The sequence below is a fragment of the Mesoplodon densirostris genome, chromosome 9 (genome assembly GCF_025265405.1).
Source record: "Mesoplodon densirostris isolate mMesDen1 chromosome 9, mMesDen1 primary haplotype, whole genome shotgun sequence".
NCBI lineage: Eukaryota > Metazoa > Chordata > Mammalia > Artiodactyla > Ziphiidae > Mesoplodon > Mesoplodon densirostris.
The window spans coordinates 50,832,302-50,904,390 of NC_082669.1; the positions used below are offsets into that span (position 1 = coordinate 50,832,302).

General features: G+C 37.1%; 1 protein-coding gene across 1 annotated transcript; it reads right to left on the minus strand.

Moving 5' to 3' along the window:
- Positions 1-39,475: 39,475 nt before the first annotated feature.
- On the minus strand, positions 39,476-43,987 carry NXPH1 (neurexophilin 1). Its single transcript, XM_060107714.1, has 3 exons — positions 43,852-43,987; positions 42,347-42,414; positions 39,476-40,237 (listed from the first exon to the last, which is right to left on the minus strand). The coding sequence occupies exons 1-3, from the start codon at positions 43,985-43,987 to the stop codon at positions 39,476-39,478; spliced, it is 966 nt and encodes a 321-aa protein (XP_059963697.1).
- Positions 43,988-72,089: the final 28,102 nt, after the last annotated feature.

Sequence of the window (72,089 nt, forward strand, 5' to 3'; positions counted from 1 at the left end):
AACAATAAATTCCAGAGAGGGTGTAGAGAAAAGGGAACCCTCCTACACTATTGGTAGGAATGTAAATTGGTACAACCACTATGGAGAACAGTATGGAGGTTCCTTAAAAAACTAAAAATAGCATTACCATATGATCTAGCAATCCCACTCCTGGGCATATATTCCAGAGAAAACCATACTTCAAAAAGATACATGGGGCTTCCCTGGTGGCGCAGTGGTTGGGGGTCCGCCTGCCGATGCGGGGGACACGGGTTCATGCCCGGGTCTGGGAGGATCCCACATGCCGCGGAGCGGCTGGGCCTGTGAGCCATGGCTGCTGGGCCTGCACGTCCGGAGCCTGTGCTCTGCAACAGGAGAGGCCACAACAGTGAGAGGCCCGCGTACCGCAAAAAAAAAAAAAAAAAAAAAAAAAAGATACATGCACCCCAATGTACACTGCAGCACTATCAGAGCCAAGACACGGAAGCAGCCTAAATGTCCATAGACAGATGAATGGAAAAAGAAGATGTGGTACATATATACAATGGAATATTACTCAACCATTGAAAAGAATGAAATAATGCCATTTGCAGCAACATGGATGGACCTAGAGACTGTCATACAGAGTGAAGTAAGTCAAAGTAAGAGAAATGTTGTATGATATCACTTATACGTGGAATCTAAAAGGAATGATATAAATGAACTTATTGACAAAACAGAAACAGACTCACAGACTTAGAGGACGAACTTATGGTTACCAGTGGGGAAGGGTGGGGGAAAGGGATAGTTACGGAGTTTGGGATTGATATGTACACACTGCTATATTCAAAATGGATAACCAACAAGGACCTACTGTATAGCACAGGTTCAACACCTACTGTTTTGAACTCTGATCAATATTATGTAACAACCTAAATGTGAAAAGAATTTGAAATAGAATAGATACATGTATATGTATAACTGAATCACTTTGCTGTATACCTGAAACTCTCACATTGTTAATCAACTCTACTCCAATATAAAATAAAAAGTTTTAAAAATTCCTGTGCAATTTCTGACCCAAATTAAAGATCTCACAAAATGGAATCTATATAAAATTCATGGACAGAATACACAATGTACAAGAGTTTCTTTAAAACTTTTAAAAATTTTAACTTAAAAATATGTCTTAATTTAATCCTGCTTCCATGAAAACTGTGCTGTTCATTCATTTTAAAATTTCAGTTGCTTACAGACATGCTGCTATAGTCTTAGACATACATGTTCATATAACATATATCAAAATTGGTTTGTTCATGTTTGTTTACTTGCCAGTCTCCCTTCTAGACTAAGTCCATCAGAGTAGAGAGGACTTTGCTACACATTCTGTATCTCCAACACTTAGTACAGTATGACCTCTGTGAACATTTATTCAGTGGTTTTTAAATTTAATACAAAGGTACTTATTGGCCAGAGGAATGGATCAGAATTTCTAAACAATACTAAGAGTCAATCTGAAGTTGAAAGTCATGAATTTATAGAAGCAGCAATCTGTTTTATTGTAGTATTTTCTCCAAGACCTTTGTGCTACTTGGGCACAAGTAAAAATAAAACAGATATTTGGGTTCATCCAGCAATGGGATTCTGCCAGAGCGGTGTGGCAACAGGAAAGGGAAAAGAAAATTATATTAGTGAGAGTTTTTTGATGTGATAGGGCTTGTGATTTAAACTGACTATGAGGGTGGTGAAGAAAGGAGGAAGCTGATGAAAGGAAAATGAGTCAGGGGATGGAGGATCTGTAAAGATCTAAGAATAGCCATCATGAGAGTTACTGACAAGTAAGTTGGAAAGAGGAGATTGGGTTAGAAAGTTGTATTCTTGAATTAGCAATTACAGGATGGAGCACTTAACAGGGCAAAATATGACAATGGAAATAGGTTGTCCAGGTGAAAGGAAAAGGACGTAACTGGAAATGAGGTCAACAAATTGACAAGTGAAACATAGTGGTCTACTTTCCACATAGATTATAAAACACTCATGTCTGGAGCTCTTTTCTTTCAAGGGGAATTGGCCACTCAGCCTCACTCCTGTATTCTCTAATGTTTCAGATGTAGTACTTCTGTGGAAACCCTAGCATCAAGGGTTTGAAAAAAACGTTGGTTTAAGTTAGTGAATGGTATTTCTTTTAAAAATAATAAATTATTTCCCTCATTTTTCTGCCAATGTCAAAGCAGACAACTGTTCAGTGGAGAGCGTCTCATTTAGGGAAGTAGCTCCTGAAATGACACATGTCAAACCACAGTTACATAAATCCATTAAAAACTAGTTTGCATATTTTCATTGTTGAGCCACTACTTCAGCATCAAAATGGTAGTACCTGCCCAGCAGCTCCACTGTTACTTCACCCAAAGCTAAAGGTGGTGTGAAGAGAAGACCATTATACTTTACCCCTAGTTACAATCCTGGATTACCCACAGGGGAAAGGAAATGTTCCTCTACCTATAAATCCTCATTCTTTCACACATACTAAAGGGAGGAAAGAAACTCCAGCAGGCTTTCATCCACAAGAAAAGGCACAAAGGGTTAAATTTTACATGCTTTGCCTCTAAGGACATTTATATTCTCATTAAGGAAGCAAAGCAATATACTAAGGGTGCAGTTTGTGAAAAGAGAGAATAAAACAGCAAAAATAGAAACAAGACAAATAACCACTTCTGAATTGCTAGCAGAGGGTGAGGAAAGTTTAAGTACCAAGCAGTTTCCAGGAAAGATTCATAGAACTAATTCAGCTTGTTCTACTTTGGCAGGGAAAAATTCAGGTCCCTGTAACCACACCAATAGTTTGGGAAGAAGAATCAGTCCTCTTGCCCTACAGACAGTAGGTCACAGACATGCCAGGTAATGCTGGATTATTTAAGCGTTCATTATCTTCTTCATGAGTTTCCCCTTAGACCTTTCTTCTCTACCTTTTCCTTATTCACATCCATGGTTTGGTCATTTCACTGCTCATTAGCATCTAAGTGAAAGAGTTGGAACTTAGGTTAAGTTGAGATTTGTTAGATTCTCTGAGGAAAAAAGGTAGGAGAGTAACAGCATGTTTAGGAATAAGGCTCAGCTAGTGATTCAGAGGTGCCCATTATTTTTTTCCTGCCCCTACATGTCCTCCCTGGAGAACCTTTTTATTTTCTCTTGTTAGGCCCTCTGCTCTACATCCCTACTAAGTGGGTGCTGGCCCATGTGACCCAGCACCCTGGCCTTAAATGACGGGAGTGGGCTAGTAGTTGACTCAAGATGAATTAATTAGTATTTCTTTCCTGTAATTCTGGAATTGTGTTACAGGGATATTAGCTATTTTTATTGGGGTCTTGACTGGAGATATTGCACAGAACTGTGACTGGCACCGCCAGTTCACACATAAACAGAGCCAGTCTTTAGAGACAGAAGAACTGAAACGGGTGCCTGAGAAAAGCAAAGTTAAGAGATCATGCAGGTCTGGAGGAAGACAGAGCACAAAAACTGACTTTCTAATTTCTGGTTCTTATAGCTCACATGCCTGCCAATAACTCCTGGCCCTGAGTTTAAAGTCTGACTCCTGAACCTTTCCCCAAACTCCCCTCAGTTTCTCTCTTTTTAAGTAAGTTGAATTCTGTTCCTAATGTCCAAAAAACCCTTTGTATCCAAAAAATCATGACTGGAGCATTAAGAAAACTTGGGTCCCAATTAGTATTAATGATTTTTTAAAAATTAAACTATTGCCATGTGCCAGGAAGTGATATTGCATCGTATATGAATTAAAGGGTCACTGAAGATTTTATTCCATCAATAGAGATATATGGAAGGTTGAAAAAAGTGTTAAGGGGAAAGAGTCTGACAGCTCTATGAAGGATGAATGGAGGGGGGAAAGGTCTGAACATGTGATTAATAAAGCCAATATACTCCCAGTACAAGGCAGCTTCAGTTTTGATTGCATAATCAGCTATACATTTCACTTAAAATTAAAAATTTTAATTACATCATGGCAAGAAAAAAAATTAAAGATATAAAAGAGATACACGATTGAAGAAGTAAAACTAGTCTATCAAGAAGGAAAGTGTCATGAGCAGAAAATGAGTCATCTTTACCACCCATACAAAGACCTGGATCCCAGAAGCATCTACTTCCTTGCCTTGCCACAAGCAGAATCACCACTATTCCCTTAAACAAGGAGAGAAAACCTCTGACCTCTGCCTCCAAATGGTGAATATTCTTAATAACAAATATGAATATCATCTATAGCATTGTAGTATGCCTATCACTCCAACAGTCCCTCTCTACCACCACCATGCTCAACTGCCAAGCCCCACAAATCCTTCCAACACTGAATTCTGTAGTATCTCCCTCCCCTGCTCCCTCCTCCCCCCACATCCTTACCACCTGATGTGTTGAATGCCCCCCACCCTAACCATGACCATATGCCTGATAGGGCCCAACCCATGAGCTCCCATAATAAGATTTATCAATGACACTCACTGCCTACAGGATAAAATCTCAACTCCTTAGCCTGGCATACAAAGTTTCTTAGGATCTGGCTCCTGCCCACTTCTCTAGCCTCATTCCATGCCAGTCCCTTACATCCTCGTTCTAACTAATCTCAACTGTCAACTGTCAGAATTCAACAGGTTCCCTCTCACCCTGCCCCACTGCACATACTGTAACTTCTATCTGAAATGTCCTACCCCTTCAGTTCACCAGGCCTGACTATCAGTCACCTTTAAAAACTCAATTCAGATTCATTTCCTCTGGAAACATTCATGAATTGCCATTCCCACCCTGCTCTCTGAGACTGCGCAAGCATAATTGTCTATTTACTGTGCTTTCTCCTCTATTTCACTATAATCTCTTTAGGAAAGGGACTATCACACTGTTTTCTATCTTACCAGCATCTATCATAATGCTTCTCCCATAATATAAGATGAATACATGTCAGCTTGATAGATATTAATTTGTTTGGTTTTGATAGCTGATATGTCTAACAAGTTCATTTGGGGCCTTCTATTTAATAGGATTAAAATTTAAAAGCTGTTTGGCTCTTACTTCAAAGCTCACTCTTACTGGATTACTTTTAGAGATAACAAAGTATATTATTGATATTAATTTCCTTCATGATCCAGCCACTCATCTGAACTTTAGTCTAGTACAAGTGGTCTCTCTGCACAAATGAAATACAATTTTTAAATGTTAAAGATATTTTAATAAGAAAAGATAACAACTCTATACAGGACAAGAAATCTACTCATTGGCTTTATAACATCTTAATTAGCAGCAAAAGTAAACAAGGCATAGCCTGCTTTTATTTTGCCCATAAGATGCTGTTCCTCTTTCAGAGAGGCAGTTCTGATTGTATTAGCATAGCCTGTCAGGTATCTAAAACTCAGGTCATTATAGTCTTCCTCATCTTGGGAAATGCTGCTGCTCATCTTTCATAAGAATGCTCTCCTAGGAAAAAGACTCCCAGGTGGAGAAACCCAACATTAGATGCAAAGCAGTGTAATTCTGCTCAAGATGGCCTTGAGATGGAACCCATTCATGGATTTCAGCATCCATGAAATTGGAAGAATAAGCATATCTTGAAAATGGTTTTATTTTCTTTTAGCAAGTAGAATAGTACTTTCTTGCTTTGCTGCTTCTTGAAAGTTTTTAGATCTTCAAGTGGCATTAAAACCTAGAGAATGGAAAACAAAAATTGCAAGCAATTGCCCAGCTAATGTGTGCCTCGGATGCAAAGTCGGGGAAAAGTAGAACATCTTCCAAGAGTGTAATCAGCTTGAAACGAGCGATAAAAATTCGATTATCTACCAGTGCAAATTTGTGCAACAAATTGCCATCAGCCATGTATGGCCTAGGAACCTATTCGTTACTTTCAAATCATTTTGACTTTCAATAGAAAAAAAAAATCACAAAAACATCAAAAATATTTTTCAGGTTTGTCAGTGCCTACCAAATACAGCTTTATGCATCATTTATGAACTTCAAGTAAATGCTCTTAACATAATTATCCTTTTAGTATAAAACAAACCATTTTATAGTAATGTTTTCAAAATATATTTATGGGATGATAATTACTGTTTCTTGAAACAAAAAACATGAAAAGAAATAAACTAGATTTCATGGTCAAAAAATTTTAGAGGGCTTCCCTGGTGGTGCAGTGGTTAATAAGAGTCCGCCTGCCGATGCAGGGGACACGGGTTCGTGCCTTGGTCCGGGAAGACCTTGGTCCGCGGAGTGGCTGGGCCCATGAGCCATGGCCACTGAGCCTGCGCGTCCGGAGCCTGTGCTCCGCAACGGGAGAGATCACAACAGTGAGAGGCCCGCATACCACAAAAAAAAAAAAAAAAAAAGTTTTAGAAAGCTCTGAGTAAGCAAAGGTAAAGAGGTTTCTTTACTGTTGGATATATTACAGACCTTATTAGACCAACATGCCTTGAAAACATCCATAAAAGAAATGGTTTTCCAAACTCATCTGACCATTAAATCTTTTTTCCAGGAGTATTGCAAGAGACTATTAGTCTACATTTCCCTAATAAAGGCCATATTAAGTACTTGTGACCAAACAGTAATAAAGCACACAATCTCTATGGTACTTCATTGGATTCTGCTTCTGTGTTTCCGTGTTTTGTTTCACTTCAGTTGCTATTACAATATGTTGCAGTGATTCAGGAAGAGCCAATTCTCAACATAATGTCAAGAGACTTCTAACTAGATGGTCTGATCACTTGGCTTGGAAATAAATAAAATCAGTAATATTAGAGGGGAATACCAAGTTATCATGAGGTCCATTATGACCAGCATTTTCACTGTTCATCTCCATAGCTCATCTCTAACCCACTTCCACGTTTTTCCAACCAGAGAGTGGAGTAAATTCTTTCTGGATAATTATTCTCAATCTAGGCACTCTGTAGTTTACCTGAACTAAAAGAATTAAGAGGACTCTATTTTGACCCTAAAACTCTAGAATTTTCAATCTTAAATCACATAACTCAAAGCTGCATAAAGATAACGTGCTCAACTTCCCAGACCCGGTAAAGTCCCTGTAACGTCACTACAAAATAACCACTCTCTTCTTCTTCTAAAATGTAACTGGATCGGCAATAACGTGTCTGTATTTCACTGGTTTTGTTACTCATTTTTCTTCGAGGTTTTAACTTTAGAATAGATTTACATCCTAAGACAGTGAGGCTTTTTGTATTTTGTGTTAATTGATGTATCCCAAGTGCCTGTAACAGTGCCTGACTTTTATTAGACAGTATAAAATATTGCTGGGTAAATGAATTAATTTTAGAAAATAAACTCCTTTATTTCTGATGTTAAAACCCTCTTCTAGGGCCTCCCTGGTGGCGCAGTGGTTAAGAGTCCGCCTGCCGATGCAGGGGATATGGGTTCGTGCCCCGGTCTGGGAGGATCCCATATGCCGCGGAGCGGCTGGGCCCGTGAGCCATGGCCGCTGGGCCTGCGCGTCCGGAGCCTGTGCTCCGCAACGGGAGAGGCCACAACAGTGAGAGGCCCGCATACCGCAAAAAGAAAAAAAAAAAAAACCCTCTTCTAACTATCAGAAGTAAAAGGAGGGCTTCCCTGGTGGCACAGTGGTTGAGAGTCCGCCTGCCGATTAAGGAGACGCGGGTTCGTGCCCCGGTCCGGGAGGATCCCACATGCCGCGGAGCGGCTAGGCCCATGAGCCATGGCCACTGAGCCTGCGCGTCTGGAGCCTGTGCCCCGCAATGGGAGAGGCCAGAACAGTGAGAGGCCCGCGTACCGCAAAAAAAAAAAGTAAAAGGAAAGTCGGCAGAGGTGAGGGAGATTGGCCATTCTGATTTTACTCAATATCAGCTGGATCATTACTTAGATCTCAAGCTTATATAACAAATTCTGCTCTTTACAACTATAAATGATAAGACAAGTGGTATTACCTTGCCCTTTGAAATTAAAAAAAAAATCGGCTTTTGTCAACCAAACGTGAAGGAGTATCTCTCTGAATGTCTCTTAGAATTCTTGGGGGCTTACATACCTCCTAGTCATCACTGCCTTCAAGTTCTTTCCTCTTAATTAGTTCAGCTTCTCTTGCTGTCCCTTATATTCTGTCCCTTTCCTTTACTGAATCGCTCCATCCTGGAAAGCATCCTGATTGCTTTATTTCTCAAAACAGCCACTGATGTAAGGCTATGTCTGCAACTGACTTTTAACTTTTGTTTGTTTGTTTGTTCTTTGCGTTATGCGGGCCTCTCACTGTTGTGGTCTCTCCCGTTGCGGAGCACAGGCTCCGGACGTGCAGGCTCAGCAGCCATGGCTCACGGGCCCAGCCGCTCCGCGGCATGTGGGATCTTCCTGAACTGGGGCACGAACCCGCGTCCGCTGCATCGGCAGGCGGACTCTCAACCACTGCGCCACCAGGGAAGTCCTGCAACTGACTTTTACTGGAGATCAGAGTCAATGGATGAGATTGACATCACAGCAGAATAAGCAAACAGGAATTGAACACTCTGTATCTCTGCTCTTAAAATTCCTTTGGCCGGGGCTTCCCTGGTGGCGCAGTGGTTGAGAGTCCGCCTGCCGATGCAGGGGACACGGGTTGGTGCCCCGGTTCAGGAGTTGGTGCCGCGGAGCGGCTGGGCCCGTGAGCCATGGCCGCTGAGCCTGCGTGTCTGGAGCCTGGCCTCCGCAATGGGAGAGGCCACAACAGTGAGAGGCCCGCGTACCGCAAAAAAAAAAAAAAAAAAAAAAAAAAAAAATTCCTTTGGCTATCCCACTACAAGGAACGTGCAACTGAGCATTCTCTTCACAGATTCCTGTGTTGGTTTATAAAAGGATGCTCAGAAAAGAGAATTAAAATACCAAGAAAATTTAAAAATTACCCTATTGTCCTACCATTTTTTTCTATACAGGGCTCCTCATGCAAAGTTGTTAAAACTCTACGTAGATTCATTGATAGATGCTTTTTCCTTAAAATATCTTAAGCATTTAGAAAAATGTTGTGTTTTTTATATCTGCACAATAGTCCATTGGTAAATATACTATAATCAATTTAATGATCCCAGTAGATACTTAGCTCACATCTAACATTTTTCCAATGAAAATTAACACTTCACTAAACATATTTTTACATTAAATTAGTTCAATATTTAAGATTTTTTCTTTACGATTCATCTTCAGAATTGAAATTAGTAAATCCAAAAATATGAACCTTTTTATGGCTCATGATATGTATTGCCAACTGCTTCTGAAACAGTTATATTTTTTCTCACGTTATGATGCTTAAAACTTTACTACATCAGCTTTTTTATTGTTTGATCGGAACCAAATATTTGCTACTACCAAGGCTACTGAACTTGAGAATAACAGAGTTGACACAAAGCATTTGAGTTTGGCATGAGGTCAGTGGAGGCTTCTGAATTTCTTTCATCTTCCTCTGTTTGACTGGGATGACCTGCTCTCTCATTTACGAAGCAGTCACCTTGCAGGCTGTGTTCCCCCAGGTAATAAGAAATAATTGTGCTTTTAAATGATGGTCTTTGGGGTCTGTTGTTATCTTTGCTGAGCTACACAGAATGAAACAGATTTCTTCTGTAACATCTTTCTAATAGCAAAATTATACATATTTACTCTAAAAAGATGGAAAGATATAGAAAATTATAAGGAAGAAATGCTTAATTACTTGTAGTGTCACCAGCTAGCAATAATCTCTTAACATTCAGTACATTTCTTTCTGAATGTATTAAAACATTACAATGCCACACTCACAGTGTTGCTACCACATCACAACAACCAGGACCATATCTACCAACAGCCTACAATCCTGAGTTTTTCAGGTTACATCATACTATGAGAATTCTTCATACCATTAAATACCTTTTGAAAATATAAATTTAAAAAGCATGTAACATCCCATGGTATGGATACACGATAATTTATTTAACAGTTATGTTATCAGACATTTAACCTTTTTTTATCATTTTGTATGGTCTTCTTGCATGTTAAAAGATGTAATAAAGGTCCTTAAACATTAATCTTTGTATAGAATTTTGATTATTACGTAGGATAAATTCTTCAAGGAATCGGAGCCAAAATTTATGATGTTTTTTAATAACATCTTTATTGGAGTATAATCGCTTTACAATGGTGTGTTAGTTTCTGCCTATAACAAAGTGAATCAGCTATACATATACATATATCCCCATATCTCCTCCCTTTTATTTTTAATTTTATTTTTTTTCTGCTTTATAACAAATTTAATCAGTTATACATATACATATGTTCCCATATCCCCTCCTTTTTGCGTCTCCCTCCCACCCTCCCTATCCCACCCCTCCAGGCGGTCACAAAGCACCGAGCTGATCTCCCTGTGCTATGCAGCTGCTTCCCACTAGCTATCTACCTTACGTTTGGTAGTGTATATATCTCCTCCCTCTTGCACCTCCCTCCCTTCCACCCCCTAGGTGGTCACAAAGCACCGAGCTGATCTCCCTGTGCCATGCAGCTGCTTTCCACTAGCTATCTATTTTACATTTGGAAATGTATGTATGTCAACATCACTCTCTCACTTCATCCCAGCTTACCTTCCCCCTCCCCGTGTCCTCAAGTCCATTCTCTACATCTGTCTCTTTATTCCTGTCCTGCCCCTAGGTCCTTCAGAACCTTTTTTTTTTTTTTTTAGATTCCATATATATGTGTTAGCATACGGTATTTGTTTTTCTCTTTCTGAGTTACTTCACTCTGTATGACAGTCTCTAGGTCCATCCACCTCACTACAAATAACTCAATTTCTTTCCTTTTTATAGCTGAGTAACATTCCATTGTATATGTGTGACATCTTCTTTCTCCATTCATCTGTCTATGGACACTTAGGTTGCTTCCATGTCCTGGCTATTGTAAATAGAGCTGCAATGATCATTGTGGTACATGACTCTTTTTGAATAATGGTTTTCTCAGGGTATATGCCCAGTAGTAGGATTGCTGGGTCATATGGTAGTTCTATGTTTAGTTTTTTAAGGAACCTCCATACTGTTCTCCATAGTGGCTGTATCAATTTGCATTCCCACCAACAGTGTAAGAGGGTTTCCCTTTTCTCCACACCCTCTCCAGCATTTATTGTTTGTGGATTTTTTGATGATGGCCATTCTGACTGGTGTGAGGTTATAACTCATTGTAGTTTTCATTTGCATTTCTCTAATGATTAGTGATGTTGAGCATCCTTTCATGTGTTTGTTGGCAGTCTGTATATCTTCTTTGGAGAGATGTCTGTTTAGGTCTTCTGCCCATTTTTGGATTGGGTTGTTTGTTTTTTTGATATTGAGCTGCATGAGCTGCTTGCACATTTTGGAGATTAATCCTTTGTCAGTTCGTTCGTTTGCAATTATTTTCTCCCACTCTGAGGGTTGTCTTTTCGAAGTGTTTTTCAATACCATGTTTTATAATTTTAGAAAACATTCATTTGTTTGTCCATCAGTCTCCTCAGTGTAGTCCACATATCAATCTATCTGCTATCCCTGATAATGCCACATACTTCCTTTAGGCATTAACACCTTCATTTCTCACTGAACAAAATATTATGGACTAATGTAATCAATTGTTGAATAGATTCCAGAAAAGAAAATAGTTGTGGTTCTTACTCAGCTCACAGATAATTTATAGCATAGTGTATTTTTACTATTATCATGACCAATGCACAGTCTTTTTAGGGGGAATAAGAAGGTGAAGTAATACACATTAACTATTTCTAAAAAGCTTTATGCTACGCATGCCATCTAGATATGTCAATGTATACATTCATTATAATACATATGTACCTGCAAAGAGAAATGCGTTATTCTAGTCATCAAGGATATACCACTTTTACACAAAGTGACAGCTATCTGAATCACGTGGGAATAAAAAAAATCACTTATTACCCACATTGAAGTTACTGTCGTAAAGAGTCCTAAGAATGTCCAGATTTACAACACCAACATGGACAGAAATATTGATGCCCTAAATGAACAGTACTGCTGACTGACTGGGGGAACATTAATATGATCTAGGATCAGAAAAACTGATTAAATCCAGGGCTTCAGAGTCAAAGCAAACTTTGGCTATATCAACTAAGTTGGGCACCTGGTTGATCCCAAATTGATCTGATAATGGAACATGCATCTTCCTTCTCTCACTCTGGTTAAGTAGACCAAACCCCAAATTAGCATCCAGGTAAATGATTTATAGAGGAAAAAAAAGAAAAAGTAGCTAGCCATATAAAATCTCCAGGTCTTACTCATTCTCACCTATTAAATTTTTCTAAGATCAGCTTTAGCTAACAGTTGACCATGTTTTGTTTTGTTTCATTTTATCCAAATAATGGTAAAACAAAGGGCATATTAGTAATTGATAACCTGCCATTTTTTGTTTCTCCAATTGAAAATTCCCTTGTCTACTTCCCAACAAGCCAATTAAGCAGATCTTCTAAACTTGACTTTATTGCAAGTTTCTAATCTTGCTCATAACCTAGGCAGTAAAGGTTTAGAGAGTGTGATTAGGCATTACATTCTAAGATGTCAATCATATTCTTAACCTAAATTGTCTTACTGCAAACAATTTATATTTCAGTCTTGAAGTCAGATGGACAGTAGGCCAAATGTTTTCATCTTTCTCTGCAACCCACTTGATGATCCTTTACAGACTACCAATACATGGACTCCACCCTAGAGGTTTAAGTGGTGTGAGATGGCGATCTGAGTATCTGTATTTATATTTTTAAAGCTCCCTTGTCGAATCTAACATGCAAGTGGTTAGGAACTACTGGTTTAGACTAAAGGTGCATTTATGGACACATAAACATAGGTAAAAAGGAGAGTTATTTATGAATAAGTTTGATTCAAAGATCTTCAAATGCTTATTTGCTTGCTTTTGTGGTAAATTTAAAATAAACAGTATTGTGTTGTCATTAACATTATATTTGGATTCTCAGGTTAAAAGATATCCTGTATTAAAATCAGTAATAGCGGGGCTTCCCTGGTGGCGCAGTGGTTGAGAGTCCGCCTGCCGATGCAGGGGACACGGGTTCGTGCCCCAGTCCAGGAAGATCCCACATGCCGCGGAGCGGCTGGGCCCGTGAGCCATGGCCGCTGAGCCTGCGCGTCCACAGCCTGTGCTCCGCAACGGGAGAGGTCACAACAGTGAGAGGCCCGCGTATCGCAAAAAAAAAAAAAAAAAATCAGTAATAGCAGCTAGCATTCGCAGACTATCCACTATGTGTAAAGCACCATACTGGGTTACTTTATAAACTTTATTTAATGCTTATAACCCTCGGAGGTAAATTATCACATCTCTTTCACAAATTAGGAATCCAAGACTCAAGAGAGGTAAAATGATTTATACTAAGTGAAACCAAAACAGCTTAAAAAGCAAATCCATATAAAACATCTTTCCTAACCTCCCTCTCCATTCCAATTCTACCTTCAATTTCTTAAAAACAGGTCCAGCTTTATATCTACTTGTTGTGAAATCAAGTCCACACATTTCAGAGTGTGGGAACTGTCCTCCTCAAATAATTAATATAAAGAATCAAATGCTAACGTAATGTACTTTGGCTTCAAAAATATTTCAATAATGGGAGCAAACTTTAAGAAAACACCCTCAAAAATTCATATTAATTATTTTCTCCCTGTCTTTGAAGGCTTGAGTCCAAAATGAGATGCTTCCTGCCTGCTGAATAACAGTGCAAACAGGAAGCTATTCAAAGCCATAAATATGCTCGAGTGATGGCTTACAGGACTTACTTGCACATAAATCATCTCAGAAACAGACCTAAATCCCATGCATTTCCATACACTTTTCAGCTACTAGTAAATAGCAACTCTGAACTAAAACCCTCATTTAAAAAAAAAAAAAAATGAAAGGACCCAAAACAGTAGAATCCTTTGCTATCAACTGATAAACAAAATTTGTTCAAAAATAAAAATCTTTCCTCCAGGCTAAATGTTTCATCAGCCTAGCTTCAGCTAAAGGGGATGTCTGACCCATAACATGTCACGCAAATTAGTAGAAGATGAACCTCTTATGAGTGAAGTCCTTAACACTGAAGTTATAAAATCATGTTTAGAGACGTTGTATTATCAAGTTTTCTCCTTCCTGTTTCACAAGAAATCACTTTTCAGAAATCAGGAGGATGTTCATGTTTACTTCCTTCACAATCTTCAATAAAGAACCCCTTTTACAGTAGTTTTTAGTCCACTGATTAGTGGGAAAATATATCAAAGAACACTTCATCTTCAAATATCAAGTGAAAGAACATTTTTAAATATTTATAAGAGAGTGGTATTCTTCTATTTATATCACGCTAGAGTTTTTCTAGAAAACTGATGCCACCTCAGCACCCTATCTCAAAGACATGAACTGGATTCAGTCTCAAGGTAACCATTTTGCACAAAATATTGTCATTCAGTCCTTTCTGCACGACTCCAAACTAACTCAATCCAGTAAGAGAAAATATGTCTATAACATTTATTTTGAATAATGTCAATTTCTTCATATTATCATTATTAACGTGCTTAAGTTACTTTCTTTTCTTTTCACTTTTCAATTAACGGTACTGACCTGTGTATATGGACTTCGCACTGTACTTAGTAAGAAATAAGACCACAGTGTAAAGGCTAATGGAGTGAGAGTCAGAACCCTCAAGTTCGACTCCCAGTTTTCTCTAGACTTATGCCTTGATCCAATGACATAATACATCACTTTCCTCATCTCTCATATTCTGCTATTAGGGCCAACCTAGTATCAGCTGAGAAGACAAATGTGATAACAAAATAAAATTACATATAGGAAACAATTTTAAAAACTGAAAAGCACTATTTCCCAAAGCATGATGCAAAGAAAACTGGTCCCGTGAAGTGGTCTGTGAAAGAAAGGACGGCAGTCAAGTAAGTTTTGAAAATGCTAGGAAATTCACAATTGATATTCAAATGCCAAATATTTTAAGAAGTCCTATAGTTAGAGCGAGGAAACCTGTAAAACTTGATTTTTGCCTCATCTTTTCCCAACTAATTTGACCATGCTACTTTTTGACTGTGAGCATCCTGCTGCTTAGAAAAGCTATAGAGTATAATTTGGAAGATGGTGTAGAGTACATTAAATTAAAAATTATTGTGATATTGTTTAACTAGGCTTAATTTGGAACAAAGTTAAATTTCAGTTAAATGTATTATTAAAACTGAGTTTCTAATTTATTAATTAGAAAAAACACCGTGCCCAAAATGTAATGACCGTATTTTAAACAAATAGAAAATTCTCAGTTTAAGGGATGTTTTGACACTGTGATTTCCCCCATATCATGAGTGGCTATAAAATATTTTTTCATTTTGTCCTAAACAATAACTCCCCAAATGTTTCTTCTAATGGGAAAAATATTAGATCAAATTCTCTAATCTTTCTAACCTCTAATATTTTTTATATAATCCCTATAAAAGAGGAAACATCTCTCCCTTGCCACTACTCCAACACAAACCCTGATTTCCATAAGGAAAAATCTATTCTGAAGATAACTCTTGGCCTCTCTCTACTCCTTCACCATCTCCACCCCTGAAGAGCAGAGTGGTGTACCTGACAAATAACTAGACGCGTTCAAGTCTGCAGAACCCTTCTTCTACTTGAGAATAAGCTTGCCCTCCAAGAGTAAGAATTCTCACCTTGCTCAGTCTTCCCTGGGCAGGCCAACCATGTGGAGAAGTGCACTGCCCCAACCACTGGTTAACAGCCTCTTTCTGGGGTATGAACATCTGATGGATTTGGCTCTCACAATAAATTACATTCTTATAGAGAGCCGCTATCAGTGAGAATTTATCTTTGACCTCCAAATTTATTCTTTACTTAATTTCTAAAATTATGTAGAATCTGGGTAGAAAAGAATGTTGCTATTTTGGGAGAGTCTCTTATCAACCCGAACAATCTGACTCAGAAATTCTCATCAAATTCTAAGCAGAAAAGAATAAAAGCTATGCAGCTGCTTCACAGAACATGCCCACAGATGAGCTATTTGAAGGAGAGACCAATTTCACACTGGTCTGATATTTTCAAGTTGTGCCTTCAAAGTGCACTGGACTGATTAGGAAAATTCTGAAATGTATGTATCTTAAGAGCTCACTAAGGTCACTTTTTTCTCTAGTAATGTTTTCAGTTTAAGCCCCCCAAAATCTTTTGTTCTTTGTCTTAGAACCAAGGGTAGAGTGCTTTAATTAAGGTTCCCAGTTCCCAGCTTTCAGAGGATGCTCAGCTTATTTCTATGCTCTTTTCAGCCCCATGTGTAACAGTTACCTCTGCTTACCTATAAGCTCCCTTTATTGGCTGTCCTTCCTTCCCAATCTCCCTTCTCTACCGCCCAAATGAATACTTGCACTCAAACACGTGATGCAGGGTCTAAGAATGGGGGAACATACACTAAAATGCCCTCCCATACTATCTACAGGCAAAATATTTTATTTCTTCGTCATGGCTCCAAAAGCAATACACCTTACATATTATATCATGTTATTATCATATTATATTACCAATCATGTGATATAAATTGCTTTTACCCTTCTACAGTATGTCAACTCTTAAAAACATTCATCTTGGTGTTCTCAGCACCTAGTATGATGCCTAGAATATTATAAGTGCTCAATAATTATTTAAGTGAAATGTTAAAGTATAACTGCAAAAAGGCAAAACTATGAAGCCAGTAAAAATATTAGTGGTCACCAGGCATTGGGGAGGAAAGAGGGATGAATAGGCAGAGCACAGAAGATTTTTAGGGCAGTGAAAATATTCTGTATTCTACCATAATGATGGATACATTTCATTATACATTTGTCCAAACCCACAGAACGTACACCACCAGGAGTTAACCTTAACGGAAGCTATGGACTTTGGGTGATAAAATTGATAAACCTACATTCACACATCATTAACAAACGTACCACTCTGATAGGGGCTGTTGATAAGGGGGGAGACTATGTATGTGTGGAACAAGGGGTATGAGAATCTCTGTACCTTCAATTTTCCAGTGAACTTTCAACTATTCTAAAAAAATAAACTCAATAAAGTTAAAAATTTTTTAAAATACAATGGCAACAAATAAAGAGCCTAGAATTTTAAAATACTATTTTATCTCTTCAAATAAAGTGAATAATCATTAATATGAAAGAAAAAAGACATACATTCTGGGTAGAATAAAGCTAAGCAACGGTTGAGAAACAGAATATTAAGCCAAAATTATAACCATGCATTAGCCTTGCCAGATAAATCTGTGGTATTTCATAAACTAACTGTCATTAAGTGAAAATCCATATGCTTTTTAACATATGTATTTCCTTGCAACTTATTCACTTTAGAAAAAAAATAGTTTATCTGGTTTCCATAGCATTAAAGATCGCTGTTATTTTGCCCATTATGCCTTACTAATGCCAAACTATGCTATGTACACATTTCTATTCCTATATATATGCAAATGCTACAGTAACTAGTCACCTTGAGAGAGAAAAGGTCCTCAAGTCACAACCTCAGTTATGTCAAATCTCTGATATTGCTAGTGGGTTGTTAGTATAAATATTATATCATGGCCCCTGGATTCAGAATAAGGGTATAAATATAAAGCAAGTACATTTTTAAATTCTAATAATTCAGAAACCATTTTACATTAATATTTCCAGGTAGGAGTTAAATATTTCGTGTACATCATTTGGAATAAATTGCTTATATAACCTTCTTCAAATACAAACTCAGTGGTTCTCTATAAATCTCTTTATACATCTTTACCAACAAGAAAAAAAATACAGATATATATCAGCATTTTTTCTAGGTGTCTAAGAAATCAGTACCTAAAACCTGTTTACATCCAACATGGATTTAATTATGTCCAAAAATTAAATACAAAACAATAGTATTTAAGATGAACACCCTGTTTGGACTCAGACTAAACCTCTCTAAACCTCAGTTTCACCATCAGTAAAACATGAATGATTGTAACTCTGGATCTCACAGCATTACTTTTACAATTAAAAGAGATAACTAATGTAAAATACCTATGATAGTGACTGAGGCATAGTATACATTCAATGAATGTTTCCTACCTTTTCAAGTCAGCTCTCAAATTGGAAATTGACCACCTTTGAAAACTAACAAGTCATATATGCTATGTAAGTATTCTGGTGTGAAACTTTCAGAGGATAAAGGAATAAACTAAACATGCATCTGTTTTGAGGCTGCTGATGAGAATCTACAAGATTTTGCCAGAAAGTTCTGACATTTTATTTTGATTCTGTTTCATATAAGTCAATTCCTTAAAGAACTGGTATATTTTACAGAAAATAAGACCCATCCTAGATTAATACATATGATCCATTCCCAAACAACATGACACACAAATAAAGGCCAGATTTCATAGATTAATGTAAAATAGGAAGCTTAATAGCACAAATGCCTCTTAAAATCTTAAACATTTGCAGATATATATTTGATTTTCTATAGAATTTAATGCAACCATCAAAACAAAGCTGGAGTGTAAAGGTGATTCACAACACAGAGTACTAACCACTAAACCATCACGGCTAGTAAAGTTGATTCAGAAGAAAGCATATTCTACAAGGAACCAAAATACTCAAATAAGCTTTATTTTCTCCTAATATGTCAACTGGAACCAGAAATGTAATTTCTCAAAAGAAATGATGAGGCAAACTTTTGAAGCAGAGGCGATTCATGAAGAAACTGAAAGCTGAAGACTGTCCACTGACAGCACTCTCAAAGGCTGGGCAGTAAGTCTTTCATTGAAGGAGAATGTGGGAGACACACCACAGTGTCCACAACAGCCAATACAAGGCTGTCTATAAGGAACACAGTGTAAAAATAAAGGCATAGATAGGCTAATGATAAAAGGATTTTTAAGAATTACACTGCAAAAACACAAATCAAAAGAAAGATGAATTGGCTGTATTAAATTTAAGTATACTTAAGATTCCTGAATATTACCAGGAATAAAAGGATATTTCATAATGAAAAAAGTCTTGAATTGTCAGGAAGCCATAACATACTTAAATGTGTATGGAACTAATAGTAGAAATTCAAAATATCAATACATGCAGCAAAAAGTGGTAGAAGTGAGAGAAGAAATAGACAAAACTAAATTAATAGTTTCAGGCTTTGACCAGTCTCTCCCATCAGGAAACTTACACAAGCCTCTTAGACAGCCTCATCCACCAGAGGGCAGACAGCAGAAGCAAGAACTACAATCCTGCAGCCTGTCGAACAAAAACCACATTCACAGAAAGACAGACAAGATGAAAAGGCACAGGGCTATGTACCAGATGAAGGAACAAGATAAAACCCCAGAAAAACAACTAAATGAAGTGGAGATAGGCAACCTTCCAGAAAAAGAATTCAGAATAATGATAGCGAAGATGATCCAGGACCTCAGAAAAAGATGGAGGCAAAGATCGAGAAGATGCAAGAAATGTTTAACAAAGACCTAGAAGAATTAAAGAACAAACAGAGATGAACAATAAAATAACTGAAATGAAAATGACATTAGAAGGAATCAATAGCAGAATAACTGAGGCAGAAGAATGGATAAGTGACCTGGAAGACAGAATGGTGGAATTCACTGCTGCGGAACAAAATAAAGAAAAAAGAATGAAAAGAAATGAAGACAGCCTAAGAGACCTCTGGGACAACATTAAACGCAAGAACATTCACATTATAGGGGTCCCAGAAGGAAAAGAGAGACAGAAAGGACCCAAGAAAATATTTGAAGAGATTATAGTCAAAAATTTCCCTAACATGGGAAAGAAAATAGCCACCCAAGTAGAGGAATCACAGCGAGTCCCATAGAGGATAAACCCAAGGAGAAACACGCTGAGACACACAGTAATCAAATTGGCAAAAATTAAAGACAAAGAAAAATTATTGAAAGCAGCAAGGGAAAAATGACAAAAAACATACAAGGGAACTCCCATATGGTTAACAGCTGATTTCTCAGCAGAAACTCTACAAGCCAGAAGGGAGTGGCATCACATTCTTAAAGTGATGAAAGGGAAGAATCGACAACCCAGATTACGCTAGATGGCAAGGATCTCATTCAGATTCGATGGAGAAACCAAAAGCTTTACAGACAAGCAAAAGCTGTAAGAATTCAGCACCACCAAACCAGCTCTACAACAAATGCTAAAGGAACTCCTCTAAGTGGGAAACACAAGAGAAGAAAAGGACCTATAAAAATAAGCCCAATTAAGAAAATGGTCATAGGAACATACATATCAATAATTACCTTAACGTCAATGCATTAAATGCTCCAACCAAAAGACACAGGCTTGCTGAATGGATACAAAAACAAGACCCATCTATATACTGTCTAGAAGAGACCCACTTCAGACCTAGGGACACATACAGACTGAAAGTGAGGGGATGGAAAAAGATATTCCATGCAAATGGAAATCCAAAGAAAGCTGGAGTAGCAATACTCATATCAGATAAAATAGACTTTAAAATAAAGAATGTTACGAGACAAGAAAGGGCACTACATAATGATCAAGGGATCAATCCAAGAAGAAGATATAACAATTATAAATATATATGCACCCAACATAAGAGCACCTCAATACATAAAGCAACTGCTAACAGCTATAAAAGAGGAAATCGACAGTAGTGGGGGACATTAACACCTCACTTACACCAATGGACAGATCATCCAAAATGAAAATAAATAAGGAAACAGAAGCTTTAAATGACATAATAGACCAAACAGATTTAATTGATATTTATAGGACATTCCATCCAAAAACAGCAGATTACACTTTCTTCTCAAGTGCTCACAGAACATTCTCCAGGATAGATCACATCTTGGGTCACAAATCAAGCCTCAGTAAATGTAAGAAAACTGAAATTATATCAAGCATCTTTTCTGACCACAATGCTATGAGATTAGAAATCAATTACAGGGAAAAAATATAAAAAACACAAACACATGGAGGCTAAACAATACGTTACTAAATAAACAAGAGATCACTGAAGAAATCAAAGAGGAAATCAAAAAATACCTAGAGACAAATGACAATGAAAACACGATGATCCAAAACCTATGGGATGCAGCAAAAGCAGTTCTAAGAGGGAAGCTTATGGCTATACAAGCCTACCTCAAGCAACAAGAAAAATCTCAAACAATCTAACCTTACACCTAAATAAACTAGAGAAAGAAGAACAAACAAAACCCAAAGTTAGCAGAAGGAAAGAAATCATAAAGATCAGAGCAGAAATAAATGAAATAGAAACAAAGAAAACAATAGGGCTTCCCTGGTGGTGCAGTGGTTGGGAGTCCGCCTGCCGATGCAGGGGACACGGGTTCGTGCCCCAGTCCGGGAGGATCCCACATGCCGCGGAGCGGCTGGGCCCGTGAGCCATGGCCGCTGAGCTTGCGCGTCTGGAGCCTGTGCTCCGCAACGGGAGAGGCCACAACAGTGAGAGGCCCGCGTACCGCAAAAAAAAAAAAAAAAAAAAAAAGAAAGAAAACAATAGCAAAGATCAATAAAACTAAAAGCTGGTTCTTTGAGAAGATAAACAAAATTGATAAACCATTGGCCAGACTCATCAAGAAAAAGAGGGAGAGGATTCAAATCAATAAAATTAGAAATGAAAAAGAAGAAGTTACAACAGACACTGCAGAAATACAAAGCATCCTAAGACACTACTACAAGCAACTCTATGCCAATAAAATGGACAACCTGGAAGAAATGGACAAATTCTTAGACAGGTATAACCTTCCAAGACTGAACCAGGAAGAAATAGAAAATATGAACAGACCAATCACCAGTAATGAAATTGAAACTGTGATTAAAAATCTTCCAACAAACAAAAGTCCACGACCAGATGGCTTCACAGGTGAATTCTATGGTGAATTCTATCAAATATTTAGAGAAGAGCTAACACCCATCCTTCTCAAACTCTTCCAAAAACTTGCAGAGGAAGGAACACTCCCAAACTCAGTCTATGAGGCCACCATCACCCTCATACTAAAACCAGAAAAAAAATACTACAAAAAAAGAAAACTACAGACCAATATCACTGATGAATATAGATGCAAAAATCCTCAACAAAATACTAGCAAACAGAATCCAACAACACGTTAAAAGAATCATACACCATGATCAAGTGGGATTTATCCCAGGGATGCAAGGATTCATCAATATACACAAATCAATCAATGTGATACACCATATTAACAAATTGAAGAATAAAAACCAGATGATCATCTCAATAGATGCAGAAAAAGCTTTCAACAAAATTCAACACACATTTATGATAAAAACTCTCCAGAAAGTGGGCATAGAGGGAACCCACCTCAACATAATAAAGGCCATATACAACAAACCCACAGCAAACATCCTTCTCAATGGTGAAAAACTGAAAGCGTTTCCTCTAAGATCAGGAACAAGAAAGGATGTCCACTCTCACCACTATTATTCACCATAGTTTTGGAAGTCCTAGACAAGGCAATCAGAGAAGAAAAAGAAATAAAAGGAATACAAATTGGAAAAGAAGAAGTAAAACTGTAACTGTTTGCAGATGACATGATACTATACATAGAGAATCCTAAAAATGCCACCAGAAAACTACTAGAGCTAATCAATGAATTCGGTAAAGTTACAGGATACAAAATTAATGCACAGAAATCTCTTGCATTCCTATATGCTAACGATGAAAAAATCTGAAAGGAAAATTAAGGAAACACTCCCATTTACCACTGCAACAAAAAGAATAAAATACCTAGGAATAAACCTACCTAGGGAGACAAAAGACCTGTATGCAGATAACTAAAAGACACTGATGAAAGAAATTAAAGATGATAACCAGCAGATGGAGAGATATACCATGTTCTTGGATTGGAAGAATCAACATTGTGAAAATGACTATACTACCCAAAGCAATGTACAGATTCAATGCAATCCCTATCAAATTACCAATGGCATTTTTTATGGAACTAGAACAAATCATCTTAAAATTTGTATGGAGACACAAAGACCCCGAATAGCCAAAGCAGTCTTGAGGGAAATAAATGAAGTGGGAGGAATCAGACTCCCTGACTTCAGATTATACTCAAAGCTACAGTAATCAAGACAATATGGTATTAGCACAAAAACAGAAACATAGATCAATGGAACAAGATAGAAAGCCCAGAGATAAACCCACACCCACACGCACCTACTGTCAACTAATTTATGACAAAGAAGACAAGGATATACAATGGAGAAGAGACAGTCTCTTCGATAAGTGGTGCTGGGAAAACTGGACAGCTACATGTAAAAGAATGAAATTAGAAGACTCCCTAACACCATACACAAAAATATACTCAAAATGGATTAGAGACCTAAATTTAAGACCAGACACTATAAAACTCTTAGAGGAAAACATAGGAAGAATACTCTTTGACATAAATCACAGCAAGATCTTTTTTGATCCACCTCCTAGAGTAATGGAAATAAAAACAAAAATAAACAAATGGGACCTATGAAACTTAAAAGCTTTTGCACAGCAAAGGAAACCATAAGCAAGATGAAAAGACAACCCCCAGAATAGGAGAAAATATTTGCAAACAAATCAACGGACAAAGGATTAATCTCCAAAGTATATAAACAGCTCATGCACCTCAATATTAAAAAAAACAAACAACCCAATCCAAAAATGGGCAGAAGACCTAAATAGACATTTCTCCAAAGAAGACATACAGATGGCCAAGAAGCACATGAAAAGCTGCTCAACTCACTATTAGAGAAATGCAAATCAAAACTACAGTGAGGTATCACCTCACACCAGTTAGAATGGGCATTATCAGAATATCTACAAACAACAAATGCTGGAGAGGGTGTGGAGAAAAGGGAACCCTCCTGCACTGTTGGTGGGAATGTAAATTGATACAGCCACTATGGAGAACAGTATGGAGGTTCCCTAAAAAACTAAAAATAGAATTACCATATGACCCAGCAATCCCACTACTGGGCATATTCCCTGAGAAAACCATAATTCAAAATGACACGCATCCCAATGTTCACTGCAGCACTATTTACAATAGCCAGGTCATGGAAGCAACCTAAATGCCCATCAACAGACGAATGGATAAAGAAGATGTGGTACATATATACAATGGAACTACTCAGCCATAAAAAGGAACGAAATTGGGTCATTTGTTGAGACGTGGATGGATCTAGAGACTGTCATGCAGAGTGAAGTAAGTCAGAAAGAGAAAAAGAAATATCGTATATTAACGCATGTATATGGAACCTAGAAAAAAGGTACAGATGAACCGGTTTGCAGGGCAGAAGTTGAGACACAGATGTAGAGAACAAACATATGGACACCAAGGGGGGAAAGCGGTGGCAGCTGGGGGTAGTGGTGTGATGAATTGGGAGATTGGGATTGACATGTATACACTGATGTGTATAAAATTGATGACTAATAAGAACCTGCTGTATAAAAAAGTAAATAAAATGAAATTCAAAAAAAAATAGTTTCAGGCTATTATACTCTTTTATCAGTAATAGAGAAAACAAATATGCACATAATTGGTAAGGATATAGAATAATTAAACATTATCAACCAACTTTACATAAATGACATTAAACAACATTATAACAAACAAGAGCAGAACACATACTTTTGCCAAGTGCATATAAACCATCTACTAAAATAAATCATATGCTGACCCATAAACTAAATCTCAGTAATCAAGACACTGAAACCATGTTGAGTATATTCTGACCATAATTGGATTAAAGCAAATATCAGTAACAAAAAATGTCTGAAAAATTCACAAATATTTGGTGACCATTTCTAAATGTACCGTGGATCCCTAAAATGACAAAGAAACAGAAAATATATCAAAATGAAGAAAAATGAAATCAAAATGAAATGTATAAACATATAAATCAATGGAACAGAATAGTGTTCAAAAGTAGACTCCATATATGCATTCAATTAATTTTTGCAAAGTTGTCCCAATAATCCAATGTGGAAAAGATAGTCTTTTCAACAACTGTTGCTGGAAAAACTGTATGTACCTTTGAAATACTTCAACCCTTACTTCATACCACAAACAAAAGCCAACTTCATATGCATCACCGGTCAAAACAAAAGAAGTAAAACTCTAATGCTTCTGGAAGCAGACCAAGATTTCTTAGGCAGAACACCAAAAAGACACTACCAGTAAAAAAAAAAAAACAAAAAAAACCCAATAAATTAAACTCTGCTCTTCTAAAGACACTAATAAGAAAATGAAAAGGCAAGCTAAGACCAAGGGAAATTATTTGCAGTGCATATAACTAAAAGCTAGTATTCAGAATATATTAAAAATTTCTAAACTCAATCATTTAAAAGTGGGCAAATATTTCACACACTTAACAAAAACAAACTATCTAAATAACCAATAAGCATCTGAAAAGACACTCAACGTCATGAGAGATCATAAGGAAAACGCAAATTAAAATTAAAAGCATAATCATATTGAGATACTATTACATATCCACTAGAATTGCTAAGATTAAAAAGAGTAACAATACCTTGTGTTGAGGAAGACATAGGGCAACTATGACTCTTATAGACTGCTAGCAGAAATGCAAAATGTATAAAGCCACTTTGTAAACCAGTTTTCCTTTTTTTCTTAAAGGCAAACATATCTTTATCATCAAATCCAGGAATTCCAACCCAGCAACTCTACACTTAGGAACTTACCTGATAGAAATGAAAACAGGTCCACAAAAAGCAGCTTTTTTCTTAGTCAAAACTGGAAGCAACCCAAGTGTGAATGGATGAGCAAATTGTAGTGTTTCTATACAATGGGATATTACTTAGCAATTAAAATAAAACTATTGATTCATAGAACACACAACAAATAAATCTCAAAAACATAATTCAAAGCAAAGGAAGCCAGACAAATATTTTCTCTATGTGAAATTCTAGAAGAAAAACTAATCTGTAGTGAGAGAGGGCAGACTGAGTGTGGTGGAGAATTGACTACAAAGGGGTATGAAGGAGATTTTTAGGGTGATGGAGATGTTCTATATCTTGATTGTGATGATGGCAGTTAGAGTTGTACACAAACTTACTGAACTATACACAAATGATTGCACTTTATATCTCAATTAACATGATTTAAAATCTATATTCATAAAAAGATATTACATTTATGACCAAAAGCAAATATCGCAATTGAATACAAGTTGTGAAATCTACTTTTTTCTTAATGTGGATTCCCCACAAACATTTCCTGAGACAAAGATTTGAATGAAAGTAGTTTATACTGGAGATGATTATAGAAGGCATCAGTAATGGAGTGAAAAAGTGAGACAGAGAATTCAATAAGGTGTGCTCCATGAAATAAGTTACTACTGTGGGATTTGGTGAACCAGTGTACAGCACACACATAAAAAAATTATCCCACCTGAGGATCACTGGTTGAGGGCTGTTCCAGTCATCTTTGGAAGCCTGTCCCTGTGCTCCTGCAGAGCGTTAGTTCCTGGGCACATCTGACCTGCTGCACAAGCAGCAAAGCAAGCTCCAGTAGACAGAGAAAGCCTTTGGGGGAAAAAAAAGGGCAGGTACTGACGGTTGGAAGTTGAGCTAATATGGACTGAAGTGGTAGGGGAGGACGGACTTGGGCAGGACACCGTCAGTGCTTGTTACCAACATTACCAGAAAAGAACACTCAACAGGGCCTCCCTGGTGGCGCAAGTGGTTGAGAGTCCGCCTGCTGATGCAGGGGATACGGGTTCGTGCCCCGGTCTGGGAGGATCCCATATGCCGCGGAGCGGCTGGGCCCGTGAGCCATGGCCGCTGAGCCTGCGCGTCCGGAGCCTGCGCGTCCGGAGCCTGTGCTCCGCAACGGGGGAGGCCACAACAGTGAGAGGCCCGCATACCGAAAAAAAAAAAAAAAAAAAAAAAAAAAGAACACTCAACAATTCAAAATACATTGGTGATTCAGAAATTTTAGCCATACAGGTATTAGAGTTAAGGACAACTTTGGATCCTTTATACTTTTATTTCCACTTTGTTTTCAAGACTAACACATTTTTTACAGCTATAGAGATGTAAGCCACAGGAACTGACCACAAAGTCAGATATATGCTATTTGAATATGCTGGAAAATGTAAAAATCATTGTATTTAGCCATTGTATTTAGCCAAATTAAATACACATCATTGTGAAGAAAATATATTCTTTTTCCCTGCAATAGTCTTATTTGGCATAGACCTACATCCTCCCCAGGATCAATCATTCACAGCAATATATTTAGAAATACAGTATTTAAGACACTTCACTGTTATAACTAACAATTATTCTGTAACAAGAGAGCACTACATGTTATCCCAGAGGCTTAAGAGAATATAAATTCCCACATTCGAAGTGAAACAATTAGACTTTTTATTATTGTTTTGTTTTTTTAATGACATAAGAGTCAGCATCAACCAATGCTATAACTGTCTATTCAACTACCACATATATTTAAATTTCTAAATAAATATAAGTTCTACATATTCAATCTCCAGGCACAATATTTTTGAATCAACTATCTGATAGTACATCTATATGGATTAAATGCACTAGCCAGGACATAATTACATGAGCATTACACAGTCCATTTTTTCTAGACATATGAATTACTATAGCTTTTCCATTTCGTGATTAGTAGAATTTCAGTCTTCAGAGTTTTGATTGAACATTTCTGGGAAAACTAAGTTCAGGTCTAATGTTAGTACTCACAGATTTTGAAAAGGCTTGTAGATTAACATAATTCTGGTGCCAACACCTGATTTTAAAGTATGCCTCAAATATGCTTCCAGACATTTTAGAATGAGGTAATATTTTAAAAGTTTAAACTATTAGTTTTTCAATTTTTATTCAGAGGTTAAATATTAAAATGAAAACGTTTTCTAGCCATATCAAAAGTATTTTTAAAATTGCAAGTGGTTAAGTATAAAATAGATTCACTTTTAAGTAATGTTCCATAACATCTTTCAAAATTTCCTTTTGTTGTTAACATCGGTTCGGCCTATCAGTTCATAATATCTTATTACACAATTTTGTTGTTCTTGACCTTTTTTACTTTTAAAAACTTTTGTAAATATGATGGAAATTTGGATCTTTCTTCCAAGAAAAAAGGAATATATATACAATTGGCAGAATTTCTTGGCCTCTGTAAAAGTCAACTCTGGAACCCATACGTTACTTGCAGATTATATGTAGGTCTGCTTAGACATTAACTGAGCTTAAAAGTGAACATGAAGAATTTACAGGTACATTTTTCTATTTACTTGTTCCCTCCAATTTACATCAAAGAATATTTCCCTCAGATTTTCAAAATGGATCAGTACAAGTAAGCCATACTATATGAAACAGTTCTTCATGTATTTTTAAAATGCAACATCTAAAGAAAGAAACGTCAAACCTCACAATGCTTTTAAAGAGCAATAAAGTGACTCAGAATGCACAAAGTATATGGACTTTTCTTTGGCAACTTGTTTTTTTTTTTTTTTTTTTTCAGTACATGGGCCTCTCCTGTTGCGGAGCACAGGCTCCGGACGCGCAGGCTCAGCGGCCATGGCTCACGGGCCCAGCCGCTCCGCGGCATGTGGGATCTTCCCGGACCGGGGCACGAACCCGTGTCCTCTGCATTGGCAGGCGGACTCTCAACCACTGCGCCACCAGGGAAGCCCCTGGACTTTTCAAAATATAAAATGAATTCCTTTCCCTTCCACAGTTCCAAAGAGATAGAACAAACTTATTAATCAAGATCAGAAGGGGCATGCTTATTTGTAACTTCCAGCTAATTTCAAAGCAGGTGTTAAAATGTTTGCTTCTACAAAGCATCTTTATATGAAGATAAAAAATAAAAAAGGCATCACTGATTTCTCTCACACATCAGAACCAGTCCATCAGTCAATCCTAGGTTCTATATCCAGGATCTGGTGATTTCTCACTGCCAATATTGCTACCCCTATGTCCTAAATTTGAGCCATCATCATCTCCCACCTGCTTTATTACAGTAGCTTCACACCTGGCCTCCATTATATTGCGTTCTCCACACTGCAGTCAGAGTGGTCCCTTTAAAACATAAATCACATCAAGTCACTCATCTGCTCTAAACCCTCCAAAGGTTCCCTCCAGTGCTAACTCTGTTCCAGTGACTCTAACCATTTTTCCTTTCCTTAGAAGCACACCAAGCCAGCCTTTGACTCAGGCATTTGCAACTGCTTTTCCCTGTCCATGGAATGCTCCTGCCCTAGGTATCCATATGACTACCTCCATCACTGTCTTCAAATGTCACCACAGATGAGCCACTTTTCCAAACCACCAATATTAAAAAAAAAACAAAAAAGAAAGAATAAACCTCTACACCCTCTCTCTGCTTCATTCATCTTCATACTATTTATTACCACCAGACACACAATATATTCATTTGGTGAATGCTTTCTCCTTCCACTAGATTCTAAGCTGCCTGAGGTCAGGGACCTTGTCTGTATTGTTCACTGATGTATCCTCAGGACCTATACCAATGCATGACACATAGTAGACATTCCATAAATCTGTGTCAAATGAATAAGTGAATACTTGAGTGAAAAGTTAAGCAGATGGCTCAGTACCACCCCCTCCTTGGCATCCATCTCCCCCTCTAAAGGCTCAAAAGGCACCTCTTTGGAAATTTAGGGATTCTTGGAACACACTTGTAAACCATGAATCTAGTTCTAGAAACTTTTTTTTTTAAACAAATATACAAGCAGAAGCTCCTAAAAAGAGTGGGCAAAGTATAATTACAGTGTAATGGAAAGAGTTTTAGGCTTGAAGCCTGAGTTAGGTTGAGCTCTATTCCCACTACCAGGCATTTCCCTTGACAGGGCCCTGTAAAATATCCTCAACATTCTATTCCTTTCAGTGTGCCAGTGCTTGCAAATAAGCTCTATATTTATTCATAACCTGTAAAAACGTGACTGAGAAAGGGAGGATAAAAAGAATGATTAAAGGTGTGAGTTGAAAATATTTACCTTTTCACCATCTCCTTCATATCTCTATAACTACCCCTTTCATCCAAAACCATTATTTATAAAGGTTATTTAAGCCAATATAAAATTAAAGATTTATATTGGGGCTTCCCTGGTGGTGCAGTGGTTGAGAATCTGCCTGCCAATGCAGGGGACACGCGTTCGAGCCCTGGTCTGGGAAGATCCCACATGCCGCGGAGCAACTGGGCCCATGAGCCACAACTACTGAGCCTGCGCGTCTGCAGCCTGTGCTCCGCAACAAGAGAGGCCGCGATAGTGAGAGGCCCGCGCACCGCTTTGAAGAGTGGCCCCACTCGCCGCAACTAGAGAAAGCCCTCACAAAGAAACGAAGACCCAACACAGCCAAGAATAAAATTAATTAATTAATTAATTTTTTAAAAAAGAATAAATAGTCGTGGCTATAAAAAAAAGATTTATATTGGATGGAAATCATCATATAGGTCAAAAAATCCTCCTGCATTTTAATAAATCACTTTGTCCTTCAGTATAGGTATCTCTAGATTAAAACATGCCTGCTTCAGAATCAGTGTGCTAGGGCTGCACCTTCCACAAAACAGATATCAACACCTTCTATCAAATGAATGAAAATATCTAGCAGATGTTAATTTCAAGTCACATAATCAACTGTGGAATAGATGTAATTTTTACCTTTCTACAACTTAATTTTTTTCTTAAGCCCAAATTCTACCATATGGAGAACACTAAAATCTCAGCCAACTGAAGCCAATTTAAGTCTATCTAGGGGCTCTCCAACCTATTCCCAAAGTTACAAAAAACTTTCACATGGTGTTGGCAAGAGATGACACCTGATCGTCATTCCTCATCAGCCCACACTGGCCTCCCAGAGACACACATCCATCTGGGCTCCAGTAGTCTGGTCTGGTAGACTGCTCCTGCCAATCCTGCCCCAAACTCAAGGCCTTGTGGGTATACTGGGCTCTGTGAAGTTTACACCACTCTTAGATAACAAAAGAAAACTTTGTTGTTTTCATGACACTTTATACCCCATTTCCAATGCCTAGATACTCCACACAGCGATCTCAACCCTGGTGCAAGACTTCCAGCTTCCCTAGATTCCATCCCAAAGTATTTCTATTCTCAGAACAAAGCCCGAGAGCACGAGGCTCTTTCCCAGAATCATACTGGTATTTATAATCTTGCCTTCCAGGAGTAAACTCCTTTTCTTCACACTGTAAACAAGGAGCACCTATTCTGAGTGTGAGAAATGAGTATGGAGGAGCTGGCTCTGTATAATCTTAACTTTTTCTATTATATGTAAAGTAGAATTTGTGCTCTAATGCTCCAAGGTCTCCCTTTTTATATACTTAACTCAAGCTAAAAGAAAAGAAAGCAACAAACACTTTTTTTGGTCAAACCCAATAACTCTGCTAAATTTTCAAAAAAAAACTTGCAGGAGTAGCAGGGTACTGAGTGTAAAGAGCTGTAGTTGCCTATGTCAAGGAGAGCCCACGTGGTCCAAAGAAGTAAATGCATGTATGGAGGGGTTGGGAGCATTACTTCAAAAGGCCCTGCATGAGAAACAGCTGGCAAATACCAAGGAAGGAAGGAAGGAAGGAGGAAGGGAGAAAGGGAGGGAAGGAAAAACCTGTGAACTCAAGAAAATGAAGAACTATATTTGTAAACTCAACTCATCCCTTAGTTTTCATAACTTACATAGAGTAAAATAAATATTACAGATTTAAACACAAGTGTTACTTTAATGATATATTTGATTTTCCCCTAAAATCTGTGGAAAAATGAAAAGGTGGAGCTCAGGCTCAGTTAACAATGAAGAGAGGGCTCATAAGTTATTTACGACATGATAGAATTTCAGGAGGACAGTTAAACCAATGGAGTATAACTTGCCTTCACACTTAAGGGTTCTCTCAAAGTGTGCTAATTTTCAACATGAGCAAAACACGAGTAAGCGAAAAAAGAGGAACACATATCACTGTTATAGGCGGAGGGCCAGGGTATTAAGAGTATTCTAAATCCCTGTTTTTGTGTTTAGAGCTGGGTCTTTAAAAGACTTGAGGAATTAAAGCAAGAAAATTGTTACAATTTTTTTGGTGTGTTTGTTTCAAGAATAAGACGCAGCAAAAGAAAAACAAAGTATGTCAGAAAAGAAGATTGAGCAAATCCTTCCGAATCTCCCCATCCAGTAAGCTTTACATAGAAAATAAAATGTTGTTTTCCCTCTGTGAGAAAAAAACTTTAAAGCCTAGAGCAGAAGGGCAAAAAGACACATTATGAAATGATACAAAAAGTTGACTGAAAACCATATTAAAATTACTTGACTCATTTTTGAGGAAAAATGGAAACCATGGTCTGAAATTTCCTAAACATACAGGAGGATTTTTCCCTGAAAGGAGATTCCAACACAGGGAATGGGTGACGGCAACACACACACACACACACACACACACACACACACACACACACACGTTTGGGGGACCACAACGGGTTGGTTGGCCTGGGCAGCCCATCCACCGCAGAGGCAACTGACTGGGCCACACGGGACTCTGAGGAGCCTGGACAACTAAGAGAAATAGCAAGCCGCTGAAGAAAAACAAATGGATTCAATGAATTTTTCATCTCTTCTTTATATAATTATACTATATGTTCATATTAGATGTGCTAACTTTGCATATACGTTTTTTCACAGAGTAACAGAGAGAAGTAGCAGTTTCAAAGTCAGACTCTGGGGTTCTGAAGATGGGATTTGACTCCTGGATGTATCACGAGTTGCACTGCTTTGGGCGAAGTTACTCCATGTCTCCAAGCATCAGACTTTTCACAGCAAGGGGGGCCTCAGAAGAGTCTCTATAACTTCGGCTTAAGTGAGGAGACACACGGAAATGGCCTGGCACAGTCAAGGGCTCATCCTTACGTGTTCAACAACTATTAGCCATTATCAGAAACTTGCACTCCTTTCTCTTTTGGGTGAAGAAAGTAAGAAAGAATAACAACTGCTTACCTCACGTAAAAAGTTCATGAGGCACTGCGGCTCAGACGGCAACACAGATCCTGAACTCGGCTCCTCCCGCAGACAAACTGAGTCGACAGCTACACAGGGAACGATTTTCTCTGAGAAAAAAAACCCCAAACTCGTGGAGCCGCTCCTGCACGTCGGGCGAGCAGACAGAGGGAAACCACATCAACGCTGGTAGAAGGCTGAGACACAGTCTTTCCACGGTGACCCCCAATCTGAGCGAGCTCAGAACCTGCAGCTTCTCCCTGAGGAGCGAAGAGATCCTCCTCCACGGCGGGTACGCTAACTACTAAGACTTGCACCTGAGAGACAAGCCCTTAAAAGGCCTCGCTTGGAAAAATATCGCGAGAGCTCATGCCCATGAGCACGAGAGACTCACGGGCTGCGGCCATGAAAGAACGCCTCTTAAAGGGTCCGCACACAGACTCAGCTGCCACAGTGCCCAGCACAGAAGCAGCCCTTTGAAAAGTGCCATACTTTGCGTGAAAGAAGTTTATTTGCGAATTTTAAAGCAGGCGGACTGAGGGGCAGGGGCTTGCTGGGATCCCCTCTGGCAATGGAGGCTGATGGGCACCATCTTCACTAAAGCAGGAGGAGCCATTTTTTTTTCTTGTTAAAATCAAACCCAAATGGAGACCAGGCTTGAAAATTCCCTGAGCAGGCAAAACCACTTAAGTAATCCAAACAAACCTTAATTTAGCTTATTTTGCAACACTAACTTGACCTGAGTCATTTCATGCTTATGGCTCTGGAAATCATAGGCAAAACTTAAACCGTTTCCCAAAATTGATATGAGGTAACCACTAACGAATGCCCTATCATTGAAGAGAATTCAAATATTATAACCAGTCACTGTGAAGAATAACCAGTCACTGCCTTCTCACTACATAAGCTGCTTTATAACAATGTACTCCTGAGCCTCATTCCATGTTCTGGTTTGAGTGCTGCCTGTTTGCAAACTGCCCTTTTGGTGTGTGCACAATAAACTTTTATTACTTACTACTTTAGGGATTTATTGGTCTTACTTCTGTTATTTCTGAACATTTACCAGTTCATAGCATTAAGAGTGGGATCCAAAGAAGACCCCGTATGACTCTGAGGCTAGTGAGCAAACTCATGCGGGTACCTACAGAGTCCACTGAGTTCACTGCTTTCTTGTCAACCCTGGAATTTGAGGGTAATTCTCTCTTGGGCCCAGGCTCTGCTGCCTTTGCATTTTGAGCTGTCCCACTTTATTGTGCATACCTCTATTTTGTTTGTTAAAGCTTCTTGGTAAAGTCACCCCATTCTGTTCAAAAGTGAGGAAAACGTGAGTCCCGGTGTTTTGGAACAGCTGTTAAGAAACAGGTCCCCTTGTAGTTATGAACCCTCAGGGAATCTAAATGCAAAGATGGGTTCCACCTGGTCTAAAACTTGTTCTCCATCTCGCTCAGAAAACTCCTGCTTTCTATATGTATACCCTCTATGGATCAGAATCTTGTGCCTTTTTGGAAAATGGGTGAACTTTTGGATAATTTGGAATTGTAGTGGCCACTTGGAAACTTTAATTTGGATAAGTCTACCTTGAGGCACATTCTTGGCAAGAGAGAATCTCAAACCTCCCAGAGACAATGGAATGCAGTCTTTGATCATACAGAGAAGCTTCTAAAAGACAAGATGACTCCAAAAATAGCTCTAAAACCATACAAATAAAAACTCTTTAGGAAAAAACTTCAATAAATAGTGTTGGGAAAACTGGACAGCACATGTAAAAGAATAAAAACCAGACTACTACCTTACACTCTACACAATTAATTTCTTATTTGCCTTCTACCGAAAACTTTTATAAAATGTAGAAAAGAAATTAATTGTAATAATAAAACTGGATTTCAGAAAATTGGCAAAGTGAATTTTGGCAGTAGCAGAAACAATGGTAGATATATATGTATATTACATATACATACATATATATTTAATACTTATTTGACAACAGAGGCTCTCTAACAACTTTCTGGCATTATTTCTTTAAATAGTCACTCTCTCAATGGCCAAATTTACTCATGTGTTTGGGTCAAGGAATTTGAGTATCAGAAATCAGTAATTCCAGTTGTCTATTGAGGCGCCTTACACAGAATTAGGAATTAGAAATCCAGCAACTGTCAGGTGAGGTTGATGTGAACAGAGATTTGGCTGTATGTCTAATTTTGGGAGAATGTACACTTGGCACCTCCAACCATAACGGCCACTACAGCCAGTGAAAGGAAGTCTCTGTATCCATCGCCTTTAGGGCCTTTACAGTTATCCTGCAATCCAGCAGTAATAAAGGGCATAATCCTCTAAATGCAGAATTATAAATATTAAACTGCTTTCCATCAAACTTGGCCAGCTACTTGGCACAAGTACTCTCCTAATTTTAGGTGATTTCTCTAGACTTTGTTCACACAAACATATTGAAACTAAAACTCTCATGGGATTTCTGTTCTTTGCCATCCTAGTAAAAATAAAAGTAACTGTAAATTTGTTACTTAAAAGTATTTCTGATAGTACTGGATATAAAAAGCAATGATACACCACAATTTTAAATTGAGAAGGACTGTTTTCCTTATGCTCCCAAGCCCTGAAATCATTCTCTGATATGCATGGGACTCCTGAGAAAAGCTGACCTAGCAATCAGGTTTTCAGGATTCAGTTCTGACTGTTAAGGTCCTCAATTTTTGTCACCTACAAACTAGGTAAATAGTAATATTTTAATGCAAATTAATGTGTTTAAATTTTTAATTTTTGATCTACTGATTTTCATTTTATTTGAATAAAAATATAAAGATAAAAATAAATATAAAATAGATAAAAAGACTGATAATTGAATAAATATCAATAAACGTCTGAAACTAGTACATCAACCAAGTCTTTCCAAAGTTAATAAACACAGCCATTTGAATTTGCTTCAGGCTAAAACTTGTCATTCAGAGTTGATGGTGGAGATGCAAATTGTTTTTCCGAAGAGCTGTTTATATTGGTTAAGCTGCTTCTTACGTGTAAAGCAGTGGGGAAAAGGGAAAAGACAAACACTTTCTCAGGCTTCTCATGATTTTTTTAATCTATCTGTGCAAAAATATGGCTTACAGTTTATTGCTGAAATGTAGGAACCTGAAGATTCCTGTCCACAGTTTTAAATTTAACAAGTATTTCAATTATTCCAGAATAATCACTTCCAGAACTTTAGTACTATACTATTAATAGTTATGCCCCTTCTACTCATGCAGAGAAATTCTCACAGGAGTCATGGACCCCAAAATGCCCAACTGAAACCATACCATGACAATTCATTGTTTTTATCATAAATAGATAAACCAGTAACTTGTATCATTTTTCTTCCATGAGGCGAGAAGCTGCAATAATCATTTCTTTATAATAATTTCAATTTTACTAAAATGTTTCTGAAAATAACAATAAATGATGACACACCCATGTTTGCATCAGATGCTATCTATTTCCATCTTGACTTTTTTCCTATATCTTAGCAAAGGTGCAAAATAATATTTAAGACTCTAGAAAAAGCAATTTCCTTAGGGCAGCTTTAAGTTTATTTTTTCCAAATAACAAATGATTTTCTAGCATAACTAAAACTTAACTAACCAGTCTGTTGAAGCAACAAGTTGGCCTAGTAAAGTTTTTAATGTGAACCTTTGAATTTTCTTACTCATCATCTTTCTTCATCCTCTTCCTTGTCTAAAACAGAAGTATATTAGATACAATCTTTTGAATCAAAGTTCTATATCATCATGACTTTTCTATATCACAGATGGAGGCACTGATGATATTGGAGTTAGGGATATGTGAGTACAGGCCCAGAAAAAGTCTTAAAAGTTTAAATTTTTAAAAATTGAAATCTTCATTAGGGATTTGCTAATTTTCTCCTTTTTTCTTTTAAAGAAAAACTACAGAAAACTAATGCAATGCATTGTTAGTTAGCTGCATTCTATATGTTTATAAAAATGTAAAAGCAATATTTCATGAGGACTTTGGAGTAGGGCAGATGGGTGAAGACTGAAGCATATTTTTTTTTTTTCTGAAACATATTTTCATCTTATCTTGAATGCTGGATTACTGGACAGATTACACCACATAATGAAAGTCACGGGCCACTAATCAAATGATCCAAAAAAAAAAAAAGATTTTTGCCTTCTTACTTATCCTCCTTTTTGTTAAGAGAGAACTGACTCCTAAGTGATCACTTTGATAAATAAACCCCAGAATAACAAGGTTTAATCTGTGGAAAATATGTTCTGCAGCTGGGACTCAGGAAGCCCTTCCTGCCAATTGTGCCAGAGAAGTCTTTTCTAACATCAGCTTCTAAATTCCACAGCAAATTAATTAATACATTGATATAAATGGTTGTCTAGCTATGTTGGAGGATTTTGAGAGATGGACACTTAACAGAATGATGTGTCTTTAATTGGCAATTGAAGGCTCTCTTCAGTCAAATCAGTCATTGAGTTCTCAAGTTAGAACTCTGTGGTATTGGGTTCCCTGTAGAACTTCTATTATTTTCTGTATGAAAACATACTTACCCCTATGCAGCATGAAGGGAAAATGAGAATGGGTGAATGTTCTTAATTTGGCCTCTTTGGTTAACCTTTGAGACTTTTCATATCCCAATCCCCAATTTGTGACCTTAAGTATGGGTTATTACTTTACATATTTCTTCTTCTGTTTATTTTGCTGGGACTGTGTATGGTAATTAGTTTTAAAAAGTAAAGCTTAATGCCCCAAAATAATGCTATATAGATAAATTGATCCCTTTTGCTATATGTAAATTGAGCATAGAAGCCCTCCACTGCTATTGTAATTTTCTCAGTTGAGTCAATACAGTAGAATCAGGGAAAGTCAGCCACAATCTTCAGACATCTTGGCTTTCTTTTAAGGAAAAAAAAAATTATCTTCTCAATATCCTGCTAAATAAAAACGCTGTACAGGAAAACAACAACAACAACTAGCTATCATTAATTTAGGAGACCTCAATCATCTCCTTATGTTCACTGATTTTTGGTATTCTTGGACAACTAGCATGACAGCAAACCAAAAATGTATGTAATACTGAATGCCACAACTGTTTCCCAGTTTTGAGACTTAAACTCCTAAGTTGTTTTGACTGGGCAACTAATAGCAATTTAGATAGTTCTGTACAAATTTAGAGACATGAGATGCAAAACCATGACTGTATTCCAACACATTCTTCTTGTCAGAACCATTTAAATCACCATCTTACACAAGTACATATTGAAACTCAAATTTAAGCATTTTATTTTTATGTACATTTCATTTGTCCAGAAATAAAATATCTAAATACAGACAGACTGTAATGTTGTATATGTATAGCTTTCAACAATACTTGAGCTGAATAAATGCTTTGTACATTAAGTTTGTCTTTTTAATGGGGTTCACAGCTACATTGATAGAATGGATTCCTCATATCCTTTTTTTTTTCTTTTTTAACCAATAACAAGCAGAGAGACAAGTACATAGTTAATATTAATAAGCAGCTCAAATAACACTTGGTTAAACTATGTACAATACAAACCATTCATACAAATGAAGACTAGGATATTGAATTTGTTACAATATGTGTAGTAAAGATAAGACAGACACATAACTTACATGGTGTCTGTCAGGCATTTCCCTTCTTATATGATGATCAGAACTTATTTTAAGCAACCTTAGCTGGTCTCAACTTTGCAAAAGTCCAATGATTGGTGATGAAAGCTGTAATCCAGTGTCTGCCCACATGTAAATTCCAACTGTTTGCTCATCTTTACTGAGAACAGGCTCCCTCCATAGAAAAAAGAGCCATCTTGTATCACCTTGAATGTGCCTACTGAATGCTGGAAAAAGTTACTACACTTGTTGTGTTCATAAAATAAAGAATACTGAGCTCTAAAGACACATTTTTTTTTCCATTTTAACAAGCATATACTCCTACAGTAGTATTTACCAGTACAGCTACTCCAAGCAGTAAAAATGCATGAGTGGGGATTATTGATTAGCATGTACTCAAGACTTTAAAGGAGATTTCCATAACAGCAAGTGCTAAAAACCATTCACTGTCTAGTTAATCCTTTTGCTTGACGATCATTTATCCTGAACCATTATGAGTCAGACAACGAAAGCCCTCTTGACAGGAATCATGACGGGTGCCAGCTGAAATGTACATGAGAGTGTGTCTGTGTACATCTATGTGTGAGAGCATGTCTTCAAGTGTGGCTTTAGAATCTGTGGTGATTTACAAATATACTGAGAGATGAAGCTGACTGGGCAGAAATTACATCAGATTGTTTTCCACGAGCGTATTTGCAGCCAGTTGACGAGAGCAGCAGTGTAGACACATTCCAGGCAACAGATGGGACCTTCTTCTTGAGGTAACAGCCCTGTCATGTGACCTTGAATTCCTCAGGCTTCAGTCTCACCCCTACATTCATCCTCATCCAGAGGGGAAGTAAGGTGTGTCGCTGTGGTAGTTGTAGTCGGGGCACACTTTCTGTACGAGTTTATAATCTGTACTATAAAAGGAAATGTAAATACAGATCACCTTAAAGGGCTTGGAGCAGAGCCAGGACACATGACTTTGGGTCTGCTCCTGGTAACAGGTTTTTGAAGGGTCATAGTTGCAGAGTGTGTTCTTGGTAGCCTTGTCAACCTTTTCATATTCAATGCGACAATTAAAGGACTTGGAATCTTTGGCATCAATCACGGTTTGCTGTGCCAAGTCGAATTCCACTATTTTCGTAGGGGGCACCAAGCTGACAGATACATTCCCTTGACCAGTGGAATTATGCCTGAAATAAACACTAAATGTCCCATTGCCATGATCTACAATTTTCCCAGTTATCAATAGGTTTAGCTTCACTGTTTTGATGTTGGAATGAAAATCACCCCATCCAAACATTTTCTTAAACTTGCCCGTCTTAACAATGGGCCTTCGCTTGGCCCTGGGCCGAGGCTCTTGAAGGTCTGTGGAGTTCCTCAGCCAGTCCCAGAGGTCTTGCTCAGAATAAGGTTCTGGGGTGTCATATCGCAGGTCTAAATCTGTATCATTTTCTTTGCCACGAAAAGTCTGTGACAGGAGTCGGCTGATAGACAAGTCTTTGCTGCTTTCTGTCCATATATGCTTTAGTGTGGATTTGCTGCTTCCTGATTTCAGAAGTTCTGACTTTCCACCGTTTGTTAAATTGGCACATGTGACCTGCAAATGGAACAGAAAAATGGCGTTTACATCTCTGTATCTGAGAACACCCAACACAAAGATCCAAGCCCTTTCTCAGAGGCTGGGAATTAAAGTACCTTCAGCACCTAGCCAATATTTATTAGGCTGTGATAAAGTACCACTTCTGTTTCATACAATGATGGGAGAGAGGGGGTGTAGGTGGATAAAAGCCACTAAACATGACAGAAAGACTATATAAAAACATTTGATGAGAAAAAGGCCACCTAACATGAATAAAGCAAATTAAATTCAAACATAAATCACACTAAAGTAATTACTTCTCAGCACCAAAATCCAAACACTCTTAAAATAAAATTTTACAAATGATTATGTTACTTTTTTACTTCAAGATCACCATAAGCTTTATAATAGTATGATTCTCAGAAATATGTCGACTGACGTACTATAGGCTTTTGGGAGTCCATGCCACAGTCACATAAGGAAAGTTAGTTTGGCAAGGAGGCTGTAGTATATTTAATCTGGTCAAAACAAAATAACATGTTTATGATCACCCATTATTAGCAAGAAACATACTGTATAAGACAATTTTTTCCATTAAGGGATTTAAAATGCGATCTAGGAAGACAAACATTAACTGATAAGAGTAGTGCAGATCTTTTGATTTTAGAGTTTATTTTTGTCTTTGTTTGTTTTGTTTCAATGTAATTTAATCAATTGGTCAAACATCCAAATCTGTACTTGCCTAATTCTATAGGCATTGTTCTTATTGCAGCCTCTATATTTATCTTTAGTATAAAAGAAGTGAACACATATCCTAGTCTCTAGAATTACATAGATAGTTTCCCATTCTTCAGGTGGCAAAAAGAATAAATAGAAGCATGCATTTGGTAATGGCTTGGTGCTTGTTTCTCATCATCAACACAGTTGATCAAGGAGAGGGGCTGTAATGAGATGCATCATGGTGCACTGGCTCATGAAGCAGTAATGAAATTGTCCCAAAGAAGAAGTGAAAAGGGATTTAGAGTGCATTTACCAGCAGCATATAGGGAGTAAAAAAAAAGGGAAGTGTCAGATTTCAAGGAGAAAGAACCAACCTATTGAAGAGGATGCCAAGATTCTGATAGCAGAACAACCTCTGATTTTCAGGTAGAATAGAAATTTACTTCTAAATTATACTCTCCACAGCTATAGTGATTATGACTCTGGAGTCTGACACCCTGAATTCCAATCCAGGCTGTGATCCTTCAGAGCTGTATAGTGTGGGCAAGTTGCTTAACTTGTTTACACTTATGTTTTTCTCTTCTACAGAGTAGGAGAATGATGCCACTTTCCCTCACATGGCTGTTTTGAGAATTAAATAGGACACTCCATTTAAAGCACTAATGGACAGTCACCTGGACATGATGAGTGTTCAACATTAGTATTTCTAACTATTATCATCCTCAAACATTTTATCTCTGAATTCCACTGGGTTATATTTTATGTAAATGAATAACTTACAGTAGGATTTGAGAGCAAAGGGTATCTTTATAAGAAAATCTCCCTTTTATATAACCAAAAACCTAAAGCAAACAATTTAAAAATATACTTTTGAAAGTGCTTCTGTGACAATCTAAAAACATAACAAGTTGAGTCGATAGTAAAACTCAGGTTAATAAGACATGAGCATAAGTTCATCTACTAAACTGTTCAACTATCAAATGCAATGAATTTATTAGCCTTCAATGGTGTGATGTGAACAGCTTCCAGTGGTGCAGACAGTCAAGAAACCTCTCTGGAATATCTCAGTTTGGGTACAGAATCAAAGCAGGTTGTAGTCATCAACACTGCCTTGAATATTCTTATTCTCTCTTCCCTTCCCTTTCAGGGCGATGTCTAAAAGAGAATATCGGTCATGAAAAATCAGGGAGGGTCCTTAGGAAAGTCCCCAGATCTGTTCAGTATACACAACACTGATTCATTTTGTCTTATTAATTCAATAACTATATAGTAAGATCCTGCTAATATTCAGTAAAATAATAGTAATACAAAGGTAAATGAGACATGGTTCTTGCCCTCAAGATGTTCAAAATCTAATAGTGAAATCAGTTAAGCAAATAGCAGTGTGATGTAACCAACACTATGTACAATATTCTTGGAGTCATAGTCAAAGTTAAAAGGTAGAGAAGATGTAACAGAGGAGATGATACTCAGATCTGGGAGATAAAAAAGAGGTTTAGAACTTCAACAGATAGTGAATAGGCCAGAGAAGTTCTCCTAAGTATAAGGAAAATACTATGTAAAAGTAAAAAGTTGAGAAGGAACATGTCAAACATAAGAATGGAAAATTGTTCCCTACCTCTGAACATTAGGGAGAATTGACTGGGAGGATAAAGAGAAGAAGAGGTTGCAAGAAGTCAGTAGAACCTGAAGAAGGTAGGCTAGGGTCAAATTGTGAAGGTTCTAGGGTCAATTTGTGAAGGCATTTAAAATTATTATTATATATAATGGGGAATCCCTAAATTTCGGCATGTTTTGCTTTTAAGTAGGTCATCCTGGCTGTAGAAGAATCACTGCTTGGACATTGAAAGGTGGATTGGTAGGGAGAGAACTTGAGGGAATAATTAGTTAAACAACAAATTGCAGTACTTCATTTGAGAAAGTAAATGAGCTTGAACCAAGGCAGTGGCAGAGAAAAAGAGAAAGAAAAAATGGATATAAAAGATATTTTAGAGGTAGGATTAACTCAACTTGATGATTCACTGGCCAAGCAGGAGCATGAAAAAGTTGCGAATTAATGAGTTTGTTCGCATCTGTAAGGAATACAAAAGTAACAAGTTAAAAAAAAAAAGTATAAACACTTGAAAAGAAGCCTCCTGATTTTTGAATTCACTACTAAGGACCTTCTTGAAGCAAGTTTCCATAGTGGTAAAGAGACGATGTAAGATGAGAAAGAACAGCAGCAAGCTTAATGCATCTACTCCCAGATGCAATCAGGAATCCTTGGCTTTCTCACTCTATTATATTGCTTACATCTTAAGAATTTTCATTTTTGCAACACATAAATGTACACATAAAATTGAAATAGATTTTGAGCCTTACTGAATAAACAACACCATTTAAAAAAAAAAAAAAACCTTATACTGAGAACACCCTGTACCATTGATTTTACAAACATAATAAGAGTTTCTTTTTAAAAGTCACCTAAAGATCCTTTCACATCAGTATATCAAATGATAACAGAGGTGGCAAAGACTAATACATAAAATGAGACCAAAAGAAAAATCTGACAATTGCTAATTAACTAAATTCCAAAAAGGCAAAGCATCGTGAACCTTCTTTTCTACAAAGAGTAATTTTTCCTATAACAGTGAAAACACCAAAAATACTTCCTAACTGAATATAATTTTCCAAGGCAAAAGTGGTCAATGCCCGCCCACTCCAAAGGAGCTGACCCACTAGTCCAGTGATACCATTTCCACAAATTATATGATTTGCCTAACTGTTTTAGAAACAATGAGAATCATAAAGACTCAACATGATTAAGCATATGCATTTTAAAGCATATATTTCTTTTGAGAACATTCAAATACAGGTGCAAAGAGAAGGGTCATTTTCTTCAACTGTAAACAAAGACAGAGCTAGGATCTAACATGAAGGGAGCATGTCTGGGGCAGGACCTGTGTGTGGAGCTGGGGAGAAAAGACTACTATTGACAGGTGGGAGTGTAAGCATATAAGAAGTTGCAATGCCTTGATCTAGCTCCTCCTTTATATACTTCAGGGCCATGCTTTCGCATTGCTTTCTCTAACATCCTTTCATTGCAGGCTTACAATCATAATGTCAATATATTATCTTTTAAAATATTGTTGAAAGGCATCACTTTGGAAAAATAAACTTCACTGCCACCTCAACTATGCTCCTGGCCTTATGAGATTTTATACAAACATTTCACTCTTTTACATGTACATCTCCAACTAGAGGTGCCTCCAGATGTTTGTGTATCTCTTTTTACAAAAGAGCAATAAGATGACTTTTGATTTCTACCAAACCACACATTTACTGTTGATCTATTACTGTTCAATATAAATTATCTCAAGATTACTTTGAAAATCATGTATTTATTTCATCAACTGTATGAGTATTTAAGCCAAACAAAAATTTTAGATAACCTGATGCTTAAGCAATATCTCTCATCAGTGAATAACTAATCAACAAAATGGCCTTGCTCTGTGATTACAACTTCATTTTGGCAGTTTTATGATTTCCTAGGTTGACTATATGTTGCTACTATTAACTGCTATTGGTTAAGGGCATACTATATTCCAGACATTGTAATTAGCATTTTACATATGGCATTGCATTTCATTTAAACCACTCACTCATTCACTCACTCACACAGACTTTAAGATCAATATTGTTATTTTCAGCTTACAGGCAGAGATATGGAAGCTCAAAAAAGACTTGTCCAAGATCACTGCTGGTAAATGAAAGAGGTACTGCTTAGCTACTCCACAGGGTATTTCCTTTATTTTTAAAATCATTTTAATCATGCAATTGTACATTAATATATGTTTATCAAAACATTTAAACATTATAGGATTTATGAAATTAAATTAAAAATTAAAAGCCTATCTTCATCATCAACCCCTGTTCCCTTACAATCCCACCTCTCTCTCCAAAGGTAAAACCTCAAATTTTTGATGTATATTGTTTTTAAATATTTTCACTATTTTTTCATGTATAAATATTTTACATAAATAGTGTCATATTTTATGATTTGCATTTTGTATTTTTCCAGTCAACAAAATATCTTGGAGATGCATACCTCTTAGTACATCCAGGTATATCATCTTTATTAAATGGGAAATAGAATTTTAGAATATGAATGTATCATACCTCTATTTTGGGGATAGCTTTTGTGATAGATCCCTAATTATTACATTGTTTCACAGCCAGGTTACCTAGACTTATTTTTTTAGCCTTGATTCCATTGGTTTTTCTGTTCACTGTTGCTTCAGATAACTTACTCCTTGCTCTCTTGAGCTGGATTTTCGTTTCTATGGTTGTATAGATTTGTGTGATTCTTTTAAAAAGAGTTCAAAAGAGATAAACTATCTGAGTTGTCCTATGCTTTAAAATGTCTTTACTGGCCATAGGCTTACACTGGGCAGAATAGTCATTCATCTCTTAACTCACTTTGTTGTGTTTTATTTTTTTCTCTCTCCAAAAAATGTAGGATTTTTTTCTATTTCAGGTATTGTGAAATCCCGCAAGGTGGGCTACATGTGCTCATGCTTTCTCCAGACCCTTTCTTAACTAGTTTAAGGAAAAGCATACAGATATTTACAGACACGTTAGACTCTTTTTCATAGAGTTCCACCAAGAGGACTATAACCTCTTTGAGGGATGTTCTTTCTGTATTATGCCATTTTGTAACTTGGGAGAGAGAGTACCTCGCATAGAGTAAGTACTCAATAAATTACATATATGGTTTATATTCTTATTTACATTTATTTCAATAGTGAAGTTTCATTGATTCTTTAGCCACAACCAAGATTTTGGTGGGACATGTGGCCCATAGAGGTTTCTCTCCTACAAGTTTAGAGCATACACTTCATTGACAATACTTGGAGTTCCTGTATTATATGTGATAAGCCAGAGGAAATGGGTTAGTATTTTAATACATCAAAAATACATCATTTCCTTCTGCTACAAAGCAGTGCTCCAGGAGTAGCAGTGCTGCCTTAACAATAGAAAAGCAGAAAAGGAACTCATGCCTCTCCCTTAACCTAGTAGTTGCTGGAGGCTGTACTGCATAGAAACTAAGAAAATGGGGTTTGCAGTCAGAGATCACAGGGCTAAATCCAAAATCTGCTACTTTATCACCAGTGACCCCTTAGAGCCATATTGTTTTCCAACTAGAAAATAGAGATGATACCTTACTCACTGTGTTTTTGTGAAGATAAAATAAAAGCTTTTATATGTGGCACAAATAAAAGTATGGAAAGTAGTATGAGTTCAACACCTGAGAGCTATCATGCTTAGCTAGGTTATGAAGCCCCGAAGAAAAGGAAAACAAGGCTTTCAGAATGCACACTGCTATTCTATCCCCATCTTCTGACTGGAGACATTACAACTGCTCAAACGGTCCAAACAAACTGAGATGGAAATTAGCATAATTGTAACAACTCTGTGGTCATCTTTAGTAGTAGGTGGTGGTAGGAGACCACCCTGATTATGTACATTACAATTTAGTATTGGCAAATATTGGCAATAATTTATCTTTAACATAACAACTTTAAAAGAAGACATTCTGATCAGCCTGCACATTCCATGCCATCCTTAAAAACTAGAAACATGGTATGTTTCCATCACTTGAAGAAATGGCTAAGAATTTTAGTATGTTACTCCATGAGTTCTCATGATCCCATGTAGGATGGCTCACTTCCAACATAGGGCACCAACTATTCCCTACATTATTGTATTGGAGATTGGTTCTGAGTCATAGGTAATTGAGCACCTCACAAGTTTGTATAACTATACAGTTAGTTTTCCCTTTGATTCTTCCTCCTGTAGGTCCTCTCATGAAAATTATCTTGAAAATGTTTTTGGTTCTTTAACTGCAGGAGAAAAAGCATGCCTTGTGAAGAGCCATGAACTACTGTTTCTGCTACTGAGAAACAGAATTTTTCATCTTACAAAAATATTGTCTCTTCCCTCATGCTCACTTTATAAACATATAGATATACATATAAGTTTTGATATATAGACACATTAACATTGGTGAGAAATTAAAAATTATATTCTACATAGTCCCACTTAACCCATTCTCTGAAAACACAATTACAGATTACCTTACCCAGATTTGCATTGCAAAAGTTGCCTCTTTTTTTAGTATTTTACATTACTTCCATTTAAAATGTATAAGGAATATCTCATGTGAGGACTCCTGGATACTTGGTTATAATAATGAACAAAACACTTAAAATAACATGTTGAAAAACTATTTCTTGGCTGAAACAAAGTCACTTCAGCATTATTTTTTCATTATGCATAAAGAGATTTTAATTTGTCAGTAAATCTAGCTGTCTTTAAGGAAAAGACAAATATTGCCTATGTAGGAATAGCTGGGTTAGATCCAGGGTCTTTCTATCTGAACTGGAGGCCAATATGAGTGATTGTCCATAATAAGGCATGTACATGAAGGCTTTTGAAAGTTTATAACTTCTTAAAGTCCAACAAAGTACATACTTATCTAGAATGGGCCAAATGAGGAAGGACTGACTCACTTTCCAATCCTATTTCCAGCAACCTATACATACATATGTTCTCATATACAGCGATGGTATAACAGAACATACTGAGTTCACTTTATCCAATAGAACTCAAATTCCTCAGGAAATAATAACTTTAATATTTTTGAGACAATATGCCTACTTAACACCCTTTGATTTTCCAGAGGTTGATCTGAAAACCTTCCAAAAGACAGAGGAAGAAGTCATTATATAAAGAAAGTGATAGAGACTAGTTGCAGTGGAATATCATCCCTGTACCATTTAGATACTGGATTCATTCAAAAATTCTTCTAGGACTCCTTTCTTATCAGGCTAGAAGGCGTGGACACTGATCAGAGCTTCACAGGTACAGAGTGGACAACAAGGCAGACGATCAACCCAGAAATACAAAAGGGTATGCAGATTCTGGAAATACGGTCCCTCCACACTCCCGTAAAAGTACTGTAAACTGGGAATCTCCAGCTTCCTGAAGTGGAAGAAATCCAATGTCCTGTGAGCAGACAAAACCAACAAAGAGAATCGACCCCTCACCCTTTTATCAAAGGATGGTGATGCTGGAGTTTTAGTTAGGTAAAACCTTTTGACATTGAGTAAATATATATCTTTGGATCATGCCTTGACCAGAGCAAGATGTGGTAAAGCATATCCAGCCTAGAGCACCAGGCCCCACTATGGCTCTAAGGCATAGCTCAGGGAAGACACAACTCATGCACTGAAGGAACTTCAAAGGTCACTATGTCCATGAGAAAACAATTCCCTTGAAAGCTCTTAAACCAACCTGTTCTTTTCTACAGTCCCTCTGATAAGATTAGCATCCATTCTTTGATATTTGTTTCTTCCATGTAAGATTCTTAGCACTCCGGAAACACAAATCTCTTACCCAATTATTGCCAGTTTTGGAAGCAGATACACCATGAGTCTGGGCTACATTTCACTTCAGTCTTGGCTCTACACTTTTCCCCTGTTCCCAGTTTCTTAAAGCATGGCATGTGGAATCTCATATCAAAAAGCCAAGTGCTGAGGGAAAAGGATGCTTAGGCAGAGAGATCTCATCAACAAGGAAAAAGATGACCTCTGGATTTAGGTGCTGTGGTTTTAAGTTAATCAGATGTAAAACTGAGTGGTATACCTAGATTCCAAAAAGAAAAGTACTTGGCTCTTTCTGTTACCAAGGGAATTAAGTGGACCGTTTCACTAAATCAAAGAAAGATATTCACCCAGATTATGTTACAGGAGAAGAGATGGGTCATGAAGAGATAGAGCAAACAGAACCCAAAGAGACTGAGGATGATGTAAGAGTAGTCACAATAGAAAGGATGGATGGATGGAAGTGTGTGTGCAAGCAGAGCTCTGAGATTCCCTTGACCTTTAATGTACTTTAAAATGACTTATCACAGCATTAATGTGAACTGCTGTGAACACTGTGGATAGAAGGAATCATAGGAGAATTGAAAGAAAGACTGGCTGTTAGAGTAGAATTTCCTCTCCTCCCCGACCCCCCACCCCCGTATGTCCCCACACTCATATTTCCAAACTCTGAGTGGGAGTTGACCCTTTTCAAAAGAGCTGGGTAACACTCCACCTGCCACTAGAGGGCACAGCTAGGACACCTGACAGCTGTCTCCAGATGGAATTGTGTCACTAGAGGCCCCAGAGCTCTTTGAAAAAAGAAGATGGCCCAGGAACCTTTGTGGTACCTGCTGACTGTTGCAGCCCCTGGAAGCTACCTCTTCTATGAGCTGCAGAGACCAGGAAGGTCACTGTTGCTCAAGAAACTACTACAGAAGCCATCAGCTACTAAAGAAGCAGTTGTGAGCCTTCGATTCCTCACAGAGGGTATGTTCAGGGTCTAGGTCAATGCAATGTATTTCTACATCTCTAGCTGCATTTTGGCTACTCTTCCCTTTGGCCTCAGAGTTCGATCACATCAGACTTTTTTATGTGTTCTCTTTCTTCCAACTTCAGGACCTTTGCATGGGCTGCTTCTCCATCCTGGAATCCTTTCTACCCACTCCCATTTGCTTAGCTAACTCCCACTCACCCTCTAGCCCAACCTAAAGTTCATTTCTACAGGAATGGTTGATCCTCTCAGAGCACCTTGTGCTATTTTTGTTCATAAAAGTAATACTATTATCTATATTTATACCTATCTCCTTATCTGCCTATCTATCTATCTATCTATCTATCTATCTATTAATCTTCTTTCTCTGAACTGTCATCTCCATGGGGGTGGGAGTGGTCATTCAATACCTTAGTCACTATTACTACACTTTATAAAATGCCAGGTTCCAAGTAGGTGCTCTATAAATATCAGCTGAATGAATAAATGCATGCTTGAATGGAGTGCCTACCTACACCTAGTGATATTCCTTCACAGATAAGCTTGCCCCATAGCAGATAAACAGCTCATTTTCCGGCATAAATAAAACTGTTTATATTGTAAGCCTTCATGGAGAATTTGTGTAATTCTGTAGACATCCACAGTGGTGCAAGAGAAAAGGTGATAGTTTTCTAAGAAAATACAAGTGAGTTGATGCTATAGGTCATTATAACCAGACAGGAATGTTACATCAAAAGTCTCCAAATAAATGTGAGTATTATTTAAACCAAAGTGAAAAGTGAATAAGAGCAAAAATGCCTATATGAACATAACTGTATTTTGGAGGCTTTACAAATATCAGAAAAGCTTAATGAAACAATGAGTGTGGTCTCTTGGATGGCAGGAAAGTTAGTGCCATCTTCTGGATTTTCTCTCTTGAATTTCCAGAAATTTGATGGTAAGACAGTAATGAAATAAAATGCTGATGGGATTCTAAGAGCAGAGGTTCGTTCAACAAGAATCTGCCAGACTTTCTGGGGGCATTGTCTTTGCACTATTCAAGTGGATACTGTATTGACAAATAATAATTGCTTTGAAATAGGCAGTTAGGCATGTGTTGGGCTATTTCTTTGCATAAATGCCCACTTTCTTGGAAAATGCAGTGGGGTTTTATAAACTTGAAGCAATACAACCAGTTTTATGGATGTGTTTGCAAAGGCTCAAATGGAGCTATAAAAAGTTCATTAACAGTACAAATTAAATTGTTATTAAAAAATATGAGTCATACAGGCATGTTTGGCTTTACTCTAGAGTTGACAGAGTATAAATACAGTACAACTGTGACATTTCTGCTTTTTGTCTGTATCACTAAAACCGATGATTGTTGAGAGTTAGAATCACAAAACATCTGAAGCTAAAAGGGACCTTGAAAATAATTTCATGACTTAGGAAGCTGAGTCCTATAGAGCTGAAGTAACTCACCTAAAGTTCCCACAGTGGTTAGGGACAGAGTTAAAACTATAGTGAAGGTTTCCTAGTATTCAGTCCACTCTTCTTGAGATCCAAAGCTTCCATAAGAGCTGGTACCTTATGTCTCCTCCAGAGTTTACTGAACTGGAAATCAGGGTGTCAACTTCAAAATAAGGAACTGGCTTATCTTTGCTCTTAATTTTGTGGAAGGAGTATGGAAATTTACCATCATTTGCTAACCCTGAAACAAAGAGGCACTAACCCAGTGAGTGCATCTCAATTACAGCTTGGAGTCTCCTGGATTGACTATGTGCACAAACCTACACTCAGACCTCCTGAGACTTAAGTCTGAACAGTGACTGCTCTGAGGGGAGAGAGAATCAAAGTGAGCAAACAGTTGTCATAGGTTTTCAGTTAAGCAAATGGTAACACAGAGGGAGTTATCCTTTAGTCTCTAAAAGAGAAAGTGCTTTATAGTTGTTTCCAAAAAATTTGTTAGTTCCTATTTTCAGAAGACTTATTTTTTTTAAAAAAAAGCAAAGTTAAAGCAAAAGTTTGTCAGATTCTCTCTTCTGTAAGTCCATCAGCAAGCATTTGTTAAATAACCATGATTTTTTTTAATTTTCAAAAATTAACCTCAGGGAAGTTATTGTATTCAATCTAAATCTGTATGTCTGCTCATTCTAGATAACCTACATCAGTACTTTAGACTCTCTTATAGATAAGGTCCTACTATTTTGGAGCTGCCCTCCTGTTATGAGCCTTGAAAGTCAGTGATTCCCAAAAGAGATTACTAAAGTAAAGCCAGGGTAACGTGAGCTGTAATATATACTGAGGATTATAACAGAATTGGTAGTGGGGGTGTTGGAATGTGTACTGTATTAAAAAGCTTATTCCAAGTGTATCATTGATTTGCTTCTAGTCAGAATATTTATTTCATAGTTTGACATAATGTTAAAGGAAGGTGTGAGATATATGTTTTTTTCTCAAAGTGGAGGCTGGTTTAAACAGTCAAGAAATGTATTTACAAGTGAAATCATCTTTTACTAAGTAATCTTGGTTCTTTAGACAGACTGCAAGCATGATCTATCTTAGTTGGAATCTGCACAGAAAATAGTATTTATGTTTATGTAGTTTTGTAATTTTAAAATTTCGATATAATTTCCAACTTACAGAAAGTTGCAAAAAACTTACATACACTCTTTACCCAGATTCACCAATTAATTCCATTTGATTACACGTTGTTTTATTGCTTTCTCTTTCATTCATATACACATGTATATTTATATGTACATGTATATATGTACATGTTTATATGTACACGTGTGTGTTATATATATATTTGTGTGAGTCTAGGCCATTTTCAGAGTAAGTTGGAGACAGCATGCCAATTTACTCTTAAAGAAGTTCTAAAGTAATTCCTAAGAAATATTACATTTTCTTATACATGCATAATACAGCTATCAAAAAATTAACCTTGATACTTTATTATAATTTAATCTATAGTCAATATCAAATTGTCCCAACAATACCCTTTACATTTACTAATTTTTCTGGTCCAATCCAGTGTCATGCATTGCATTTAGTTCTTATGGCCCTTCAGTAGCCTTTCTGTTTCCTGTCCTTTACATTTTTGTAAAATGTAAACATTATAGGCTACTTAATTTGTGAAATGTTCCTCAGTTTGGGTTTGTGTGCTGCAAATCACTTTATAATAAAGTTCTAGAGCTTCAACTGACAAAGACGATAATGGGAAAAGGGTGTTCCTGGATTTGACAGTGAAGGAAGCAATGCTTTGAGTAGCTGTAGAGAGAATAATATTATTGTACTATGCTAAATCATAGGCTTGCAAGTCATTTAGACTATTTAATATAATTTTACAGGTAATTAATTTGCATTATGTATAATTATTTTACTGTTTTTGATAATAAACTCATTTAATTTTGTCATTTTATGGCTCTTTCATTTCACATTTTGTTTAAATGAAGCTAAAGTTTAAAAAAAAAAACCTGTTTCCTGGATTAACTAATCAATCTGAGGCTGACATTCTTTTAAGTCAGAAGGATTTTTAAAGTAATATTTGCATAGTGTTTATTTTCCCATCTAAAATTAGTATGTTATATGAGTAGATTGAACTCTGACAACCTCCCTGGGATGTTGATACCAATACTCCAATGATAGGTTGGAGGAAACTAAGACCCACTGGCAAAGAGACTTCCTTCGAATCACACATCCAAGAAGCAACATTCAGATTCTGTGTCAAAAACACCAGATTGCCCTGCTGATACCACAATGTACTATCTATTGCTATTTAACAAGAGTATACATGGTCATTCAGTTCCTTGAATGGGCATGAGCCAATTGACCTTGACCAAGTAGAGGTATCCTCATGCTTCAACCCTGTATGTAGAACTTCAAGTATAACTTGAATCATCATTCTTCCAAAAGAGCTGACTAGCATATCACTGTTCATTACCCACCAGGTACTCAGGTATACAGACACTCAGTTAATTTCAAAGCCATAATCTCTTAAACCTCAATTTTCTCATTATATTTGATATGAATACCTTGCCCCAGCATTATTTTGAGAATTAGAAACAATGTATGTGAATATTTCTTCTCAATAAATGGTAGTTGTTAATAATACTTGCTCTAATTTGTTTTTTTTTAAACTCATCAAGATGGTTACATTGATCTGTGTGGTTATTTTGTATAGAAGAGTCTAATTTCCATAATTTAAAGTCATGTAGAAAAAACTGTACATTTTAGGTATCTTGGTGTAGTGGTAAAAGCAGGGGCTCTGGAGCCAGCCCACAGGCTCTCATCCCAGCTCTTAAGGCAGATGCCCTTGTCCATGGGAACTGACTAAATGGTGACATTCCAAGTCATTCTGGCAACCAGTGCACTGTTATTCCTTTGAAGTGGTAATACTCCAAGCGCAACATGATTTTCACTAATGATCCTAGTTTTAGAAAGTGAAATTATGACTTTACAAAGAAACTTGATTTAAACTGTAGATTTTTTAAATTTTCTTCTCCTTCCTTCCTTCCTTCCTTCCTCCCTTCCTTCTTTTCTCTTTTTTCTTTCTTTGTCTTCCTTTCTTTCTTTTTAATGATACAGTATAGAGAAATACCACCCAATGCCCCCATCAGAGTTGTACTATCTAATTCATGACATTTTTGATGTATTCTTTACAGAGCATCCCATTAGAGTTCCAGAGAAACCCTTACTTTCTATTATGTCAACGACACCTTTGTTCGCTTGGAGCCATCATCAGCTCTCAAGCACTGAACCATGAAGCAATATCTCTGCAACTAGGCCAAATAGGCCATGACCTGACAGGCTATAAAGCGGTCATTATCTCCTATTAAATCTGAAATCTGTGCTTTGCATATTTTAAAACTATCCAGTTGCGCTATAGAGGTACAGCTGCCAAATGAATAATTAGATTTTTAGGAAACTATAAAGAGAACCAAAATGCTATCTACTGTGCCAAAAACAAAGTCAATTCAGATTTACTTTCTCTCCTCCCCTGTTTTTATCCTCACTCTCTGGCAGTCAGACCAAAAATATTTTAATAACCGATAAATAGACTTCTAACTGTATAAAAACCAAGTCGGGGTTTGTTATATGGGTGCCAAAGCGTTCCATGTTGTGCACTTTTGGGCTGCTTTCTTGTATAGTTGCACAGAACACTGTAGATGGTTGGCACCTAATATTTGCTTTGTTTGGTCACTGTGATTACAAAGAGGGTTTTATAAAATGTAAAATGACTGAATGGGCCACTTAAATGTCAAAGCTCAGAAGAAATTTGCTTTTATGGTTTAAAATTTGTGTATTTTTTTTCCTTCCCTGCTCCCTGGAGATGTCTAAGTAACTCATTTCGCATAGTTTTAATGGTAGAGATGTAAGGGACTTTAGAAAGATTTGTAATAGGATTGAAATATAACTATATAAAATATCCTATTAACTCTTGCCCCCTGTTTTACATTTTGAAGATTTTTAACTAAACCCTTGAAGCTCAGTACCTATGATGTCATTAAACATTTTTCACTTCAGTGGATTGTGACTCTGGAAAATTTGTAACTACTCTTGTCAGCAGGGGATTAAACTTTCAGGGAATAAATTAAATTGGGTTAAAGTGTCTAACAGAGTTTTCAGATGAGTGCTTTATTCAAGTAGCACAGAAACATGTTAACTTTGAAATGAAACTCTAGTTAGGTAAATAACTTTTGTCAAGAACCTATTGCTTAGGTGCTGCACTGCTCTAAGCCTACTTTATTAATATTGGTTTGCAATCTTCAGTACAGGTGCAGAAAGGAATTTTAAATGCAATTAAAGCTGGGCTAGAAGGTCACACAACTACGTTTTAATCAAAAGCTGAGTTCATGCCTGCTTTACATATAATATGTGCAAAGAAAGATCCCCTTTTCACATTGAATATGACTACATAAATACTCTGTTTTGAGAGAGGGCAAATGCGCTTCAAGAAGAAATGCAAAGTAATAACACTGTCGCATTATAAGAAATGTTATAAGCACGTAAAGAATTATCGTGCCAGGAATACATTAATATATTATTAAGTATTACGAGTTTTGACTTTTTAAATAAACCCTGAATATGTTTATATGTGTGTGTGTGTAAGTACACACAAACATCAATATGGGGTTTTTTTGTGTCTGTACACACACACACATATACATACACACTTGATCCAGTTTTTAATTTTATAGTTTAACATTTATTAGGGAAATCTAGAATCCATTATTCTCAAATCCATTTAAACTAAACATAAATGTTGTAAAAAGCAAAATGTTTGCCATTATTCATTTGTATTCACAAGTGGTAGCATAAAATAGGGCAAGAAGATAGGAAATGAGTATACCTGGAGGCATCATTAATTCAAGAGAAAGGATGTATCATTTCCAAAGTCGTACTTTTATGCTCCCTTGGGGAGCCTATGAATGGAGGAGAAATATAGGGAGAAAGATGTAAGAATAAGAAAACTTGAGTAAGAGAAGCAATGGCTACCTTTCCTATCACGTTCAACCAATTACCTTGACATGTTAAATCATTAACAACAGTATCAACACCAGGATGAGTGTTGGGGCACCTGACAGTGTCCCGGAGCCTTCCTTCTGTGCTAATCAACTCTTTAGGTGCTGGACTTTAGGGAGGGGAAGGAATTGTCCTGGGGGGAAGGGCCAGAGGCTAGAGTGACCAGAGTGCCCAAAATAGCAGAGAGAAGTATGGGGGACACTCTAATTGCTCAGGACAGTGGCTATTTACCAATTAATACATAAGTATTTAAATAGTTTAACACTGGTGCATCCTCTTTTCTTCATCAGTTACAGTTCACCATTCATCAGCCTACAACACAAATACAGGTTATCCTTGAATACCATGAGGGTTAGGGGCAGATCCTCAGTGTAGTCAAATATCCCCGCAGAGGGACTTCCCTGGTGGTTTGGTGGTTAAGACTCCATGCTTCCACTGCAGGGGGTGCGGGTTCGATCCCTGGTTGGGGAACTAAGATCCCACATGCCCTGTGCTGTGGCCAAAAAACCCAAAAAAAATCCCATAGACCTTGTAGTAGGCCCTCCATATTTGCAGTTCCTCCACATCCGTGGTTTCAACCAACCACAGGTGGAGTGGTACTATAATATCTACTACTGAAAAAAATCTGCAAATACATGGACCTGAAAAGTTCAAACCCATGTTGTTCAAGGGTCGACTGTATATCTCAACAGTATTCATTTTAACTCCAAAGGCCAAGGAATTCAGAGTGGCTAAAAGGCAATGTAAAGCACAGAAATATACTTTCTTTACTAGTTACACGTCTGTAATGCACTGGTATAATTCTTCTGAATTATTGCTATCTGATAAAATAAACTGGATCAAAATCTACTCTACTTAATTATGTTTAGTTATAAATTTTCTAAGTAAATATTTTTGTTAAACTAACCTTTCCATGAGATTATGAAACAATGTTGGTCCTTTGGTTTTTGTTTTTTGGGTTTGTTTTTTTTTTAATCCATTAATCCTAATCCCACAGTTTAGGGTTTGGAAAAATTATATTAGCTAAATTCCCTTCCCTGGTACTTTTACACAGAGAATTATAGATTAACGTTATATTCAGAGCTGCCTTGAAGGGGAAACGACATAAGAGGGCTTCCTGACGTTTTGGGGTGTGTGATATGGAAAAGAGGAGGCTGAAGTCACCCAACACTCACACTACTTTACTACTGTGAGGAAAGTGTTAGAGAATGATTTGAGGTTAACATCTAGAGAGGCCCACTCTGTCTCCCTGTCTGCTTTCCCCCTTTGTTGTCTTCACCGCATAAACCCCCATCAGCGCTCAGCACAAGTCACCATCACCTCAATATGCATATGTCAATCACATTATACGTGCCCAGCACTAAATATTAGAAGCAGGATTTCAAGTCCTAGTAATGCATTTAATTTGGGGACACATCTCCCTCCATCAGTCACCTCAGCTCACTATTCCTGTATACTGCCCCACACTTGTAGCCTGCTGTATTCTGATTACAAGTCTACCATTTTCCCAATCTAGAATGTTCTCCTGAAGACTCTTTCCTAATCTGTGTTACTTTCTTTTTCATGACTTCAGATCATGACTCTATATAGCCTTCCCCAATCACTCTATTTGGAATTAAAAGACAATAACTTTGGCATTTTTTGCCTTCTCCTAACTAATTACAGCAGCCTGAAAAGAAACCTGGCTCAAAAGTTAGAGAGCCACAAGTTTAAATTCTGGCTCTGCCACTGTGTGACCATGAACAAGATAGCTAACCATTCTGGGCCTTAGATTCCTCATCTGCAAAATTAGGAATGCTAATACTATAATCCACAGGGCTGATACAAGAAGTAAGTGAGATGTTTGTGAAGTGAGATGTTTGTGTGTCTGGTACAGAGTAATTATTTGATCCAGAGCTATTACTATTTTAGGGGTCTTTTTAGTTTAATTTTTAATTTGTGCTTTTCCTTTTTCCCTCATTCTGTTGCAGTCTTACCAAGGGCAGACTGCTCATTTAACACTTTGTATCTTCCCAAGGCACAGAGGGAAGAATTCTTATTCAGTGGGCACTCTACCAATATTGACAGACTTTTCAAAGGAGTTTGAACTGCTCGTTTGTCTGAGCAGTTGATTTACTTTGCTACCTTAGAATGTCATGAAAATGTAACAATATGAAATCTGGTGAGATTATGATAGCTGCTGACACAAAGATTTATTACCTAGATGAGATATTTAATGTATGTTATTTCAGGAAAACAAGCCTTGTAAAAATGTTGGATATTTTGCTGAAAAAAAAGAAGAGACAGAGGGAATTGATCCTGAAATTAAGCATACTGAATTCAACATCGATTTAGGGATGCATACTCAATTGTGTTCACTGTCAACCTAAACGTAAAGATACTTGAATCTAGTACCTAATAGGCAATATCAGTGCTGTGGTCACATTAGCACATTCAGTAAATCAAACCTGACCTCTCATCTCTCTTTTGGCAAAGGACAACACTGAGCTTTCAGAAAAAGAAAAGAAAATAAACAAACAAACAAAAAAAAACCCAAACAAAAAATATGATCAAGTAGACTTTCTGGTTGTGAAATCAGAAAATGAATGGCAAATAATATAAACAACTGTCTCAGGACTGGATGGCACTCAAAACAGTATCCCTGACCCCAGCCCCTGTCTGCTGAAATTCACCTTCTATACTGTAACCATATTATTCTTCCCAAAATATGCTTTCAACATGCCAATTATCTACTCAGAAAAGTCAATGGTTTCCTAATCTCTGTAAGATATTATTTAGCCTGGCATTCAAGTTCTTCAAGGATCAAACTCCTCTCTATCTACCTAAATGTGTTCCCTATTATCATCAAAACATATCCCGGTCCTTCCCAGTTCATTCTTAGCTCCTTCTTGAATTCAAGTCTTTGTTCATTCTGCAACAATCTGCATCCCCCACTACGTGCATGTCCCTACACATGTACACACGCCCATGTACACGCTCATGTCCATACACAGTACCCCTTTTCCTACACCCCTACAAAATATACATACTCTTCAGGCCCAGAGGCAGTCTTGCTCCCTGTCTTGAATCATGCCAGACCATGCTGATATCTCTTCTCCTGAACATACATAGGCCTCACTGACACTTAACCTGACAATAATATGACTTAACTGGGAATTCCCTGGCAGTCCAGTGGTTAGGACTCCACGCTTTCACTGCAGGGGGCATGGGTTCGATCCCTGGTCAGGGAACTAAAATACTGCAAGCCACGTGGTGTGGCCAGTAATGATAATAATAATAATAACATGACTTAACCGTATGTAGTGGTCTGTCCTATGACCCCAATCAGATTATAGCATGTAAAGGGAAAAGTTGCTGCCTTCATTTCAACTTCCATGCCTGCCTCAGTGTCAGGCTCATAGGGAAAATACAGTAAATCCTTTGACGGAAAATCATAATATTTTGCATTATAAGTAAATACATTTAACCCACTGCTGGACTAGCCGCACAATAATATTTGACTGGTTTCAAAGTGAAAACAGAGAAAGGCAAAGAAAACCAAATATGCAAACATCTGCAAGGCTAGTGGAGTCAATAAATAGGTATGTCAATAAAGTTTTGGTTTTCATCTCTAGGAGTATTGAGCATCAAGGTCGCTCATATGCAGTCATTATTTGGAAATGATTCATTCTTCAGATTTCCTTTTACTAGAAACACTCCTGGGATATGACTTGAAAGTTATTCTGCTTTATCTAAATTTAAAACTGCTGAATATGGGGGTGGGTAGCAGCAGGATATAGGAAATAAAATTTATTTCCCATGGAATACAGTATCCTTGCATTATCACAAACCACGTTTGACATGCTTCGTTCAATAACCATGTAGGCAAACCTGCAAAGATTTATTTGTTTGACAGTTGATCACACTTGACCTCTAATGCCATTTGATTTACAAGTTTCCCCTTGAGACTGTTATACTGAAAAAAAAAACAAACAAACAAGGTTTAATTCCCCAATGTTAGAGAAATGTGCCTTTTGAAAATGTAAAATGTGACTTGTAGAAGAGAGAGAATGAACCTCCCACATTAGTAAACCACTCTACCCTCCCACCACCACCTTACAAGGAGGCTTGATTAACAGATAAAAATCCACCTCAAGATTCCCAGGTAGGCAAGGAGGCCCATTTGCCCCAGCTGCCTGGAGACATTTTAACAGCAGGAACTTTGAGCTTTTAATGAAAATCAAGTTGAACAGTGTGGCATCAGGAAGCTGCCCAACCTGTCTGCCTGCCAGAATGAACTGCTCAACTGGCAGCACCCTCCTCTTCTAATCAAGAGCTCAAACACCCGCCCACAAAGTCCCAGAATTGTTCTTAAAACCAATGCTGATCCTTAAGAAGAAGGCTCTAAAAACATCAATACAGCCTAATTATTCAATTCTCTTCATAGGTCAAAGAAGATTCTTTTTTGACCCCTACAGTGATTAATTTATGCCCCAAAGCATAATATTTGATTACCCCTCTCTTAGCATATATAACGTGTGACTCTTATTACTGGTCATAAAATTATTCAGCCACAATAGTCAGTTCAGTGGCTTCCTGAGGCAGTAAGTTCAACTGTTTGGCTGCCTGCTGGTAAAAATATATAGACTGACATTATCTCAGAATTTACCTGCTACTTGTTTTATCAGTACATGTTTGATGTAAATGATTTCTAAATTCCTAGATAATGATTGAATCCAGTTAAAAAAAATAGAAAAATAATTTGTCTATAAAAAGCCTGATATTCACCAGTGTGCTCACAAAATGGGATGTTTTAATGGAAGTGAATGTTCTCATTTAGTCAGAAATCTTTTGGGTTTTCCACTCTTGTTTAAAATCTTTATAAAACACATTAGTCCATGTTTCTGGATCAGTAAGTACAGTATAGTGTGCTGAGTATAATTAATACTTCTCTGATAACTGTACCCCCCAGAGTATCTCAGGATCTTCATACTGAAGATTAATTATGATGCTCAGAAGGGTAGGTGGCGAAGAGGGAAGTGTCTAGGTTTGCAATGCTTAAATCATATAACAAATCCTGGAAATATTTAGGCTGTTTATGTTGGTTTTATTTCTTTTTACTTTACCTCATTCCACAAAGGATTTGAAGCACTCAATAAGCCACATGACATTTTTTTTTTAATTGAAAGTATCCAGGCAAAGGGAATGGCATACAAATGAACAAGCAAAAGGATAAGAAAGGTACTTGCAAAGAGGCCATGACACAGTGCTCAACAGATATAACATGGACTATATGATGTGGCCAAGGCAGAAAGGAAAATGGGATCAATCACAAAGTTCATAGCATTCAAAAGATTGAAAAATAACTATAACAAAAATCTCTTGTTTTGGAGATGCACAGGTTTTTTCCTTGATTATGGGTACTCATAATAATAATTTTATTATTATTTTATGATAAAATAATTTTATGAGGAATCTCATAAAGAAGACACCAATGGGTGATGTCCTGCTTCTCACACTTTAACGTGCATATGGACCATCACGGGATCTGATTAAAAGGCAGATTCTGACTCAGAATATCTATAGTTGGAAACTATGATTCTGAATTTCTAATAAGCTTTTGGGTAAGGCCAAGGCTGCTGGTCCATGGGATCCTGATATTATAATATCATTTAGTAATAACTTCTATAAAAGTAATTTTAGGGCTTCCCTGGTGGCGCAGTGGTTGAGAGTCCGCCTGCCGATGCAGGGGACACGGGTTCGTGCCCCGGTCCGGGAAGATCCCACATGCCGCGGAGCGGCTAGACCTGTGAGCCATGGCCGCTGAGCCTGCGTGTCCGGAGCCTGTGCTCCGCAACGGGAGAGGCCACAGCAGTGAGAGGCCCGCGTACTGCAAAAAAAAAAAAAAAAAAAAGTAATTTTATTAGTAAAGTATAAAAACATGCATTCCAGGTACACATTAACGTCTACCTTGATCCAAAGGCAAAATTTAAAACACCTAGGTGAGCAAAGGGTGAACAACATATCTTCCTTCATATCAGCTGAATGAATGAACTACTAGGCGTTAAGTTCCTCATATGTGACGATTTTTCTGTGTGAAGAAAAAAATTAAGAGTTCTTGATAGACTGATTCGGTTCTTTGTCACTATAGTGATTCAAAATGTGGGAGGAATCCTTTGTAATAGCATGTTATAAATGTTTTCAGTTTCAAATTAATTCAATGTAAAATTTGCGTATTCATATATATGAATGCATATTAAATTATTTAAAGATTTATATTTTCTATCCAAGCAAAGTTTCAACCATTGATCATCTTCAAAAGAAAAAAGCTTTCATTTGCAATATTGAAGCAATTATTCTAAACTATGTAAAATTAAAGAATAAGAAAGGAAATTTTTAAAAGTTAATTGTTCCTATAATACAATTTATTTATTGTTTGAAGTAAATCATGAAACAGTAGAATTACAATGTTAAAAGAAGCCTCCTCTTAGAAAAGAAGAAACTGAGGCTCAGGGAGGTTAACTGACTTTCTCATGGTCACACAGCTAACAAATCCCAGAGTTAGGCCTTTTACTAAGTCTCTCACATGTCACACTGCTTCACTATCATTATTCAAATTGATCTACGAACCTCAACATGATTATGATTCAATATAGTGGAAAAAGGGCCTCCCTGGTGGCGCAGTGGTTGAGAGTCCGCCTGCCGATGCAGGGGATACGGGTTCGTGCCCCGATCTGGGAGGATCCCATATGCCGCGGAGCGGCTGGGCCCGTGAGCCATGGCCGCTGGGCCTGCGCATCCGGAGCCTGTGCTCCGCAACGGGAGAGGCCACAACAGTGAGAGGCCCACATACCGCAAAAAGAAAAAAAAATATATATATATATAGTGGAAAAAATAGAAAGAGGGGCATATTCCATTCAGTCACTGAATATGTATTAAGAACCATTGACGTGATAGTCATTGACTTGGTGGCCAAAGGACAGTATGCAATAATGGATAGCATTTTCTTGCTATGCTTTGAGTTACTCAACGAACATGATGGAGCAGCATGCTCAGTTGTGATATGTGCTGTCTCCCAAATCCAAATTACCCAACCAAGCTTTGTGCTACCATAATCTTTGAGGACTAAATTAAGGCAGAGAAAATGTGTGTCAACATAACCCTAAGGCAATACGGTGAAGAAGGACTGTTGATCTTGTTAGGTAAAAGTAAATAAGCACACTGCTGGTGATCTTTGCAAATTGTTGTAGAGACAAAAGCATTTTCTAGATTAATAGCTTTGCACCAGGTCCAAGGAGCAGTGTTGATTTGCTTCAGTAAAGAAACCACATCTGGAACTGCAGCTGCAATTGGAATCACTGCCTGGTTATATTTAAGATAATCCACAGTAATTCTCTAAGATACATCCATCTTCTTCAAAGTGCAACCAAGTGAATTCAATGAGGATATAATGGAAATCACTACCCCTGCACATTTCAAGTTTTTGATAGTGGCACTGATCTGCAGTTTTTCTAGGGCTATAATTCTAATTTAGGTTTGCCATCCTGGCAGAGATAGGAATGTCTGTCATGCAGCATTTTGTCAGGAAAACCAAGACCAAACCAAGTATTTCCAAAGACAGCCAACAGCATGGGGGATTGGTTTCCTAGGTATTGAAGGGCTAAAAAAGCACAAAGGGAACACTAAAGCAACATGGACAAATAATTATAAAAAGCAGCTACCACCTCTAAGGCTAGAGATATAGAGGGCATGGGTTGTGGTTATCAGAAGTTAGAAGGGGATAGGAGGGACTAGAGACTCAGAGAGCTGAATAGAGGCACTGCCCTACTGGTGCTGGTAGTCCTGAGGAGATATAATGTGATTGGTTCCGGGAAGGCCGAAAGAAGCTTCTATTCAACTTCTATTGCTAGCTGTATGCTGACAAGAACAGCAAGCAGAATACTACTCTCCTAATATCCAGTCTCCCCCATGTACTCCATGTTGGCAGAACCCAACAAGAAGCCAAATGGTAGAGAACAGAACTCTGCAAATTCTTAGCCCCAGTACAAATCAGAGTATGGAAGGGTAGCTTTAGAACCAAGAGACAACAGCTTTATAATAAGTATGTATTTTATATGAAGAAAACAAAATCACAGAAAAATTACATTGGGTCAGGAACTAGGTTTTAGCCTCAGCCACGTTGCTAACAAACTGTAAGAATTTTAGAAGGTAATTTCAACTTTCTGAGCATCAGTTTTACTTGAAAAAAATCACTGTAACAATACCACCAATGCTTTCCTTCCAGGAGGCATAATGTAGGTGAAAGCATTCTGAATAAGTATAGAGTGCTATATAATCATAAGCTTGTCTCATTATTATTATCCATACTAAATGGAGCCAGGAAAATATAGACGAATGAAACTTATAGATAATCTTAAAATCTTCTTTTAGACGGTTTTATATTCTTTCCCATCTAACCAGTCTTTACAGAGCGCATGCAAAATAGGTCAGTAAGTTCCATGTCTAGCCTTCTATGAAGATGTTAACAAACAGTAATGTGAATCCAAAGACAGTACCAGGGGAGAAACACAGGATATGAGGAGCTTAGTTAATTCTCCAAACAAATGGCCAGATTGACTAATTGAAACATAGTCACAAACTATTTATGTATAACCTGCTCCTCCTGAAAGCTGAATTTGAAAATTTAACTATTGCTTACAGAAATAGTAAAAATAGATAAGTAAACAGTAGGCCAACTTAAATAACAAATTTGGTATAGAAAAGACTTTCTTTTCATGATACATTGAGGTCATAAATAATTATTTGGGAAGGAAATAGTTAATAGATAAATTGATGCCCTTGATTCAATAACTTTGCAAGTTAAGAAACCACAAAATTAAATAGTGAGAACTACAACAATTGGAGATGCCTATCAGAGACTTTTGGGTAACCACTCACAAGATTCAAAGTTTCATTCCAGACCAGATAGAATTAACAGACTTGACTGTTATTATTTTACAATTTTAGATCTGCTAAATTAAACTGAAGAATCTCTCTAAAAGTATATGAGCACTTATTTTTTCAGCCAGCAAATATTTACTATCTTCTTTATAAGAAATTCTAGGTTCTAGGATACAAAAGTGAGAAAGAGCTCTGATATCTATACATATGATGACAACACAAAGAAGTGGAAGTGGGAGAACAATTAACTTTACCTGAAGGCTCTAAAAAAGAATTTTTAAATGTGACATTTAAGCTGAGTCTCAAAAATTTAAATCAAGTTTGCTATTTAGAAAGTAGTAAAAGGGCAGTAAAGAAAAAGGCAGCTGCATTACAAAGGCAGAGAGTCATGAAAGGCAGCAACATATCAGGAGGACAATAAGAATACTGTGTTGTGGGAATTTAGGATGCAAGGGTGGGAGTGGAGGGTACAGGCAGCCAACGGAGATGTAACTGGAGAAAAAGTCAGGGCCAATGAATGAAGGGATTTGTTACAATGATAAGGAGCTTGGACTTAATTCTGTGGGAAGCAGGGTCCCAATGCCACCTTTAATAGGGTAGTGAAATGATCTAATCTATTGATTTTCACATGATAGCTTTGATACTAACATAGAATTTGAATTTTATTAGAGAGAAACTGGGGTTAAGAAGAAATATTGCAGTTGTCTAGGAAACAGACAGTAAGGACCTATATGCTAAAGTTGTAGAAATAGAATAAAGAAGAGGAGTCTGGTCTGGAGATATTCCTTATATACATCAATAGGATATGCATCTGAATAAGAGGAAAGGCTGGAAGATAATTCAGAGGTTTTGATATTGGGAGATTAAGAGTTGAGAGAGTAGTGAAATATTCCATTCAAATAGAGTAGAAGTCAGCAAACTTTTTCTGTAAAGGGCCAGATAGCTTAGGCTATTTTAAGCCTTTGAGATCCAGACGGTCTTCAACACAACTACTCCTTTCTGCTACTGAAGCACAAAGGCAGCCATAGGCAATACATAAACAAATAAGTGTGGCTGTATTCCAATAAAACATTTTATGGATATTGATATTTGAATTTCATCTAATTTTCACATCATTACATATTTTCATTTTCTTTTAAAGATGTGAAAACTATTCTCACCTTTCTGAAAGGCCATGCAAAAACAGGCAGTGAGATAGATTTGGCCCAAGGACCATAATCTGCCAACCTCTATAATAGAGAAAGCAGAGGAAGGAACAGCATTCGGGTTAAGTTTAAGGTGTTGTGGGACATCCAGGTGACGGTGTGCAGAAGGCAGGTGTTCCAGGCTGGACCTCAGTGAAAAGAGGCGTCCAAAATGCTCTAGGAACACTGTTCTTCATGGTCATAAAGAACCAAAACTATATGAGAAGGCAAATACAACAGAGAAATGAAAGACAATATCATACCCTAATGCTATTCTTAAAGTACTTTTTAATTGAAGGTAAGGTAATATTTGAGGATTTTATATTATCAAACCCAGATACTTATCTCTGTAATAGGCAGTTAGAAGCCATAGCCAAAGAACTAAAGGATTTATGACAGAACTTATAAAAGTAATGAAAGATGACAGAGTACAGGAACTGTCTAAGAAGCAAATAATGTTTCATCCTTTATGGGTGAAAGACAGAAATGAAGCTGGATTTAATTTTAGAAAAGCAATTTCATTTGTTACCTGTCAAATACTGATGCAAAAGATAAATAGAAGTCATAGAAATCTTCTTAGACAGTATGCAACACTACTCCACAACCCTATGCTTGTTAAGTAACATTCAAACCACTCATAAAGGATCCTAAATAGGAATAGTTTACAATTCATTTTGGTAAAGAAAGGATGACAGTTTCTCAGATGCCTCACTGGAGAGCTTTTGGACATGTGCTGCCTGTCTTTCATAGGCAGAGTAATGAAAAGCAAATTTATCTTAAGGTTTTACCATTTATTTGGTTGAGGCGCAGTATCTCTGGTCCACATTGGATTTTTAACAGATGAAATATTTCCTAAACCAAGTAATTTGATTCTGTGCAGATAGTAACCACAGGCGGTATAATTAATTTCTTTTATATCTTCAACACAGAAAGTAAGTGGATCTTCCCTTTCTATCCATAAGACAAAGCCAGACACAAATCACCGTGAAGAGCAAGGTGCATCATGAAGATTAAGAAATCTCCTATGATGCTGTGGATCCAAGCTATTCATTGCCTCATAATAAAAGTGAAATGTTAAAAATCAATTTTTTTAATACCAGGTCAATTTCCAGTGCAAAATGGCCCAAATAGAAGAAGACAGATTTCGTTTTTTAACTTCTATTTTTCCCATTGTCAAAACCCTATCAAAAACCCCTTTGATACAATAATAAAATATTGTTGATATACTCAACAATATATTCATAACTGTTAAAAATTACTTTTTTACATGACAATTACTGCTTAGTTAATTCCTTCTCAGTTATTCTTTTACAGGCTAATAATATTGTTGGTACTTCATAAGATAAAACATTGACACTAAAAAGAATATTTTACTAGGTGAATTTCTATATACAAAGGGAAAATCAGGGATAAAAACTGAGCAGCTTTTATAGTAACCAAGTATTAGTTTTAAAATCTTAGAGTAAAATTCTATATGTGTTTTCTATTTGTAACAATCATTAAGCATTTACCTAACCAATATGGGAGAAACTTGTGATAAGAGGAAGATAATCAAAAACAAATAGAAACATATTTTCAAGTTTAAATTAGAAACCATAATAAAACCTAGTCTTTTCTACAAGGTATCCCAACAACTAAAAGTGAAGGAAGGACACGATCAGGATTTGTTCTTCATATAATGGACCAAACAATTACTATATCTGTTCTTACTCTCCAAATTTAATTATTTTAATCACTAAATTGGCTGAATTAACACCTTTATCTTATTACCAGCAGAGACACAGCTTTAAAGTATTTTCATTGGGCCAAGAATTTAAGCAGGACACTACAATGAACAAACTTCTGAAAGTAAATCTTTTCACTGATGGGTATGATATAATCAGGATGGGCTTTGGAGACATTCTGAGCTGGGTTCAAAACCAGCATCTGTGGCTAATTAGCTATATGTTCTTGGGCAAATTACATTAATCCAAGAGACCATTAGGTCTAATTCCATCTAGTTTAACATCAGTCATCAGCAGAAACTTAAGCTTCCTGGGTTATCCATTATTACCTAGATCTGAGATTCTCAATTTATCAGATTCATGGCTCCCTTTACATAACAATAGTTTAATCACTCTGAAATAAAACTCATCAATATTGTAACCTATTTTTCAAAAAATCAGTATAGTGTCCCATAAGATGTATTCCAATATGTAAATGTACGGATACTACTACTCTACAAGACACGTTGGTATCAGATGTTTGAACTTATCCATAGAGCCATCAATAAGATAATTACAAATACAGATAGATACAGATGTGAGGTACTGGCCACTTAAATACCATAGGTGACACTGCTATCAATGACTTGATTTTCCAAATGTGAACATCTATTAGCACAGTTCAGTAGAGAAAAAGTGCAGTATTTCCTTCAATATACACAATACTTGCATTTCTAGAAAATTTAGCGTAGACTAAAACTATGCACAAAGGATTTGTGTTTATATAAAATATATAATTGTAAACAGATTTTTCACCGCTATAACTCTCCAGGAGGGTGCTCATAGGTCACGTAAAACGTGGGTGGGAAAATGTGTGATTGTGCAGAGCTCATCCACACATTACAAGATACCTCACATCCCTGCCTCCGATAACCTTCTAATGAGTTCCTTTTCCCTCTTCTACTCTGCTCCTTGCACCACCCTCTTCCCCATCAATTCATCACATAACAGTGAGAGTGATTCTTTAAAAAGTGTTTATCAGACTTCGTAACTTGGGCTAAACCCATCAATGATTTCTTGTCACAGAATACAATCCAAACTCTTTTGCATGACCTTCAAGTCCTGAATGATCCTGCCTGTAGCCAACCTCTGTGACCTCATTTACCAGTATCCCCCTTGCTTCATGCTCCAGATAGACTGGCTCTCTTGATGGTCCTAAAACTCATCAAAGTTATTCCATACTTGGCATTTTATATTTGCAGTTCTCTCTTTATGGAGCACTCTCAGCTGAGTTTTTCTCTGACTCCTGTACCCTACTTGACTTCTTCACCTGAAAGGTGAATTTCCCAAAATGGAGATTGGTTCACTTGCTCCTCAAATCATCATCCTGCCTATCTTACCAAATGGCACATCCAGTTGGCTCAGGCTAAAATCTTTGACAATTTTCTCCTTATCCAAATGCCTTTGTCCACCTAATGAATGAATAAGTCCTTTCCTCTTTATCTCTAAACATATCCCAAATTTATCATAGCAGCTGCTACTATTTCTGTCTGAGTTATCTCTCGCCCATACTATTTTACAGGCTGCCTAGTTGGTCACATTGCTTCCGTTCTTACCCTCTATAATCCTTTCTCCACACAGCAAAATCAGATCATGTCATTCCCCCATTTCAAGAGATCCACTGACATCTTTCATACTTAGAATAGAACCCAAACTCTGGCCACAATAATCTACAAAGGCTTTGACAATCTGGTCCCCTTGCCTCATCATTCGCCTTCCTTCCACTCACTCTCTATATAACCAGTTTTTTCTGATAAAAGAACAAGTCACACTCATTCTCATCCTAGGACTTTTGCTGTATCCTGTGACTATATGCCTGGAAATTACTGTGACACATATTTGAATGGCTGGCTTCTTCCTATCATTCAGGTGTCAGTTTAAATGTCACATCTCCAGAAAGGTCTTTCCCAATCTACCATGTCTGAAGAAATCCCCACTTACTCCCTCTCACAATACCTTCCTTTATTTTCATCATAGAACTGATTAGTGTTGGGTTTTTTTGGTTTTGTTTTGTTTTTTGCTTACTTAGTTATTTATTAATGACTATCCCTTGAATATAAGACCCATGGAAGCAAGAATCTTGATGAAATTAACTATAAGTCTGTACCCAATGCCTGAGTAGTCATTACTCAGAATGAACACTGAAAAAATATTTGTTGAATAAATAAATGAAGGAGTGGCTCAGTATTCTAACAAGATTTTCCTGGAGAAAATTCTTTAACTTCACAGTTTTCAAACTGGAGTATGTGCATCACCAGAATACATGAGTCAGTTTGTTCAAATCCCAGGAAAATATGGCATACCTTCCAAGTATTTAAACAATATATTTATATAAAAAGATTAAAATACATAATGAATTAGAATATAATATTTATATGGGTTTTTAATATAAAACAAGATTTCTGTGAAACTTCATAATTTTGCACTTGCTTCAGACTATGCCTCCAAATCTCCCAATATAAGGTGTCATTCTTCTCAGTCTTAAGGAGTACATATGTACTCCTTAATTTAAAAAATTAGGAAGCGGGCTTCCCTGGTGGCGCAGTGGTTGAGAATCTGCCTGCTAATGCAGGGGACACGGGTTCGAGCCCTGGTCCGGGAAGATCCCACATGCCGCGGAGCAATTAGCCCCGTGAGCCACAATTACTGAGCCTGCGCGTCTGGAGCCTGTGCTCCGCAACGAGAGGCCGCGATAGTGAGAGGCCCGCGCACCGCGATGAGGAGTGGCCCCCACTTGCCGCAACTAGAGAAAGCCCTCACACAGAAACGAAGAGCCAACACAGCCATAAATAAAAAAAAAAAAAAAAAAAAAAAAAATTAGGAAGCAAAGGAACTACTTCATGAACATTAAGTAAGGCAAATGGTTAGGAAGCCCCATGTTTAATGTTATATTAAAAATATTACCATATAGATAAGCAAAGTTTCCTATTTGTTGAGTAATTTCTAATATTGTGAATCATAACATTTGTGAGTTGTTTTTTCTTTACAAAACAGCTATGAGTGCCGCTAGTTCCTGTCAGTGGTAGTAAATGTTAACTCTGGTACCAAATACTTAGTGTATTAGAGGTCAAGCTGGAAGACCAGGACCAAGAGACATACAAAACTCCTTAACAAGGAAAGCCAGAGTGGTCTCATATCTACCTACCCTTCAGGAAACTAAGAGGTAGGGGTGATAGAAATAACAGTGCAATAAAGTCTAATGATGACAATCTGCTAAGTAAGGGATGAAAAGGTGTTCGACAAGCATTTAGGTCAGCAGTAAATTGTGACTTCCACTAAAGTAATTATGACATCTAGGAAGAAAATATAATGATCATCCTGGTAAACAAATTGCACTATGTAAAACAGTGGGTAATAGCAAAACCTGGCATTGAAAACTGTCTCTGTCAATAACTAACTGCGTGACTTTGACCCAATTACTAGCCTCATCTGTAATATGAACATAATAATACCTAACTCTTAAGAAGATTGGTAAGATTACATGAGACAGTATATATCAGAGACCTAGCATCCACCAAGCCCTTAAATTATAGCTATTGTTGTTACAGAATAATGTACCTACCATTACAAAAATTAAAAGTACCCTATTCTAATTCCAGATTTAATATAAAAGGAAGTTTGGTTTAATATTAGCAATGAATATTTCATGCTTTTTTTCTAAAGGAAATGTTTTAATAAAAGTTCATACCCTAGTGCTGCCAGATATCTAAAATTATAGCCAATGCTTTTATAAGTCTAAATCATCTGATATTTGGGTTTAAAGTAATATTGCATTCAGAGATTTTCTTTGCTAGATGGACTGAATAATCAAAATAATCCCAAATCCTAACCTGAAGTATTCACTTTTTAATGTAATTTAGCACTTATTTTTTCAATCAAATTCTCATTTTCTTCAACTTTTTTTTCATGTCTACACCTCTAAGAAGTTAGCAAGCTACCTAAGGCAGAGGCTGTTTTGTGTGACTGCTTTATACGAATTTTTAGTTACATAGTGGGGAGAATAAGTTGGTGTAGGGAGGGGAGTGAGATGAATGTTTACAATGCCTGGGATTTGTTAATTATAACATTATGAATTCCTCTACTCCTTCCCTGCCAGAATGTACAGTAATCAATTGATTATGAATCAAATATCACTATGAAAAAATAGGTAAGTGTTATCATAACCTGCTTAAGCAGAAATGAAATATTCAGGATTCAAAGTTTCATGTTTTCTCCAATCTGACATGGTACTAGGGCTAGGTCCAGATTAAATGTTTAAAAGAACTTTTTCCTCCACCAAATGGACAGGCTGAGAAATGAAATCATTATGCCAGAAAAATGCCATCCCAGTGGTTGCTCCCAGACAACCCTGCTGTATTTTCTGTTGGGACATAGAAAAAG

Excerpts from the sequence above, each read along its gene's own strand:
- NXPH1 (XM_060107714.1), bottom strand. The coding sequence starts at position 43,987 with ATGGCCCTGAAGTATATAAAGGAGGAGCTAGATCAAGGCATTGCAACT. Across the intron at positions 42,415-43,851 it reads CCCAGACATGCTCCCTTCAT|ATCTGAGTATCATCTCCTCT; the intron begins GTTAGATCCTAG and ends TTTATCTCCCAG. Across the intron at positions 40,238-42,346 it reads ACTATGACTCCAAGAATATT|GTCACATGTGCCAATTTAAC; the intron begins GTACATAGTGTT and ends TTCCATTTGCAG.